This window comes from Salmo salar, chromosome 05, assembly GCF_965601325.2.
Source record: "Salmo salar chromosome 05, fSalSal1, whole genome shotgun sequence".
Classification (NCBI taxonomy): domain Eukaryota; kingdom Metazoa; phylum Chordata; class Actinopteri; order Salmoniformes; family Salmonidae; genus Salmo; species Salmo salar.
This window is the reverse complement of record NC_138295.1, coordinates 59,587,528-59,659,616: the sequence shown is the minus strand read 5'-3', so window position 1 is coordinate 59,659,616 and position 72,089 is coordinate 59,587,528. Positions and strand designations below refer to the sequence as shown.

Here is a 72,089-nt window from a genome sequence, read left to right as displayed (position 1 = left end):
CTCTCTCTCTCTTGTTGTCTCGCTCTCTCGCTCGCTCTCTCGCTCTACCCTCTGTCTCTTGCTTTCTCACTTTACATTTCTCTCGCTCTACTCTTTCATCCCTTTTCTTTTTTTTCTTCTATTCAGTTCTTTTTTGTATTAATCTTCACCCCACCCCCTGCCCATGCCCCTTCTACTATCTTATTCTCCTCCTCCTCTTCACTCTCTCTTTATACTCTCCACTCTTTCACAGTTACTTACATGCCTGAGAATAACACATTAGACCAAAGACATCCGTAAGAAATGTTGTATTGTGTTAGTACACGTGCATGTAGAAAGAAGGGGTTGGGGTTGTGCTCTGTCCCTCATCATACACTATCCTCTTGTTATTTTATCTCCAGTAGTTAGACAAACAGGTTGAAGCTGATCATTGATGAGCGATGATACTATCTCTGTCCCTGATCAATGCTGGGCTCAGCCTCTATCGATCTGTCTGCAAGGCGGGATACAGCTTTTCTAGTTCTGACCCACACAGGCCAAGTGGGTCACTTGGGTCGCGACCACTGTTTGGACAGATCCAAGGAGAGGTTAATAACCACGGCAGAACAACAAACACACAATAGAGAAGGGTTATGTCAATGTTCATTCGATATGTTTCTTCATTATTTCTTCAGTGGATGGTGAAATATAATTTTCTTTTACATTGACATACAAACTGAAGAGTTTTGAGAAAACATCAAGACTGTGTGATTATACTTCACATTTTATAAGAAATTGGGCAAAATATGAGTTTATTTGATTTCATTTATGTGGAGCAGTCAGTCCTCAGCTTCAGACAGTAGCAGTGTTCTAAGTACTCATAGATGAGGGGTAGCGCTTCCCTTTTTTGGCCCAGTTCCAAACCACACCCTAGCCCCTAGCCCCTATCCCAGACCCTTGGTAATTCCCTCCTGTCAGATCCATGACAGGGAATCAACATGGGGCCCTAAGGGTATGGAGCTGGAGATTGCTTTGGTATTGGGCCTTTATCTCTGACATCTCCTGTCTCAGGATCAGTTGGTAGCACACTCAACAGTCATACACTCGCTGTTCCCATTACCGAGTCCAAGTGCCATTTTTCTGTATGGTTTTTTTCTTCTATGATTGGCTTTATTTTTCACTGTGGCAGATCTCCATCTGATGTTTGGAGTTGACTTAGCTCCTGAATCAAAGCATCAATCAACGGTAATTACTGTCAGGCTTTTGGTGGGCCAACCCTCACACCCATATGGACCTGGCTCATCCATCCTGGCCAATTGGCAGCTTTATAGCCCCATATCGGACGCTCTATTTCAGCCGGTGGGCTGGGCTGGGGCCTGTGTGGAAGTAGGACTCTAACAATGAAACGCATTTGACATGTGATTGAGGCATTGAGCCCCAGGGTTTGGCACTCTATTCAACGCCTCACTGCCAGAGCCAATTTACAGTATTCACAGCCTGCCACTCACTCTACTGTGGGTTATCTAGTGCCTGCTTCTTTTTCTATTGGAGTGTGATCCCATAGATAGAACCATTCATAATGAATCAATGATAATGCAAAAGCGAGTTTGAACAGATGCGAGTTTGGATGCTTTACAATATACATCATGCTGAAATGATTCATCAACATTCTCCATTCTTATGTTGATCAGAGGTCTCATTGTATCGTGATAGGGTTAATGGAACTACACGAGTGCATGGGATGTGTTAGCAAGACTTCCTCTTGATGTTCTCTGACGCAATGATTGATCTAACACGATTGGATAGGTGAGAGCAAGGCTCCCATTGCATTGCTTTCATCCAATCCAGACATGTCAGATCAGTGACGCAGCTCATTCCAAGTCACCCACCAAGCATACTTGTGGAACTGGCAGGAACAGACTTAAGTCACCTGGGATGGACGCCCACTGAGGCTTCACATTGCTTTCTCCTGGTCTTGACAAACGTCTTGCAAAAGACATTGTTGAAAACTTACAGAGTATCCAACATACAGAATATCAAAAACTTGCAGTGAAAGACCGATTACAGTACGAAATCTGTTGTTCCAGTTACATGGTTCATATCCAGGCTATGAAATTCTTACCTCAAAAATAAATCATGAAATTAATCAATATATGATTTAATCAATGTTATCCGCAGGTTAGTAATTACTTATCCCATTGATAAATTAAACTACTCTGACACTGAATAATCAGTATGGTACATGCTTGTAATTTTCCCTCAATATGTTTCTCTGAAATATGGACCTTTCCTAGAACTATTTATGAGTGTTGTGTGCTTCGCTGTACCGCCCTGCTTAAAACACTTGCACTATGTTTGTGTGTGTGTGTGTGTGTGTGTGTGTGTGTGTGTGTGTGTGTGTGTGTGTGTGTGTGTGTGTGTGTGTGTGTGTGTGTGTGTGTGTGTGTGTGTGTGTGTGTGTGTTCATGCGCATTCATGAGTACTGTAGGTCTCTCCTTGTGTCTAATTCAGTTATAGAGTGTGTACCCCAGGGCACGACTCTCCAGCTAAAAAACATTAGTAATGATGCTCCCAAAGATAGAGCTGGAGATCTGGGCCGAGGAATCAATAGAATTAGGGGAAAATGTATAACAAACTGTAAGGAGAGCACTTATGTCTTATTGAATATATACAGTAACTATCAGAGGGGTCTGGTGGTTTGGGATTTTGATAGGTCCAAAAATATTAGGGAATAGGTTAAACGTGTATATAGCAGGACAAAAACAAAATATCGGATTGAGATGCAAATGCTTTAGATGGTAAGATTAGAAGTGTTTGATTATTTCTTTCTTGGGACATAACAGGTCGCTCTTGTAAAATAGATTTTCAATGTGAAACGGATCATCTGTATGAATAAATGATTTGGTTTTTAGCTAAATGTATTTTCAGAATAGATTAGGATGGGTTGAAAAAAAATCTCTGTTGATTTGAAATCAGCACTGAGGTTCATCGGTGAGAGAACATATTGTCTGTCGATGGGAGGCAATTGGCCTTGGACCTCAAAATGGGAGTTTAAATAAAATACAATTGTACTTGTCACATGCTTCGTAAACAACAGGTGTAGACTAACAGTGAAATGCTTACGGGTCCTTCACCAACAATGCAGAGAGAAAAAAACAGAGAAATAATAGAAAAGTAAAACACCGTAATAATGAAAGTAATAGTAAATACACAATGAGTACGATAACTTGGCTATATACACGGGGTACCAGTACCGAGTCGATGTACTTATATGTAAGTAGATGATGTAAGTAGTATGTAAGTAGATGATTAGGTAATAATCCTAGTTATATCTAGGATTATTACCTAATCATCTACTTACACTCAAAGCCCATCCAAATCTGTTATCTTCCATTTATTTAATTTGATGTCAGCTACAGTACAAACTTTGTGTCAATACACAATCAATTTCTTCACCGCAAATTCACTTTCCTATTGGTAGAGGTTATTTTCTATTCACATTGGCTTATTGGTTGCTATTGCCTATTCAAATATAACTGAATAGCATTTCCTTGTACGATCCCTTATTTCGCTTGGTCCTTGCACTGATGTATATGAAATGAATAAGAGGGGTCAAAGCAACAACTTGTACGGACAATGGCCATTTATTCTAATTTTTCAATCTGCTAATGGAGTTACAACCTTTTTTCTATCCCTGTAAACATTTGAATATTAGCTGTGAATAACATCATAGGGAAGAGAGAGAGAAAGAGGAGGTGGAGGAGGACTGGAGAGAGTGAAAGTGAGAAAGAAAACAGAAAGGGATTTTTTTTCAAAGTTTTGATAAATTGTATATTACATCTATTGTACCTTAGTCCCAACATTAAACCTGGGCCTGTGGTATATGTCCAAGAGGTGCCAGAGACAAAGAATGAGTGATGCAGAGGAACACATGTGTGAAGCAGGGAGAGAAATGAGAGAAGGGAGAGAGAGAGAGATAAAGAGAAAGGGAAAGAGAGGGGGGAGTGACAAATAGAGGGAAGAAAGAGAGAATGAGAGAGAAAACTGGAACAGGAGAGAGAGATTAAGAGTGAGAGAGGGAGATAGAGAGAGAAAGAGAATGGGAAAGAGAGGAGGGAGCGACAAATAGAGGGAAGAAAGAGAGAATAGCGAGACGTGTGTTCATTAGTCCTGGAGCTAACTGCTCCTCTCTCATATAGCTCCTTGAGTTTCAGCTCATCTGCATGAGGCAGCCAGGGCCTCTGGTGTCCCTGGTCCTAATGAGAGAGGAGTGGGGGATTTGGGTTACACTCACCCTTACCCTGCCGTGCTCCAGCCTGGGTATCGATCCTGGGTTTACCCATGTGAGTTTCACTCATACACACACTGGCGAGGGCAGGGCACTACTGTCTGACTGGGTGGGTGTTGATGCTGGGCCACTACCACGGAGAGATACAAATGGAAAATAAGATAATACGGCTAGAATAGAGAGAGGGGGAAAAAAGAGGAGAAGAGTGATGAATTTGAGACGGCTACACCCATCGATCGGAGGAGAGACTTTGTACGACCAGAGCAGTGATGTCGATGGTGTTGTTCCCGCTACCCTCAGATCTGGAGATAAAACCATGTTTTCCGAGTCCATGTCGCAGGCCGTGTATTCTGATCTAACAGTAAGATACTGGCAATGAGGCTTCACATAACAACCGGTTGAGCTGGGGAAAAACAATCAATAACAATAATTTCTTAAGATTTAGCAAGAGGAATGAAATGAAATTTGAAATTGGATTCTTAGAGTATCAAGGACAGGACATACAGTATCTGGGTAGGATGTCCCTGAAGGAAGTCTAGAATAGAACAATCCCTCCCCCTGTTGATCAAACCAAGGACGCATTTCTCAAGCTTCACAGGGGAGACAGATTGTGGGCATTCTATAAAACCTAGTCAGAGGAGGAGAGAGGAGAATACAAGGGGAATTGAGAGTGGGTGGTCTAGTACTGAAGGTAATGAAGTACTGTCTTGGGCACTTTCACGACCACCTGAGCCTTTCTCTGAGTTTTCTCTGTTCCACTCAATCAGTAGCATTAAGCAATTTCAAATCCTACTCTATATGCTGCTTCAGTGTAATTACTCATTAGTGCCAATCAAAAATCCATATGCTCCATTTTCCTTTTCAGAATCCTGCATTTCAAGCTCCTCGTATCAAGGATAGGGTTGTAAAACTACCAGTAATTTACCAAAGTTACCAGAATTGTCAGTAATTTTAGTAATGGACATACTTTTTGGCAATCTATAGGAGTGTTGGTAATTTAAACTTTAATAACTTTTAAAAGATCATGTAAAAAAAAAATTTTTTCTTCATCTTTATGTATCCATACTGTCCACGAGTTTCTAGTGGAAAGACCACATGGTTCTAGAGAAAATACTGTAATTAATTTAAAACAGCATCTAATCAAAACATTTACAACAAAGACATGTAGACATAAATAAATCAAAGTGTGTTAAAATATAAAGGATATCCCACGCTGAAACCCTCATATTGAACACAAACGGTATTCACTAAGTTGATGGGTTGGATTTTAGGATACTATTTTACAGCATTGCCATTCAATTTTTCATATTTAAAATATCTTATTTTATTATTTTATATATTTTACATGTTGTTTACATGTAATTACCTCAAATGTCATTAGTTAACTGGTATATTTCTAAAGTTACCAGTAACATTCCCTCCCTTTGCAACCCTAATCGAGGAGGAAAAAAAGGAATGTGTGGACAATTTACTGTCAATGTCTTGGCTGGAAGCCTTTTTCCTAAGCTACGCCTCTCAGGTTTCTTTGACTGACATGTGTGCGATGTCACACTCTTATTGGCAATTTTGTTGGTGGACTGTATGTGAGTGGGTCAATGTACAGCAACCGTAGTGTAGCAACGCAGGCTGGACATGGGCACTGTGTGCATTAACCACTCTCCGTGTAAAAGCCTTTCCTTGTACCTGGTCCAAAATAGCTTTTACTCACTCTCTCTTTACTCTGTGCTCACACTCTAGCTCCCTCACTCTGGCTTTAGGACATTAATATGAAGTGGATTGGGTATTGTTTTTAATGTTTGACAGGTTTAGCCTCTCTTAGCCTCCTCTACTCTCTCCCCTCTCTATCTCTCTCCCTCTCTTTCTCTCTTTCTTTCTCTCTTTCTTTCTCTCTCTTTCTCTGTTTCTTTCTGTTTCTCTCTTCCTATCTCTCTCTCTCTCCCTTACTCTCCCTCCCTCTATCTCCCTGCCCTCCATTTCCACAGCCGTTAAATAATCTGTGCTTCGGTAAAGTTTCAGAGAATGTATGGGATTACTTTGATAACCCAGGAGAGATCAAGATATAATAATGGATTACATCTGCACATGAATAATTAATATACTGTATATTGCCATACCTTTCATTGATTTTAATTATTGTTGCTTATGGTTATGTCTTGGATCTTGGCTATTCATTTGAGTTTCAAGACAATGAACAAAGACAATGAACATGTCTTTCCACTCAATTAGCTAATGCTTCCCGAAGAATATGCAAAAGCGCTTGTAAAACTCTCATTTACAAGAGAGCACTTAATTAGCAGGTGTGAGCCTTTGAGGCTTTCAAGAAGCAAGCATTTCATAAAGTAATTTAATCTAATGGAACAGTAATTTGTGGAATAATGGCAAAAAGCTACAGGGAGAAAGAGTGTGTGAGAGAGAGACAGAGTGGGGCTGTTCAGGGATGGTCTAACTACTGTACACATGGTTTTGTGGACAAGGTGATGGTTGGTCTAGACCTGGGGCCAAACCTACAATATGCACCACAGTGACCAAGTCCATTTTGAATGAGTGATGTCCAAACCACTGTGGTTATGTTTGACATGACAGGAGGAAGATGGATTCATGGGAGTGAAGGCAGCCATTAATTCATCTTTGACCATCGATCTTCATGATGCCTGAACATAGTAATTTAATGTAATTGTACATTATAAAAAAATATGTAGATTATTATGAAAAATATATGCAGGTTATTAATAACCTTTTCTTACCTAAAATTGACCACATATTTCTAAATGATAAGAAAATGGGGAAGGAACCTCTTCCACTTTTTATAAATGGAAATGAATATACACTACTGAGATTAATAAAAAGAGTTCAACCAAACAGGTCATTCAATGACAGACACAGAAACAAAAATGTGTTGTTAGGACGTCCCCAGAACGTCCTGAAATAGTCGCCAAAAGTCGTCAGGATGTTATGTCACGGTCCACCTTATTTCCCTCGTTCCCGGTGTGTCTTGGGAACATCCCCGGGGTGTTTCATTTTCTACGGTATGAAGGGACCAATCAGAGAGCATGGTTAGGACGATGTCATTATGAAGTGACCAAATGGGGACAATGTCAACCTTCTGTTGCGATCAAGGCCCAGCACACTGGCCTTTAAAACATGTTGTTTTATATACACTCAGTTGCCAGTTTATTAGGTACACCTACCCGTTTGTTTGTGGCTTGCTATATAAAGCAGGCAAACAGGCATCGAGGCATTCAGTTACTGTTCGATTGAACGTTAGAATGGGTAAAATGAGTGACCTAAGCAACTTTGAGTGTGGTATGATTGTCGGTGCCAGGCGTGCCAGTTCTAGTATTTCAGAAACGGCCGGGCTCCTGGGCTTTTCAAGCTCGACAAAACAAAACACATCCAGTTAGCGTCAGTTCTGTGGGCGAAAACAGCTAGTTAATGAGAGATCGAAGGAGAATGGCAAGAACCTTGCAAGCTAAAAGGCGGGTCACAAACATGCAAATAACTGCGTACTACAACAGTGGTGTGCAGAACGGCATCTCGGAACACACAACTCGTCTGTCCTTGTCAATGATGGGCTATAGTCCGGCACAGTGGACTCATCATAACACCCACAAAACCTAACGGTAAAACCCGGTAATGGTTCCAATCATTTTTTCCCCATACATTTTTGCATCTGGAATTATAGAACCACTTCACATAAGGTCTGTGTATCGTGTCGGCTTACCCCAGTGTGACATTTTGAATGCCATGTAATTCTCTCTGGGACAAGGTGAGTTTTCCCAATATATTTACTCAACAAAAATTCTAAATGCTAATTAGAAACAGAGAAGACCTCAGCAAGACTACAAATCCCTGCAGGAAGCTCCTGCACGTCATCTCTAGCCGACACTGTCAGCTACCGTTCAACAGCGCAATCAGAGACCTTATGTGGGTGCTTGGTCGACTGTTGGAGCATAACCTGTACGTCAAGGCTGAGAAATGCCTGTTCTTCCAGCAGTCCGTCTCCTTCCTAGGGTACCGCATTTCCACCTCAGGGGTGGAGATGGAGAGTGACCGCATTTCAGCCGTGCGTAATTGGCCGACTCCCACCACGGTCAAGGAGGTGCAGCGGTTTCTAGGGTTGCTGAAGTATGTTTGCAGTGGTCGGCTTAGGCAGACAGGGCTTTTGGTCACCTGAGGTCTATGTTTACCTCGGCTCCCGTGCTGGCCCATCTGGATCCCTCTTTGGCGTTCACAGCGGAGGTGGACGCGTCCGAGGCTGTGATAGGAGCCGTGCTCTCTCAGCGCTCGGGTACGCCACCGAAGCTCTGCCCCTGTGCCTTCTTCTCGAGGAAGCTCAGCCCGGCGGAGCGTAACTAGGACGTGGGAGACCGGGAGCTGTTGGCTGTCGTCAAGGCTTTGAAGGAGTGGAGACATTGGCTTGAGGGGGCTAAACACCCTTTTCTCATCTTTTTTTATTTTTTATTTTTTTTATTTCACCTTTATTTAACCAGGTAGGCAAGTTGAGAACAAGTTCTCATTTACAATTGCGACCTGGCCAAGATAAAGCAAAGCAGTTCGACAACATACAAAAACACAGAGTTACACATGGAGTAAAACAACATACAATCAATGATGCAGTAGAAAAATAAAAAAAATAAGACTATATACAATGTGAGCAAATGATGTGAGATAAGGGAGGTAAAGGCAAAAAAAATGCCATGGTGGAAAAGTAAATAAAGTATAGCAAGAAAAACACTGGAATGGTAGATTTGTAGTTTGAAGAAAGTTCAGAGATAAAATATAAATAATATGGTGCAAAGGAGCAAAATAAATAAAATAAATAAATACAGTAGGGGAAGAGGTAGTAGTTTGGGCTAAATTATAGATGGGCTATGTACAGGTGCAGTGATCTGTGAGCTGCTCTGACAGCTGGTGCTTAAAGCTAGTGAGGGAGATAAGTGTTTCCAGTTTCAGAGATTTTTGTAGTTCGTTCCAGTCATTGGCAGCAGAGAACTGGAAGGAGAGACGACCAAAGGAGGAGTTGGCTTTAGGGGTGACCAGAGAGATATACCTGCTGGAGCGCGTGCTACAGGTGGGTGCTGCTATGGTGACCAGTGAGCGGAGATAAGGGGGGACTTTACCTAGCAGGGTCTTGTAGATGACCTGGAGCCAATGTGTTTGGCGACGATTATGAAGCGAAGGCCAGCCAACGAGAGCGTACAGGTCGCAGTGGTGGGTAGTATATGGGGCTTTGGTGACAAAACGGATGGCACTGTGATAGACTGCATCCAGCTTGTTGAGTAGGGTATTGGAAGCTATTTTGTAAATGACATCGCCGAAGTCGAGGATTGGTAGGATGGTCAGTTTTACGAGGGTATGTTTGGCAGCATGAGTGAAGGATGCTTTGTTGCGAAATAGGAAGCCAATTCGAGATTTCACTTTGCATTGGAGATGATTGATGTGAGTCTGGAAGGAGAGTTTACAGTCTAACCAGACACCTAGGTATTTGTAGTTGTCCACAAATTCTAAGTTAGAACCGTCCAGAGAAGTGATGCTGGACAGGCGGGCAGGTGCAGGCAGCGATCGGTTGAAGAGCATGCATTTAGTTTTACTTGTGTTTAGGAGCAGTTGGAGACCACGGAAGGAGAGTTGAATGGCATTGAAGCTCGTCTGGAGGGTTGTTAACACAGTGTCCAAAGAAGGGCCAGAAGTGTACAGAATGGTGTCGTCTGCGTAGAGGTGGATCAGAGATTCACCAGCAGCAAGAGCGACATCATTTATGTATACAGAGAAAAGAGTTGGCCCAAGAATTGAACCCTGTGGTACCCCCATAGAGACTGCCAGAGGTCCAGACAGTAGGCCCTCCGATTTGACACACTGAACTCTGTCAGAGAAGTAGTTGGTGAACCAGGCGACGCAATCGTTTGAGAAACCAAGGCTACTGAGTCTGCCGATGAGGATGTGGTGATTAACAGAGTCAAAAGCTTTGGCCAGGTCAATGAATACGGCAGCACAGTATTGTTTCTTATCGATGGCGGTTACGATGTCGTTTAGGACCTTGAGCGTGGCTGAGGTGCACCCATGACCAGCTCTGAAACCAGATTGCATAGCGGAGAGGGTGCGGTGGGATTCGAAATGGTCGGTAATCTGTTTGTTGACTTGGCTTTCGAAGACCTTAGAAAGACAGGGTAGGATGGATATAGGTCTGTAGCAATTTGGGTCAAGAGTGTCACCTCCTTTGAAGAGGGGGATGACAGCAGCTGCTTTCCAATCTATGGGAATCTCAGACGACACGAAAGAGAGGTTGAACAGGCTAGTAATAGGGGTTGCAATAATTTCGGCAGATAATTTTAGAAAGAAAGGGTCCAGATTGTCAAGCCCAGCTGATTTGTAGGGGTCCAGATTTTGCAGCTCTTTCAGAACATCAGCTGAATGGATTTGGGAGAAGGAGAAATGGGGGAGGCTTGGGCGAGTAGCTGTGGGGGGTGCAGTGCTGTTGAATGCAGTAGGGGTAGTTAGGTGGAAAGCATGGCCAGCCGTAGAAAAATGCTTATTGAAATTCTCAATTATAGTGGGCTTATCGGTGGTGACAGAGTTTCCTATCCTCAGTGCAGTGGGCAGTTGGGAGGAGGTGTTCTTATTCTCCATGGACTTTACAATGTCCCAGAACTTTTTAGAGTTGGAGTTGCACGAAGCGAATTTCTGTTTGAAAAAGCTAGCCTTGGCGTTTCTAACTGCCTGTGTGTATTGGTTTCTAACTTCCCTAAAAAGTTGCATATCGCGGGGGCAGTTCGATGCTAATGCAGAACGCCACAGGATATTTTTGTGTTGGTTAAGGGCAGTCAGGTCTGGGGAGAACCAAGGGCTATATCTGTTCCTGGTTCTAAATTTCTTGAATGGGGCATGCTTATTTAAGATGGAGAGGAAGGCATTTAAAAAAAAATAACCAGGCATCCTCTACTGACGGGATGAGGTCAATATCCTTCCAGGATAACAGGGCCAGGTCGAATAGAAAGGCTTGCTCGTTGAAATGTTTCAGGGAGCATTTGACAGTGATGAGTGGAGGTCGTTTGACCGCTGACCCATTACGGGTGCAGGCAATGAGGCAGTGATCGCTGAGATCTTGGTTGAAAACAGCAGAGGTGTATTTAGAGGGCACGTTGGTTAGGATGATATCTATGAGGGTGCCAGTGTTTGCAGCTTTGGGGTTGTACCTGGTGGGTTCATTAATAATTTGTGTGAGATTGAGGGCATCAAGCTTGGATTGTAGGATGGCTGGGGTGTTAAGCATGTCCCAGTTTAGGTCACCTAGTAGCACGAGCTCTGAAGATAGATGGGGGGCAATCAGTTCACATATGGTGTCCAGAGCACAACTAGGGGCCGAGGGGGGTCTATAGCAGGCGGCAACGGTGAGAGACTTGTTTTTGGAGAGGTGGATTTTTAAAAGTAGAAGTTCAAATTGTTTGGGTACAGACCTGGATAGCAGGACAGAACTCTGCAGGCTATCTCTGCAGTAGATTGCAACACCGCCCCCTTTGGTCGTTCTATCTTGTCTGAAAACGTTGTAGTTAGCGATGAAGATTTCAGAGTTTTTGGTGGACTTCCTAAGCCAAGATTCAGACACAGCTAGGACATCCGGGTTGGCAGAGTGTGCTAAAGCAGTGAATAAAACAAACTTAGGGAGGAGGCTTCTAATGTTAACATGCATGAAACCAAGGTTATTACGGTTACAGAAGTCATCAAAAGAGAGCGCCTGGGGAGTAGGAGTGGAGCCAGGCACTGCAGGGCCTGGATTCACCTCTACATCCCCAGAGGAGCAGAGAAGAATAAGTATGAGGGTACGGCTAAAAGCTATAAGAATTGGTCGTCTGTGACGTCCAGAATAGAGAGAAAAAGGAGCAGGTTTCTGGGGGCGATAAAATAGCTTCAAGGTATAATGTACAGACAAAGGTATGGTGGGATGTGAGTACAGAGGAGGTAAACCTAGGCATTTAGTGATTATGAGAGAGATATTGTCTCTAGAAACATCATTGAAACCAGAAGATGTCATAGCATGTGTGGGTGGAGGAACTGAGAGGTTGGATAAGGTATAATGAGCAGGGCTAGAGGCTCTACAGTGAAATAAGCCAATAAACACTAACCAGAACAGCAATGGAGAAGGCATATTGACATTAAGGAGAGGCATGCTTAGCCGAGTGATCAAAGGGTCCAGTGAGATTCAGACAGCTAGCCGGGCCATAGGTAGCAAGCTGGTGGAAGATGGGAGGGAGGTCTGTTTTTAGCCACCTCGTGCGTTTCCGTCTGTGGGTTAGTGGGGTTCCGTGTGGAAGGGGGGACCAGTCCAAGTTGGAAAAATAGTTAGTTATAGTGGCCCAAGAAAAGTGTCCGATAGACCTATTCAGATCGCAGCCGAAAAGACAGCTAACGATTAGCGGGCCACAGATGGGCGATCAGGTTACGTCGCGACGGAGGGGCCAGTTGGATAACTCCCTCGGGCAGATAACGTCGGTGGTCCAGTCATGAAGACCCGATGGGGCTCCGCATCGGCAGTAAAACGGGTCAAGATAGGTGAGTTGTAGCCCAGGAGACACTTCAGCTGGCTAGCTCATGAATAGCCCAGGAGTGGCTGACGGAACTCTTCAGCTGGCTAGCTCCGTAATAATGTGTGTTAATTCCGTGACCGACGTTGCCAATAGTCACTCAGGTAGCAGCTAGTTAGCTGCAAGATCCAGGTGTAAATGTCCAGAGCCTGCGGTAGAAATCGGGGAAAGGAGAGAGAATAGGTCCGGTATGCTCTGGTCTGAATCGCGCTGTACAAAAACTGGCGATAGCTTTTCGAGCTAATGGATAGCTGAGGACAGCTAACCGTGGCTAGCTGAACTTCAACGTTAGCCAGTGAAAATGGCTAAACACTTGCTAGCTTCTGTTGTGGAATTCAGATGAGGTAAATAATACTTTCTTTTTTAAATTGGTGAGGCGGGTTGCAGGAGAGTGCTTTGAGGTTGAGTATTTAGAATTAAAAAAAATATATATATATATATATATATAAAGATAAGTGAAGAAAAAAAATATGTAAATATATATATACACGGGACACGACAAGAGGAGGGTAGAGGACGTCTGAACTGCTACGCCATCTTGGAAAAAAAAAAAATCTCATCTGGACTGACCACCGTAATCTGGAGTACATCTGGGCAGCGAGGAGTCTGAACCCTCGCCAGGTAAGGTGGGCCATGTTTTTCACCCGTTTTGTTTTCACGCTTTCTTACAGACCAGGTTCCCAGAACGTGCAGGCAGACGCACTGTCCCGGCTGTATGACACAGAGGAGCGGCCCATGGATCCCACCCCCATACTCCCGGCTTCCTGCCTGGTGGCGCCGGTAGTGTGGAGAGCTGGACGCGGACATTGAGCAGGCGTTACGTGCAGAACCCGCTCCCCTCCAGTGTCCCGCTGGGCGTCTGTACGTTCCGTCTGCTGTCCGTGACCGGCTGATCTATTGGGCCCACACGTCACCTTCCTCTGGTCATCCAGGCATCAGTCGGGCGGTGCGCTGTTTGAGTGGGAAGTACTGTTGGCCCACTTTGGCTAAGGACGTGAGGGTTTATGTTTCCTCCTGCTCGGTGTGTGCCCAGTGTAAGGCTCCTAGGCACCTGCCCAGAGGTAAGCTACACCCCTTGCTTGTTCCACAACGGCCTTGGTCGCACCTGTCGGTCGATTTCCTTACCGATTTTCCTCCCTCACAGGTTAACACAACGATCCTGGTAGTTGTGGACCGTTTTTCCATGTCTTGCAGTCTCCTCCCTCTGCCTGGTCTCCCTACGGCCCTACAGACTGCGGAGGCCTTGTTAAAACACGTCTTCCGGCACTACGGGGTGCCTGAGGATAATAGTGTCTGATCGGGGTCCCCAGTTCACTTCGAGGGTCTGGAGGGCGTTCATGGAACGTCTGGGGGTCTCGAACAGCCTTACCTCGGCTTTTCACCCCGAGAGTAACAGGCAGGTGGAGAGAGTTAACCAGGATATGGGTAGGATTCTGAGGTCTTATTGCCAGGACCGGCCGGGGGAGTGGGCGGTGTTCGTGCCCTAGGCAGAGATTGCCCAGAACTCGCTCCACCACTCCTCCACTAACCTCTCCCCCTTCCAGTGCGTACTGGGGTACCAGCCGGTTCTGGCGCCTTGGCATCAGAGTCAGATCGAGGCTCCTGCGGTGGACGACTGGTTCAGGCGCGCAGAGGAGACACCTTCAGCGGGCCGTGCTGCACCAGAAAGCCAGAGCAAACCGTCACTGCCTCACTGCAGGTGTTCGCACCGGGACACCGGGTCTGGCTCTCGACTCGAAACCTGCCCCTCCACCTGCCCTGCTGGAAGCTGGGGCCGCAGTTTGTGGGGCCATTTAAAGTCCTGAGGAGGCTGAATGAGGTTAGTTACAGGTTACAGCTTCCCCCCGATTACCGTATTAACCCCTCGTTCCATGTGTCTCTCCTCAGGCCGATGGTGGCTGGTCCGCTCCAGGAGTCTGAGGTGCGGGAGGTTCCTCCGCCCCCTCTGGACATTGAGGGGGCCCAGGTGTATTCCGTTTGCTCCATACTGGATTCGAGGCGTCGGGCAAGGGGCCTTCAGTACCTCGTGGAGTAGGAGGGGTACAGGCCGGAGGAGAAATGCTGGGTTCCGGTGGAGGACGCGTTGGACCTTTCACTGCTGCGGGAGTTCCACCGTCGCCGTCCGGATCGCCCTGCACCTCGCCCTCCGGGTCGTCCCCGAGGCCGGTGTCGGTGCGCTGCTAGAGCCACGCGTCAAGGGGGAGGTACTATCAAGACTCCCGCCGAAGTCGGTCCCTCTCCTTGTTTGGGCGGTGTTCGGCGGTCGACGTCACCGGTTTTCTAGCCATCGATGCTCCACCTTTCATTTTCCATTTGTTTTGTCTTGTTTTCCCGCACACCTGATTCACATTCCCTCATCAGACTGAATGTATATTACCCTCTGTTTCCCCCATGTCTCTGTGTGGAATTGTTTGTTGTTACGTGTATGTGCACGTCAGACATGTTTGCGCCGGGTTATATCAACCCGTATTTGTTTAGTGTTCTTAGTGCCGTGTGTTTGTTCGCCGTAATAAAGGGCTCCGTTTGCTACCCAATTCTGCTCTCTTGCGCCTGACATCCCTGCAGCCAGTTACGCATACCTTACACCATGAACTGAAGTCCTCTTTTCTCTGTCTTAGCTTGCCACTGACTACACTTTAGATAGCTAGTTAGCAGAGCAGTAGATTAAAAAAATGGTTTTACTTAGCCTAGATACAGTGAGGGAAAAAAGTATTTGATCCCCTGCTGATTTTGTACGTTTGCCCACTGACAAAGAAATGATCAGTCTATAATTTTAATGGTAGGTTTATTTGAACAGTGAGAGACAGAATAACAACCAAAAAATCCATAAAAACGCATGTCAAAAATATTATAAGTTGATTTGCATTTTAATGAGGGAAATAAGTATTTGACCCCCTCTCAATCACAAAGATTTCTGGCTCCCAGGTGTCTTTTATACAGGTAACGAGCTGAGATTAGGAGCACACTCTTAAAGGGAGTGCTCCTAATCTCAATTTGTTACCTGTATAAAAGACACCTGTCCACAGAAGCAATCAATCAATCAGATTCCAAACTCTCCACCATGGCCAAGACCAAAGAGCTCTCCAAGGATGTCAGGGACAAGATTGTAGACCTACACAAGGCTGGAATGGGCTACAAGACCATCACCAAGCAGTTTGGTGAGAAGGTGACAACAGTTGGTGCGATTATTCGCAAATGGAAGAAACACAAAATAACTGTCAACACACTACACCGTGAAGGACTGAAATCCTGCAGCGCCCGCAAGGTCCCCCTGCTCAAGAAAGCACATATACATGCCTGTCTAAAGTTTGCCAATGAACATCTGAATGATTCAGAGGACAACTGGGTGAGTGTTGTGGTCAGATGAGACCAAAATGGAGCTCTTTGGCATCAACTCAACTCGCCGTGTTTGGAGGAGGAGGAATGCTGCCTATGACCCCAAGAACACCATCCCCACCATCAAACATGGAGGTGTAAACATTATGCTTTGGGGGTGTTTTTCTGCTAAGGGGAAAGGACAACTTCACCGCATTAAAGGGACGATGGACGGGGCCATGTACCGTCAAATCTTGGGTGAGAACCTCCTTCCCTCAGCCAGGGCATTGAAAATGGGTCGTGGATGGGTATCCCAGCATGACAATGACCCAAAACACACGGCCAAGGCAACAAAGGAGTGGCTCAAGAAGAAGCACATTAAGGTCCTGGAGTGGCCTAGCCAGTCTCCAGACCTTAATCCCATAGAAAATCTGTGGAGGGAGCTGAAGGTTCAAGTTGCCAAATTACTTGGAGAAGATCTGCAAAGAGGAGTGGGACAAAATCCCTCCTGAGATGTGTGCAAACCTGGTGGCCAACTACAAGAAACGTCTGACCTCTGTGATTTCCAACAAGGGTTTTGCCACCAACTACTAAGTCATGTTTTGGAGAGGGATCAAATACTTATTTCCCTCTTTAAAATGCAAATCATTTTATAACATTTTTGATATGCGTTTTTCTGGATTTTTGTTGTTGTTATTCTGTCTCTCACTGTTCAAATAAACCTACCATTAAAATTATAGACTGATCATTTCTTTGTCAGTGGGCAAACGTACAAAATCAGCAGGGGATCAAATACTTTTTACCCTCACTGTAATTGTTTGTACATTGTGTCGACTTCTGTGTCTATTTCAGACTTTGTGGCATTTTTCAAGGACGAGCACAAGAGCATTAAAAGGGGTGAAGACCACTATAAGTCTGGCCATGTGGAGAAGTGCAGCTATAGTGAGGGGCAATTTACCGGTTTGGTCAGGGCCAGCATAAGGGATAAAATTTATCCTGTGTCAGTGAGTGTAGCTATTAAGTTAAGTTTGAGCATCTTAGCAATACAATGTGTTCTGTACAGCTGTCAACATTCAACAAGGAAAGAGCCACTTAATCAATGATAAAATCATTAACCAGATTACCCCGGATACTAGACTTCGATGAGTGATAACTCAGTTCTTGAATGTTGTCATTGATGAAAAAAAATCTATTGACATTCAAAATGGACTTTGTTAAGACGTCCAGCCGGTATGGTAGTTTCATGACCAGAGACAAATCTTCAAAGGCACAGTATTTATTTATCCTGAGTGGTACATGCATTCATACAGTCTTGATTTATAGGATCCCACTATATGATTGATATGTCAAGTGATAAAATTCCAAGTTATCAATTACAAGTTTATGGAAAAATTGCGCAAAATTACAGTTTATTAAATATTCTACAGCTGAAATGCCATCAATCAAATCAAACTTTATTTATATAGCACATTTCTTACAACGAATGCATTTCAAGGTGTTCACAGTCATTGGATGGGGTGTTGTCTGTAAAGTGGGGCAGAGAGAACGAAGAGGAGGGCATCAAGGCGTTTAGCTTAAAATCCATGTTAGTTAAAACCATCATACAACATACAAAACAAACAAAAAGGGACACAAGTAGCGACACAGGCCAGCAGGCTGGAGTCCATATTTGATCACTTAGTCATACAGCACAAAGTCCATTTGCCATGTGCTCCAATGAAACATTTCAGCCTTAAGCTCTGTTGCAACATGGATCCACCATGCTTCTGCACTGCATCACTTTCTGTGGGCGTCTGCCTGGAACACAAAAGCAGGGGGGGTTTTAATACATAATTCAAAATCAAATTATACGTTAATCATCCAGTAGGAATGCTTGATTGTTACACATTGTTACACAAAATAGTGTAACAATTACCACTTTGTAAATAAATGAAATAATGACATGCATAATAACCCTGTCTTAAAGTGATTGACCGCCTCATAGCCTGTTGTGTTGACTAGGGTTTCCTAGTATTGTATCTTCCCCGATTTGTCCACAACCACCACTAAATCCCTTATTAGCTCTGATATCACAAACCTACAAGGGAAGTCACCTCATTCATAAACCCATGCAGATAGATGGATTCACCATTTGCAACCATCTTCACTGCATGAGACTGGTTGGTACCCAAGAGCCCTGACTCCTTAGTTGTCTCACACCAGCTTTGACATCATCTCTCAAGGCACATTTCTCAATGCAAACTCTTCGACTAGTAGCAAGTAACCTAGCAAGTAAATAAGAATTTGTTCTTAACTGGCTTGCCTAGTTAAATAAAGGTTAAATAAAAAATGTAAAATGTAAATAAAGTAGATATTATAGCCTTTTTACTTTCTCATGTAAATAATTGATTGTGTTTCTAATGTGTAATGCCCTGGCCATAGAGAGGGTTTTTTGTTCTCTATTTTTGGTTTGTCCAGGGTGTGACATGGGTGGGCGTTCTAGGTTTCTTTTTCTATGTTGGTGGTTATCTTTGTTTCGGCCGTGTATGGCTCTCAATCAGGAACAGGTGTAGATCGTTGTTGCTGATTGGGAGTCATACATAGGCAGCCTGTTTTTCCTTTGGGGTTTGTTTGTGAATGTTTTCTGTTTAGAGTTTGTTCCTGATAGAACTGTTGCTGGTCGTTCTTTTGGTTTCTTTTTTGTATAGTGTTCATTCGGTCATTAAAACCTTTCAAGATGAACACATCCTCCGCTGCACCTTGGTCTCATTTCAACGTCAGCCGTTACAGATTCACCCACCTACAACGGACCAAGCAGAGGAAGGAGCAGGAGCCGAAGGTTCAGGATTCTTGGCAGTGGGAGGAATTACTGGACGGAAAGGGACCATGGGCTCAAGCTGGGGAGTATCGCCGCCCGCAGTGGGAGATCGAGGCAGCGAAAGCTGAGAGGCGGTGGTATGAGGCAAGGGAGCGCAACAGGCACGAGAGGCAGCCCCAAAACATTTTTTGGGGGGGGGCACACGGGGACTGTGGCAGAGCCAGGATCGAATTCTGGGCCAACTCCCCGTTCTTACCGGAAGCAGCGTGGTACTGGTCAGGCACCGTGTTATGCTGTGAAGCGCACGGTGTCTCCAGTGCGTGCTCAGAGCCCGGTGCGCTATAGACCAGCCCCCCGCAAGTGCCATGCGAGTGTGGGCATCGAGCCAGGACGGATTGTGCCAGCTCAGCGCGTCTGGTCTCCAGTGCGCTGTTTCGGTCCAGGCTATCCTGCGCTGGTGCTGCGCACTCTGTTTCCGGGGCGCTGGGAGGGTTCAGTTCGTCCTATGCCTGCGCTCCGCCTGTGCCGGGCAAGAGTGGGCATTCAGCCTGGAGTATGGGTGGCAAGCCTACGCACCAGAACTCCAGTGCTCCCCCACAGCCCGGTTTATCCTGTGCCTCCTCCTCGGACCAGGCCTCCAGTGGGTCTCTCCATCCTGGTATATCCTGTGCCTCCTCCTCAGACCAGGCCTCCTGTGGGTCTCCCCAGCCTGTCCGGAGCCGCCAGAGTCGCCCGCCTGTCCGGAGCCGCCAGGGTCGCCCGCCTGTCTGGAGCCGCCAGGGTCGCCCGCCTGTCCGGAGCAGCCAGGGTCGCCCGCCAGCCGGGCGCAGCCAGGGTCGCCCGCCAGCCAGGCGCAGCCAGGGTCGGCCGCCATCCGGGCGCAGCCAGGGTCGCCCGCAGGCCACCGGCGCAGCCAGGGGCGCCACCGAAGTGGGCTAAGCCGAGGGTGGAGCGGGGTCCACGTCCCGCACCAGAGCCGCCGCTGTAGGAAGGCCCACCCGGACTCTCCCCTTTAGAGTCAGGTTTTGCGGCCGGAGTCCGCACCTTTGGGGGGGGGGGGTACTGTAACGCCCTGGCCATAGAGAGGGTTTTTTGTTTTCTATTTTTGTTTTGGCCAGGGTGTGACATGGGTGGGCGTTCTAGGTTTCTTTTTCTATGTTGGTGGTTTTCTTTGTTTCGGCCGTGTATGGCTCTCAATCAGGAACAGGTGTAGATCGTTGTTGCTGATTGGGAGTCATACATAGGCAGCCTGTTTTTCTTTTGGGGTTTGTGGGTGAATGTTTTCTGTTTAGAGTTTGTTCCTGACAGAACTGTTGCTGGTCGTTCTTTTGGTTTCTTTTTTGTATAGTGTTTTTGTATAGGTCATTAAAACATTTCAAGATGAACACATCCTCCGCTGCACCTTGGTCTCATTTCAATGACAGCCGTTACATAATGTGTATTCTTGTTTAGCATTTTTCAAATTATCTCGCTAGCTACCTTAGCATTTTTTTATCACTTACATTTTTTGAATTAACCTCTGGCCTTTGTAGCAAACTAGCTAACCGTAGGTCTCTTCGTCGATCAGAAGCAAGGATGGTTCTGTGCTATGTACTGGATTGTAACCACTACTCCGATTTCAGCGTTTTCCAACCTCTGTAAGCAAGAGGCGTTGCTGGAGAAGTGTGATAAGATAAGCCCCGACTGTAGTTACATGTTCAACGGACATTACCTTCCTTACAAGTAAAAAGCAAACCAGCATAGGCTAGCATAATGACTGTTTAAAAGTCACAGTTATAAATTCCCACTGTGCCCATGATAAAATGCAATGTGAATTGTGTTGTACTACTGAATAAAACTGTGAGGAAATGCACTCAGAAAAGCCTTTGTGATTAAACTTACGTTAGCTACATTACTTTAGTTGGCTGCTTTGAGCAAAACTTGTATGTAATATAATCTATTCTGTGTGTGTGTGTGTATGTGTGTGTGTGTGTGTGTGTGTGTGTGTGTGTGTGTGTGTGTGTCTGTGTGTGTGTGTGTGTGTGTGTGTGTGTGTGTGTGTGTGTGTGTGTGTGTGTGTGTGCGTGTGTATGTGTGTGTGTGTGTGTGTGTGTGTGTATGAGCTATGTGGAATATTTTTGGACCACTGGCTTCCCTGAAAACAGGTACTGACAGGAGAAGCAATATGAGTCTGTAAGAGGTCGTCACGCTGGATGAGGATGGTGATGGAGGCTTTGGTGGTCCACGGAATGAAGAAGAGTTCAGTGATGTGGAGTTGGTGCCAGTAAGGATGGTCTTCACGGAGGATGTAACCTCCCTACTTGATATTAAAATCCTTTGACTTCACTGCCTCTTCAGTGGTAAGGTCCCTTGCACCTGGCACCATACACTTGACCTCCACTACTGCTGTGGTGCCCACCAGACCATCCAGTGAGGCACCCAGGATCCCAGACCCCGTGAACCAAAGACCTGACTCCTGCACATATATCCCTGTAGCCATTTTGAATGCCTTGATGCCCTCCTTAGCTTGCGTCAAGATGTGTAGTTCTGCATGCGAGCCACCTTAGCGGCTAATTAGCATTTCAATTTGTAGGGGTAATTACAGGCGAACATATTGATCAAAGTTACCTTGTCCGAGAGAGATTTGCACGGTTATCCAAGTGTTACACCAGGGTAAACCTACACGAAGCACAGACCTTATATGAAGTAATTCTAAAATCCCCAACGTAAAAATGTATAATGAAAAAACGATTGGAACCATTTCTGTGTTTTACGGCTAGGTTTTATGGGTATTATGACTCATACTGTGGTACATAAATGCAGCAGACAACCACACCGGGTCCCACTTCTATCAGCTAAAAACAAGAAGAAGCGGCTTCAGTGGGCACATGGTCACCAGTACTGGACAATTGAGGAGTGGAAAAAACATTGCCTGGTCTGACAAATCCTGGTGTCTGTTGAGTCATGCTGATGGCAGAGTCAGAATTCACAGCCCTATCCTGCCTGGTGTCAGTGGTACAGGCTGATGGCGGTGGTGTAGTGGTGTGGGGAATGTTTTCCTGGCACACGTTAGGTCCCTTGATACCAATTGAGCAATGTTTCCGTGTCCCAAAGAATTCAGGCTGTTCTGAAGGCCAAGGGTGATCTGACCCAGCACTAGATGGGTGTATTACAACCTCATTTCTACACTATGAGGTTGCAATAATACTGTGAAATTATGAAAATTATGATAATGCCCTTTAAGTGAATGAGCTGTTTGAAAAGACCGCCCTGACATTTCAGCCTGTTTTGGTGGGATGGAGTTTTGACCTTCTATGGTGACATCACCATGTGTTAAATTGGTTAATAGACCAATAAGAAAGAGAGTTCCCAACCTCTCTGCCAATAACAACAAGTTTTCAGTTTTCCCTCCCCACTCCCAGACTGTCCTAGCAAAATTCTTGATTGAGAAATTGTCCTTTGCTAAGAAGCTATTTTTGCTTCTTTTTGACCATTTTAATAAAAAAAAATCACAAAAGGTTCTTAATTAATTGTTACCCAGAAATTATTTGATATTGAGATAAAAACAGCTGCATTGAAGCTTTAATGTTCCTAGAACGTTTTCAGAACTTCCAGTTAGATAACATCTCACTGAAACCTAGAAGGGACCCAACGGGAATGTTACCTAACATCCTTAGGATGTCCCCTGTGATGCTTTGAGGTTCTTGATGAGGTGTGGGGGTGGTGAATATTGGCTATTTGTCCTTCATTTGATTACCCATTGTTCTGATTGGCTGCTTTATTCAGTATTTCCTGCTCTGCCCTCGATTATTGGAGACTTCCTATCCCTAACTCCATCATAGATTTGGAGCATTAGCTCAAAAAGAAATACAAAATTCTACGTATTCTCTATATTTTCTTATGTTCAGAGAATATGGAATATGATGAGAATGTATAAAGTATATTCCATAAACCCTTTGCATAAGCATTCCTCATTTAAATGCAAACAGACATGTACACTGCCACACAGACTGCCACTTAAAAGAAAATAAACGAAAAAACTGTTGAAAAACATTATCTCATTTAATTAAATTTAATTTGAAGTTTTCTTCTCTTTGATATCAATCCATTGCATTAATAATGGGTGGTGTAAAGCATTCTGTATGCTCAATGTCACATTTCAAACACTATTCTACACATTTATCTACTCCAGGAAAAAGAGGACCGAGCATCTACAGCTGCACCATCAAGAGCATCCTGACTGGTTGCATCACTGCTTGGTATGGCAACTGCTCGGCCTCCGTCCGCAAGGCACTACAGAGGGTAGTGCGAACGGCCCAGTACATCACTGGGGCCAAGCTTCCTGCCATCCAGGACCTCTATACCAGGTGGTATCAGAGGAAGGCCCTAAAAATTGTCAAAGACTCCAGCCACCCTAGTCATAGAGTGTTCTCTCTGCTACTGCACAGCAAGCGGTACCGGAGTGCCAAGTCTAGGTCCAAGAGGCTTCTAAACAGCTCCTGAACATCTAGTCAAGTGGCTACCCAGACTATTTGCAGTGCCTTTGACTCTGTGTCGGTACCCCCCTGAATATAGTCTCGCTATTGTTATTTTACTGCTGCTCTTTAATTACTTGTTACTTTTATCTCTTATTCTTATCCATATTTTTTGGAAACTGCATTGTTGGTTAGGGGCTTGTAAGAAAGCATTTCACTGTAAGGTCTACACCCGTTGTATTCGGCGCATGTGACTAATACAATTTGATTTGATTTGAGTGGAACACTTGTGAAAATGTTTATTGCCTTCCCGCCTTGCCTTGCTGAGCTCAGTTAAAGTACGGAGAGTAGGGAGGAAGTCCTGAGCCATCACTATCTCCTGACTACTGCAGCAGAAATGGCAATTCAGCTTATAGCTGGTAATTGTGGTCAGGACACTATGACCTTATTCATGTGTATGATGACTAAGAGGGATGGGGGTGGGCCATACTATTTGTCCCTGGGGTAAAAATTGTCTCCATCTCATAGACATCAAGAGATGGAGGGCCACAAGTAATGCTAATTCTATATGCTTGTCTTTGAGCTACTGCAGTGAGCTATTTTAGCCTTCCTCGAATAACATTCTGCCGAGAAAAATTGGAGCCAAATTATATTCCGACATGAGGTTTTCAGATAATCATGCTAACCCTGTCTTATGACTATGTCACAAGGTAGAAAAGTGACAGGATCTGGGTCTGGGTTGAGCAGGCATTGTGAAAACAGAGGCAAACAACAAAAGGACAGTTCAATGCATTTATTTTAAGGCATGGTGTTTACCAAGGTTTCACCACAAAGTTTCTCAATTGAATTCGATTTCATCGTCTCCATATTTCATTTACATAAACATCCTTTTCTCTTACGTTTAGCTTAAAATCCATGTTAGTTAAAACCATCATACAACATACAAAAAGGGACACAAGTAGCGACACAGGCCAGCAGGCTGGAGTCCATATTTGATCACTTAGTCATACAGCACAAAGTCCATTTGCCATGTGCTCCAATGAAACATTTCAGCCTTAAGCTCTGTTGCAACATGGATCCACCATGCTTCTGCACTGCATCACTTTCTGTGGGCGTCTGCCTGGAACACAAAAGCAGGGGGGTTTTAATACATAATTCAAAATCACATTATACGTTAATCATCCAGTAGGAATGCTTGATTGTTACACATTGTTACACAAAATAGTGTAACAATTACCCCTTTGTAAATAAATGAAATAATGACATGCATAATAACCCTGTCAAAAAGTGATTGACCGCCTCATAGCCTGTTGTGTTGACTAGGGTTTCCTAGTATTGTATCTTCCCCGATTTGTCCACAACCACCACTAAATCCCTTATTAGCTCTGATATCACAAACCTACAAGGGAAGTCACCTCATTCATAAACCCATGCAGATAGATGGATTCACCATTTGCAACCATCTTCACTGCAAGAGACTGGTTGGTACCCAAGAGCCCTGACTCCTTAGTTGTCTCACACCTGCAACCACTGGCGGGACAGGAGACATCTCACTCAGAGGCAGTAGAGCATATCTCCATCATCCCATTCCATCTCTTTCTGCCCACAATTCCCTCTCTCTCTCTGAGGTGTCTGGTGACTGTGGCTCTCCCACACAGTCAACTAATGGCCTGCCTTGCCCCTCCCTCCCTCCGAGAGAGAGTGAGTGAGAGAGAGAGAGAGAGAGAGGGAGAAGGGAGGAGGGAGTGAGGGTGGGGAGGCTGCAGCCCACCAGCATCCCCAGGGCCCCTTGCCTGCCTCGCTCCTGCTGCTCGCTGCTGCTGTGGCTCAATACCAGAGACTCCTGGCTGGGATCACAACCCTGCGAGTCAGCCCAGAGAAGATCTGCTTTGTGTGGAGCCTCCCAGTCTGTTCTCCTGTTTAGTCCTACTCTGTCTCAGTCTGCATTGACAACTCTCTGAGCTGCCCCTCCGCAATCTCCATCATCATGGCTGTGGTTGTGGGTTCCGCTCCATGGGCAGCCCCACTGGCCCTGGTACTACTGGCAATCACCCTGGCAGTACCAGCCCTGGGAGGGTGCCCATCCGCCTGCCGGTGCTCCTTCGCCATGCTGCAGTGCCTTGAGCCCAATGGCATTGCCACTATACCCGCGTTGGCACTACAGGAGAGCGAGAACGTCACGGAAATGTGAGTGCAGTTGGTTGCTTGGATGGTTTGATTGGGTTGATTGGGTCTGCTGGGTTTGTTGTGTGTGTTTGTCAAGAGCTCATGTTCTGCTTATCTATCTGTTGGCTCAGTCTTGGATGGGGTGTCTGGCAGTGTCGATAATGAGTTGGGTTGGCATAATGGTTAATCCGTTGCTTTGATTATCTGACGTTGGTTGCGTGACCAGCTTGAGCTGTTTGAAGCAGTAGTGGGTGTGGAACAACAAATACATGTCTTAATAGGAGATGGTGAATATAGTCCAGTAGGGAGTTTAATCAAGGCGATTGGAGAGGGGAGTTATGTAACCCTATGAATTGAGTACATTTTGTATGACCACCGGCCTTCAGTGTGTGTTAGTATGGTGATGAGTTGGTTAGATAACGGAGTTCATTTGATTGGTGTTCTTGCTTTGATGATTGCTTCTGCAAATTAGATTGGCAAAAGACACTCTGTGCGGGCACTTTTTGTGAAGTTTCACAGAACTGTTATTACACTTATTCAAGATGAAGAGTCCATGAGATTCAAAGAGTATGTATCAAAGTATGTATCCGGAGATGATCCGTATTAAATCTTATCAGAGACTTCTACTCTTAGTCCTCTTTCCATGATTTGTACAACTGGAGTTTCTCAATATCTGTTTCCAGTGAACAAATTCCACTCAAAGAACTCATCAATCTGAACTCCCCCGCTTTGAGTTGGGGTTACAGAGTCTGTTTGATCTTTTGTCTGGTGGTTTCGCACGGGCTGAACTGGGGTGCGATGCGCTGTAAGGGAACACTATCGATAAGAGCAGAGTTGGTGGTAGTGGAGTGATCAGGTCTGTGGGGCTGTGTTGATATTGATAGTGCTTCACTGATACTCTGCCTTGGTGACTGCAAACAGTCTCTTCCCCATCATGTATCATAGAGGCACTATAGCAGCAGGGTGTTCAGATACATACATTCTTGCCTGGTGAGGGTCATCCTCACAAACCTGTTGAGAACATGTTGTTGTACAGGAGGCTTGTGGTTCCCTGAAGAACTATTAGCCAACAGAGTATATATACTTAAATAAAACTGCCATAGAAGAGACACATATATAATATTATAAAGGGTACACAGTACACTCCACCTAAATATGCGCTACGGGATCCAGATTCATATTGCATGAGTTGGATTTGTTACATATCACACCAATTGCAACATTCATATGATATCATACCAATTGAAAAATGTGTAACATATCACACGAAATGGATGACATAGTACACAATTAGATGACGTAGTCCACAAAAAACAGGGACCACTTTCAAAACTGGCTGAAGCTATACAAAAGTTGGAGGATGCATCTTTAAGGAGTTATCTTTTACTTTACAGTACACACTTTTGTCCACTCTTTTCAGATAATTGTAAAATGGCTGTTGTACTTAGGCAATACAGTACTGAAAATGGAACACAGAACTAAATGCCGTTTGCTGTAATCCCATGCTGTTCTGTCTTTGTTCCTCTCTACTGCTCTCAACAATTAACACTCAATCTGGCTTGTTAAGGGAGAGACTGCATCTACAGCATGTCCAGCTAGTACTTAACTTTCTCCCTCTATACCTCTACTTCTTTCTCTCTCTCTCTCTCTCTCTCTCTCTCTCTCTCTCTCTCTCTCTCTCTGTTACTCTGTCTCCCCGTCTCTCTCTCTCTCTGTTACTCAGTCTCTCTGTCTCTCCGTCTCTCTCTCTCTCTCTGTTACTTTGTCTCTCCGTCTCTCTCTCTCGCTCTCTCTCTCTCTGTCTCTCCGTCTCTCTCTCTCTCTCTTCTCAGTACCTGTGGCAAAACGTGTTACTTAGAACTCCATCAGAGCTGCTAAATTCATTCTGAATCAATTCAATCAATAAGCAAGAGCTGCTCTTTCGGCATGTGTTTCAGCGGAACAAACAAGAAACCATTAACTGTGGAACAGGGGCCCAAATTCATCATTTGTTAAGTTATAAATGAAATTTTGCGAATTTGCAGCGAATGCCCGCCTGAGAACACTAGATGAAATATGACCCACTTGGCTCAATCCAATAAGCATAGGGGCAATTGCTGATTCTCATTCCACCTGGCCTGCAATTACATTACTGCTCCGTGGGTCAAATAAATATCTGTGTTGCGCAGTGACAGACTGAAACAATAGTGCCGCACTGTTAAAGAAGGAAATATTTGGTGATGGAGATGTTTGGGGCACTGCCCAGCGGGTAAAACTGGCTGCAATGATGTCTGGCTGATGTCTTTTGTTACGTCATGGTCAGGTTGTATACTGACTGTAAAAGGACAATTTTAGTGATCAGAAAGAGAAGTGTTCACCTGGTTGTAATCTGGTTATCGGTCGTCATGTCAACCAGATACCAATGAAAATATGTGACAAATTTCCCAGGTATTGTCATGAAAAATGGTTGAGTGCTGCTTTTTTAAGCTATCATATTTGGCTATACTGTATGTGAAAAAAGCTTGGAATTTTCCTTTTATGCTGCTTTACTTATGGTTGTTGATACAGTAATGGTGAAATATCATAGATGCTATATAACAGTCCACATAAAAATGTACTTTTCTGGCCACGTCGTGTACATATGTAGGATGTTAATTTGATCACCCTGTTGCAGGAGAACTTTGATGCAATGCAGGAAATGTTCAACTTGGGCTGTATTTGAGGTTTAAAAAGGCTTCTGAAGTTTGTAATTACATTTAGACATTTCAGACTTGATTTTCCCTTATGGAAAATGTATCAACACTTAAAAAATGTCCAATAATTATAATCTGCATAATAATTCACATTTTCTGTTGCTGCAAGTGTCAGAAGGTGGGTGTAGCTGGTGCATGAAGTCAGGCGCAGGAGAGCAGAATGAGTGAGCAACATACTTTACTCATAAATCAAGGCACAAGGTAACAAATACACTTGACCAAATACAAACGGTAAATATTACGCACGGGTGAATACAGCACCAGTCAAAAAACCAGCCTTCATGAACCGACATGAACATAAAAACAATCACGCACAAAAAACATGGGGGAAACAGAGGGTTAAATACATGAACATGTAATTGGGGAATGAAAACCAGGTGTGTAGAAAACAGAGACAAAACCAATGGAAAATGAACGGTGGATCAGCGATGGCTAGAAGACCGGTGACGTCGACCGCCGAACGCCGCCCGAACAAGGTGAGGGACCGACTTCGGCGGAAGTCGTGACAGCAAGGTTATTTTCCTGCTGTAGCAAACTGGCTCAAATTAAATCCTACATCTGTACACTCTTACAAAAAAGGATTTGAAAGGGATTCTTCAGCTGTCACATAGGAGAACCCTTTTCGTTTCCATGTAGAACCCTCTGTGTAGGGGTACATGGAACCCAAAAAATGTTTTACCTGGAACCAAAACGGTTCTTCAAAGGGTTCTACTATGGGGACAGCCGAAGAACCCTTTTAGGTTCTAGATAGCACATTTTTGTTCTAAGATTGAACATACAAAGAGGTTCAAGATACTGTAGTTCAAGAGTAGGGAAAAGTGACCTTGTGTTAAATGAGTGTTGAGTTGACATCCTGTCCTCTCGTGAAATAATAGGTTTGTCTGGAAAAGTGGAAAATGACTCATTTTCCCAAACAAGGGCACTGCGTTCATCCACCTCTGGCCTGCTGACCCCCCTACTTCTGCACAGTTCCCACTCAGCCCAGTCAAAACTGTTCGCTGCTCTGGCACCCCTATGGTGGAACAAGCTCCCTCACGACGCCAGGACAGCGGAGTCAATCACCACCTTCCGGAGACACCTGAAACCCCACCTCTTTGAGCAATACCTAGGATAGGATAAAGTAATTTTGATATTAGCTTTGTGGTTTGTTTTCTTTGCATCTGTCTTGGTCTGGTTATGCTATCAGTTGTCAGGCTCTAGCCCACAAAGGCCCATGGTTTGGACAATGCACTCATGAATTTCACTATAAAATATAACACTCAGTGCTGTACTGTGTCAATTCAGTATCTTTTTAGGGCTTTCATCACGTTTAATACATGTAAACCCTTTTGTATTGGTCATTATATTAACTGTCCGGATTGTCTGGATTGCTGTGGGTAAAAATTATTGATAACAATAAAGATAATTTTCCGTTCAAGCATTTTGTTTTGTTGTTTATAATAGGCCTACACAGCTCATTGTTCCTAGACAATATTTTAGTATTTTACTTTTCAGTTGTTTTTTTGTTGCTTTTATTTTTTTTTTACTCAAATCAACTCTGAATGCCATAATTAAATGTTTCCTTTCAATTTTACATTGTATTTATTTTTTGTTTCATTACCCAGTTACATCGAAAATCAAGCCAACCTGGAGAACATTACAGAAGTAGACCTTGCCAATTATAGAGAGTTGAAGAATCTGTGAGTAACCTTGTATAATTTGTAATATGTACCTTATTTATCTAATGCTGTATGATAATATGTTTGTAGATGTCTGTTTCTATTACTGCATGACATGCATACATATGCAAAATGTTCTACAATACACTTAGCAGTTGATTTGATTGACTTGGCTTTAAATGTTTGGTTGGTCCTGTCATTGAGTGAGTGGTCTTCTCTACACTCCACCTTGTAGTACATAAGTCCTCCCTATTCATCCTCTCCAATATGCCCTCTACCTTGTTATAGCAATCTGCAGTACTAAACTTTACAACTCGACATTTCATTCCCTTTATGGCTCTTTCAATCAAGGGGGTAAACCTCCTGTGGTGCACATTAGCCATTATTCTGCACCATAACCTGCAGTCCTGTACAGTAATTTCATTTCAATCCTTCTTCTGAGTACCTTACCACTGCCGTATCCAAAGAAAGGAAATGGTCTGGCGTTAGCTAATACAGCTAATACAGACTGGCTAATATACACACTATGGATTTACTGTGGCTAATTAGTAGCATAATCAGTGTTTCACACTTCCTGTTCTGTCTTATGTTTGTCTGCCGTGATTCTTCCCCCCAGCACCGTCACGTTCTGCAGGCTGGCGTACATCTCGGCTAATGCTTTCCAACACAACCTCAAGCTCCAATATGTGTAAGTGTCCTTGGTTTTACAAAGGGATTGTCTTTCCTTGTCATGTCTCGACCCATTCTTGGGTCAGGCTCTTTGTTGCTGTCAATTAAGGGGAAGCCTCCCGAGCCTTGAGATCTTGAGATTATTATTCAGCAGAGTCACTGCAAAAAATATAACAATTGCATAACAGTAGATTTCTGCTGAAATACAGATTCAAATTACTGAAATGTAATCATAATTCATTTGATACCATTTTATTCAACAGTGACCCTGTGGACGTTATTAAGGCACAGAATGCATTGGTATAGTATCAGAGGCTCAACAGTAGTGGGTCATGTGGGACAGATTCTTACCTCTGATCTAACAGTGTGTTAAATTTGTTTTACAAGAAACATGCCATTTCAATTTAAAGTTAAAAGGATTGGGTTGACACAATGTAGACCAACCTGTTTTTACAAATGTAGTCACAATCCATGCACCACATATTGGACCACTTTTAGCATATTGAAATGATTTGGATTCCACTTGTTAGAAAGTTTGAATCAAATATATTAGAAAAACAAACACTGATGGATGAATTGTAGATTCTTTTTCTGATGTTTGTGCTTCTAACACTGTCATCCAAACTTTCTCACAAATGGAATCCTTCAGCTACCTTCTAAAGACACACTGTACAGCACACTGAAAAATAACAACTACAAATAGCATTAGTGTTGCCCATATGTAGTGTTGGGGAGTAGTGAACTATATGTTGTTCAACTAGTAATTGAACTACATTTAGCAGTAACTGGGTTGTAGTTGAACTAAATTCAAATCTTGGTAGTGTTTTCAGTAGTCAATGCCATTTGAATCATGTAGCGGTGCAGCTAACTACTGGAACTACACACAACTGTTTTTGGGAAAATAAAATATGGGTGAAGTAGGCAAGAATTTCCTTTTTCGACATTAGACCTGCCTAATTCTCACTTAAAACATTGTTTTAGTTTTTAATAGGATAACAACTAAAACTGTGGTTGGTAATATAACCCCTTAATTCTGTTAACATCTGACCCAAGAATGAACTGTTCTTGCAATTTGTAGTCTATGACATTTCCGATTTAGATATGTTCATTTCCACACAAAGTAGTTTGGATGTAGTGAACTACTTTTTCAAAGTAACTTTAGTTAAGCAAACTATGTTTTTCTTAACGGTAGCTTTAGAGTAGCTTAACTTCTTACAGTATGAGATAATTAGTAGCTTGGTAAACTATATTTTCAGAGTAGCTTCCCCAATACTGCCTGTATCCATGGCAATCATCCCTCCATCAGTAGCTGACCCTTATCTCCACCATCTTGTCCTCATCATCTTACTAAACATGTGTGACATGTCCGATGTTGTTAATCTGAAAGACAGGCGGTTTGGGAGGAGGAGGGGGTGTAGTGGGAAGGGCTCTGAAAGGGGTTCAGGGTTGGTGGTGGGGTGGTGGTGGGGTGGGGGGCGTTCTGGCGAAATCGGAGAAGACTTCCACCAGTCACCATTTACTCGCGCATTTTGGTGGATTATCGACAACTGCTGCATAATAAATACACTCCACTAAGGGTCCATTATCGCTTAATCAATATTTCAAAGAGGGGGCTGTGGGGTGTAACAGATGTGTTTCTTAGACTGGGAGCCCCACCCAAAACGGGTGTGAACATGGGGGGGGGGGCTCTGATACTGTACCCCCTTCCTTGATCTTTAAAATATTTAAGCAATAAGGCCCGAGGAGGTGTGTTATATGGCCAATATTCTACAGCTAAGGCTTGTTCGTACGCACGACGCAACGCTAAGGTATATTGGCCATATATCACAAACCCCCGAGGTGCCTTATTGCTATTATAAACTGCTTACCAACGTAACTACAGCAGTAAAAATATATGTTTTGTCATACTCATGGTACTCGGTCTGATATACCATGACTGTCAACCAATCAGCATTCAGAGCTCGAACCACCCAGTTTATAAATGAAGATGCTAGGAGCAGCTGCCATTCCCGGCCATCTTCCCTCCCCCTGTGGCCTGGGAGGAATCGAACTGGTAATAGATAAGCCCCAATGGCTAACCCATCTGACATGAACTTTTGGGAGCAAGGAAAACAAATAATTGAACCCCTGCTGGCCCCCATTGGCCCTGCCAGAGTGAATATGTATCGGTTGCATGAGCGGACTCCCCAGTGTGGTCTGCTGTCATCTTCTGAGAGGTTTTATTTACACCCTCTGTCAGCACAGAAGCATTTCAGAGCAGTCATGGTGATCTGCAGCACGTTTAAAAAGATACAATAGGGATACATAGGGGATAGCATATCTTAGCAGTGATATGCCTCAGAAATCCACTGCCAATCGCCCGCAATATTTCATATTTTTATCAAATGAATAAACCTCATATTCCTAATTCACAATATTTGATATAGTAAAACCTGTTCTCCTTTCTGCTCTTACAAGTACAAGCAGCATCATCAGGCTAATATAACTCGAGCACTCTAGTAGTGATTGATGGCCAAGTATAGCGACCACTGTCTCAGAGAAGTGTTTGAGCTAATCACCTAATGTACAGAACGGTGAGACAAGGTGTGCCAATGATGTTTGTGAATGTAGCACTTGATGTAAAAGACTTGCTTGGGTAATTGAGCAGAGTATATTTGGAGGCACTAATGTGTCCACCCAGAGAGTAATTCTAAGTAGGTCCGCTTGTTCTGCAATGAGTGAACATGTCTTGGGATTAGTTCAGTATGATTTATTTCAACAACATAAAAACATAAATTTTACAAAGCCATCTCTCCAGATGAATGTTTATTTACATCATCCCCCCCCCAAAAAAATATTATAGATAACACAAAAAAGTCTATTACAGACTTGGATTTTTGTCCTCATTATGGCAGCGTTTGAGAAAACAACAGGTGTCAGACACACGGTAGAACAGAACAACTCATTTGAATAGATACAACAAATACACGTGTAAACATAACAAACAGCCAGGCTGTAATGACTGCTGATTGTTTGTGTGTGAATGTGAGGACTCGTGAAACGTTGGACGTCCAAAGACGAGCATATGGAAACAGTGCAAAAACAAAATGGTCCCTTTTGTTTTAAATATTGAGCTGTTTGCCATGCACGGACCATTCTTATGCAAAACTCAACATGGGTGAAAAGAGGGGGGGGGGGAATCATAGGCTCAACAACAAATTGTATAATACTGTATTTAGATTTTTTTGCCATTTATATGCTGAATGTCCTGTTGGATGGATGTTGTCGCCTTATTGTATCACACAGAAACCTGGCATCTAACTCCCTGGAGCATATCAGTTGGAAGGTGTTCCATTTTCTTCCCTTGCTCAACCTGTGAGTAAAACACCACTCAGAACATCACTTCTGTACTCTCTTCAACTAGTCAACCTGTGACTGAACTATCAACTCAAAGATGGTCACTTTGTATGAGCAAAATAGACCCATTCCACTCTGTTTTGGAACTGATTGCAGAGGATTTTCAACACATATTTCACTGATGAATTATTTTCTATATTGACTTTTCTCTCTCTATTCACTCTATTAATTCTAGAATGTTCTATTTGCTGTGTGCGTCTTTGATAATAATGACCTCGAATACTTTGTATAGTCCTTTAGAAAGAACAAGAAGGTTACACAATTGAGGGAAAACTTTCAGACAAAAGAGACCGATTTTCTCTGTGTTCTCTTTCAGGGTTTTGAGGGACAACCCCCTTGAGTGCTCCTGTGATATCCATTGGCTGCAGCAATGGCAGCTTAACGACCACAGTGACCTCGACAACCAACCGCTACAATGCTTCTCCAATGGCCAAGCCCTACGGTTGGACTCCTTAAAGATGGAGAATTGCAGTGAGTTGATTTGATCGATTTTTACTCAGTTTAGAGATAAAAATGTGTTTTTACTTTATTATTACTAAGTAATATATGCACGAATATCATATACACGTATAGTTCAATCATTGTAGAAATAGTCTGACAAGGCTTTATTAGACTTAATTGCATTAGTGGCATTGCTGATTGGATTGCTATTAAACGTCATTATCAACATTTAGTACCCCAGGCCAAACCATAGATTTTCCAACCCATTCTCGGTCCATTGTTTTGCAGCTGTACCGGATGTCGCCATTGTCCATGCCAACACCAAGGTCCAGGAGGGGGGCAACCTGACATTTGTGTGTCAGGTGAAAGGAGTGCCCATGCCTGTAGTGAGGTGGCTCACGAATAAACTGCTGTCTCGCTATACTGTACAGGTACTGAGTGATGATGTCACATGGACATACTGATTGGGGAAAACCAGCTAGATCAGTGTTTCTTCTGAGATATTGCACAATGCACTTTTTGTTCCCCTTAACATGCCTAACATATGTTTAAATACAAACTCTAGTAACTGGATCGGGGTCATATATGAAGGAATATTCAGAACTAAATATAAAATAGTATTATGATGTGTTTAGGTTTCCTTATTGTGTACATTGTCATAATCATTCAGACTCTCCTTGCATCTCAGATGTCTCCATGATTGTTGTAAACTGTAATGTGTAGCTAAGCCCCTGTTGTCCTCTACGTCTTGTTCCATCTGCAGGAGAGGTTCTGGGGCTCCACTTTGGAGCTGGAGCTGCAGCTGTGGAATATGTCCTCAGAAGACAACCTGCACAACTTGACCTGTGAGGCAGAGAACCGGGCTGGGCCTGGGAAAGAGAAAGTGACGTTGGACATTGAATGTAAGTGCCAGTGAACTATTAAAGCTGTCAGGGTGTTGAAAGCTAAAAGACTCAGTGAGTGCTGTCATACTGCAATGAAAGCAGGAGAGGTAGAGGGAGAGAAAAATGGTGTCAATTTTCCTCTCGCAGCAATGTGTACAGCCAGACATTCATTCCCCAGAATGAAATACTTTGTATTAATAATTGTGGCAAAAAATAAGCCCACCTTGTCACTTTGCTTTAACATGCCACAGGTATTTCATTTAGATTATTATTGTTATCACTTGTCACTCAATAATACATTACTACAGTAGCGATTTTAGCATGTAAATCTTGGTGGAGCAAACATTTATCTTTTTTTTGTAATGCATACCAGCAAAGCCACTACGTAACACAACACTAAACAATACATTAATTTCACGATAACGGTGACAAACGGTGCTCACAAACTGTTAGAGTCTTCTGTCCCCACAGCAGAGCTTTCCTTTCAGCACCATGGCGTGAATCCTTACCACCGCTACACCTGGCTATCAGCAGAGCCTCGTCTGGCAGCGAAGCAGTTCATTCAGCCTCATAAGCGGATAAGACATTAACGAGCCAGCTAAGACGGACGTGGTCAATATAACTATTTGTTCAACACTTTTGAAAAGTACAGCGACAGAATTCAGAACATGGGTAGTTCTTAGAGTATTCTCTCTGTACACCAATTCAGAACAGTAGGATAAATAAACGGGGCATATATATCTACAGTGCATTCGGAAAGTATTCAGACACCTTGACTTTTTCCACATTTTGTTATGTTACAGCCTTACTGGGGTGGCAGGTAGCCTAGTGGTTAGAGCTTTTGGCCAGTAACTGAAAGGATGCTGGATCGAATCTCTGAGCTGACAAGGTAAAAATCTGTCGTTCTGCCCCTGAACAAGGCAGTTAACCCACTGTTCCTAGGCCGTCATTGTAAATAAGAATTTGTTCCTAACTGACTTGTCTAGTTAAATAAAGGTTAAATAAAAAAATGACATTATTCTAAAATGTATTTTACTCATCAATCTACACACAATACCCCATAATGACAAAGTAAAAACAGTTAAAAAAAAACAACATTTTTACACATTTATAAAAATAAAATAACTGAAATATCACATTTACATAAGTATTAAGACCCTTTACTCAGTACATTACAGCCTCAGGTTTTCTTGGGTATGACGCTACAAGCATGACACCTGTATTTGGGGAGTTTCTCCCATTCTTCTCTGCAGATCTTCTGAAGCTCTGTCAGGTTAGATGGTTGCTGCACAGCAATTTTCAGGTCTCTCCAGTGATGTTCGATCGGGTTCAAGTCTGGGCTCTGGCTGGGTCACTCAAGGACATTCAGAGACTTGTCCCGAAGCCACTCATGCATTGTCTTGGCTGTGTGCTTAGGGGTAGTTGTCCTGTTGGAAGGTGAACCTACGCCCCAATCTGAAGTCCTGATCGCTCTGGAACAGGTTTTCATCAAGGATCTCTCTGTATTTTGTCAAGGGGTCTGAATACTTTCTGAATGCACTGTGTGTGTGTATATATAATATATATATATATATATATATACTGCTCAAAAAAATAAAGGGAACACTTAAACAACACATCCTAGATCTGAATGAAATAAATAATCTTATTAAATACTTTTTTCTTTACATAGTTGAATGTGCTGACAACAAAATCACACAAAAATAATCAATGGAAATCCAATTTATCAACCCATGGAGGTCTGGATTTGGAGTCACACTCAAAATTAAAGTGGAAAACCACACTACAGGCTGATCCAACTTTGATGTAATGTCCTTAAAACAAGTCAAAATGAGGCTCAGTAGTGTGTGTGGCCTCCACGTGCCTGTATGACCTCCCTACAATGCCTTGGCATGCTCCTGATGAGGTGGCGGATGGTCTCCTGAGGGATCTCCTCCCGGACCTGGACTAAAGCATCCACCAACTCCTGGACAGTCTGTGGTGCAACGTGGCGTTGGTGGATGGAGCGAGACATGATGTCCCAGATGTGCTCAATTGGATTCAGGTCTGGGGAATGGGCGGGCCAATCCATAGCATCAATGCCTTCATCTTGCAGGAACTGCTGACACACTCCAGCCACATGAGGTCTAGCATTGTCTTGCATTAGGAGGAACCCAGGGCCAACCGCACCAGCATATGGTCTCACAAGGGGTCTGAGGATCTCATCTCGGTACCTAATGGCTGTCAGGCTACCTCTGGCGAGCTCATGGAGGGCTGTGCGGCCCCCCAAAGAAATGCCACCCCACACCATGACTGACCCACCGCCAAACCGGTCATGCTGGAGGATGTTGCAGGCAGCAGAACGTTCTCCACGGCATCTCCAGACTCTGTCACGTCTGTCACGTGCTCAGTGTGAACCTGCTTTCATCTGTGAAGAGCACAGGGCGCCAGTGGCGAATTTGCCAATCTTGGTGTTCTCTGGCAAATGCCAAACGTCCTGCACGGTGTTGGGCTGTAAGCACAACCCCCACCTGTGGATGTCGGGCCCTCATACCACCCTCATGGAGTCTGTTTCTGACCGTTTGAGCAGACACATGCACATTTGTGGCCTGCTGGAGGTCATTTTGCAGGGCTCTGGCAGTGCTCCTCCTTGCACAAAGGCGGAGGTAGCGGTCCTGCTGCTGTGTTGTTGCCCTCCTACGGCCTCCTCCACGTCTCCTGATGTACTGGCCTGTCTCCTGGTAGCGCCTCCATGCTCTGGACACTACGCTGACAGACACAGCAAACCTTCTTGCCACAGCTCGCATTGATGTGCCATCCTGGATGAGCTGTACTACCTGAGCCACTTGTGTGGGTTGTAGACTCCGTCTCATGCTACCAGTGAAAGCAACGCCAGCATTCAAAAGTGACCAAAACATCAGCCAGGAAGCATAGGAACTGAGAAGTGGTCTGTGGTTAACACCTGCAGAACCACTCCTTTATTGGGGGTGTCTTGCTAATTGCCTATAATTTTCACCTGTTGTCTATTCCATTTGCACAACAGCATGTGAAATTTATTGTCAATCAGTGTTGCTTCCTAAGTGGACAGTTTGATTTCACAGAAGTGTGATTGACTTGGAGTTACATTGTGTTGTTTAAGTGTTCCCTTTATTTTTTTGAGCAGTATATATACAGTTGAAGTCGGAAGTTTACATACACTTAGGTTGGAGTCATTAAAACTCATTTTTCAACCACTCCACAAATGTCTTGTTAACAAACTATTGTTTTGGCAAGTTGGTTAGGATATCTACTTTGTGCATGACACAAGTCATTTTTCCAACAATTGTTTACAGACAGATTATTTCACTTATAATTTATTGTATCACAATTCCAGTGGGTCAGAAGTTTACATACACTAAGTTGACTGTGACTTTAAACAGCTTGGAAAATTCCAGGAAATCATGTCAAGGCTTTAGAAGCTTCTGATAGGCTAATTGACATCATTTGAGTCAATTGGAGGTGTACCTGTGGATGTATTTCAAGGCCTACCTTCAAACTCAGTACCTCTTTGCTTGACATCATGGGAAAATCAAAAGAAATCAGCCAAGACCTCAGAAAAAGAATTGTAGACCTCCACAAGTCCTGTTCATCCTTGGGAGCAATCTCCAAACGCCTAAAGGTACCACGTTCATCTGTACAAACAATAGTATGCAAGTATAAACACCATGGGACCACGCTGCCATCATACCGCTCAGGAAGGAGACCTGTTCTGTCTCCTAGAGATGAACGTACTTTGATGCGAAAAGTGCAATCAATCCTAGAACAATAGCAAAGGACCTTGTGAAGATGCTGGAGGAAACAGGTACAAAAGTATCTATATGCACAGTAAAACGAGTCCTATATCGACATAACCTGAAAGGCCGCTCAGCAAGGAAGAAGCCACTGCTCCAAAACCGCCATAAAAAAGCCAGACTATGGGGACAAAGCTCGTACTTTTTGGAGAAATATCCTCTGGTCTGATGAAACAAAAATAGAACTGTTTGGCCATAATGACCATCGTTATGTTTGCAGGAAAAAGGTGGAGTCTTGCAAGCCGAAGAACACTATCCCAATCGGGAAGCACGGGGGTGGCAGCATCATGTTGTGGGCGTGCTTTGCTGCAGGTGGGACAATTATGTGGATATATTGAAGCAACATCTCAAGACATCAGTCAGGAAGTTAAAGCTTGGTTGCAAATGGGTCTTCCAAATGGACAATGACCCCAAGCATGCTTCCAACGTTGTGGCAAAATGGCTTAAGGACAACAAAGTCAAGGTATTGGAGTGGCCATCATAAAGCCCTGACCTCAATCCTATAGAAGATTTGTGGGCAGAACTGAAAAAGTGTGTGCGAGCAAGGAGGCCTACAAACCTGTAGGCTCTGTCAGGAGGAATGGGCCAAAATTCACCCAATTTATTGTGGGAAGCTTGTGGAAGGCTACCCAAAACGTTTGACCCAAGTTAAACAAGTTAAAGGCAATGCTACCAAATACTAATTGAGTATATGTAAACTTCTGACCCACTAGCAATGTGGTGAAAGAAATATAAGCTGAAATCAATCATTCTCTCTACTATTATTCTGACAATTCACATTCTTAGAATAAATTGGTGATCCTAACTGACCTAAGACAGATAATATTTACTAGGATTAAACGTCAGGAATGGTGAAAAACTGAGTTTAAATGTATTTGGCTAAGGTGTATGTAAACTTCTGAGTTCAACTGTATATATATATACAGTATCAATCAAAAGTTTGGACACACCTACTCATTCAAGGGTTTTCTTTATTTTTTACTATTTTCTACATTGTAGAATAATCGTGAAGACATCAAAACTATGAAATAACACATATGGAATCATGTAGTAACCAAAAAGGTGTTAAAAAAATAAACAAAATATTTAGGAATTTAGATTCTTCAAAGTAGCCACCCTTTGTCTTGATGACAGCTTTGGACACTCTTGGCATTTTCTCAACCAGCTTAATGAGGAATGGATTTCAATGAACAGGTGTGCCTTGTTAAAAGTTAATTTGTGGAATTTCTTTCCTTCTAAATGCGTTTGTACCAATCAGTTGTGTTGTAACAAGGTAGGGGTGGTATACAGAAGATAGCCCTATTTGCTATAGGACCAAGTCCATATTATGGCACGAACAACTCAAATAAGCAAAGAGAAATGACAGTCCATTGTTACTTTCAGACATAAAAGTCAGTCAATACGAAACATTTCAAGAACTTTGAAAGTTTCTTCAGGTGCAGTCGCAAAACCCATCAAGCGCTATGATGAAACTGGCTCTCATGAGGACCGCCATTGGAAAGGAAGACCCAGAGTTACCTCTGCTGCAGACGATGAGTTCATTAGAGTTACCAACCTCAGAAATTGCAGCCAAATAAATGCTTCACAGAGTTCAAGTAACAGACACATCTCAACATCAACTGTTCAGAGGAGACTGCGTGAATCAGGCCATCATGGTCGAAGTGCGGCAAAGGATCCACTACTAAAGGACACCAATAAGAAGAAGAGACTTGCATGGGCCAAGAAACACGAGCAATGGACAATAGACCGGTGGATATTTGAGATTTTTGGTTCCAACCGCCGTATATTTGTGAGACGCAGAGTAGGTGGTTCCCACCGTTAATCATGGATGAGGAGGTGTGATGGTGTGGGGATGCTTTGCTGGTGACACAGTCTGTGATTTACTTAGAATTCAAGGCACACTTAACCAGCATGGCTTCCACAGCATTCTGCAGCGATACGTTTTCCCATCTGGTTTGCTCTTATTTGTTTTTCAACTCGACAATGACCCAACTCACCTCCAGGCTGTGTAAGGGCTATTGACCAAGGATAGGTATGGAGTTCTGCATCAGATCACCTGGCCTCCACAATCACCCGACCTCAACCCAATTGAGATGGTTTGGGATGAGTTGGACCGCAGAGTGAAGGAAAAGCAGCCAACAAGTGCTCAGCATATATGGGAATTCCTTCAAGACTGAAAGCCTGAAAGCATTCCAGGTGAAGCTGGTTGAGAGAATGCCAAGAGTGTGCAAAGCTGTCATCAAGGCAAAGGGTGGCTACTTTGAAGAATCTAAAATCTAAAATATATTTTCTATATTTCTTTAACACTTTTTTGGTTACTACATGATTCCATGTGTTTTTTCATAGTTTTGATATCTTCACTATTATTCTACAATGTAGAAAATAGTAAAGAATAAAGAAAAACCCTTGAATGAGTAGGTGTGTCCAAACTTTTGACTGGTACTGTATATGTAAATATTTTTAGCTAAACAGGTGGGGCTCAAAACAGGTGACTCTGCCTCACCTGCCCTGAATGACGAGTTGCCACAGCATTAGTAATACATCACTGTAACGTTACATTGGTGATGCTATATTTTGATAGTTGCATTTTTCTCATTTATCAACCCTACGCGGACAAAGACCTCAAACAGATGACAGAACAAAACAGACATCCGATTATATTATTTTGCCTTAGCCCAGCTTTGCTACTGGAAAATATCTGAATTGCTGCAAACTGTGATCCCACAGAAGAGAGTGCGTTGATGCATTAGCAATACATTACAGTAAATATTGGCCAAACAATATCATTTCACCAACTCAGTGACACTCATTGGAAAATAAATCCCAAAAAGAGTTGCAGCCAAATGCATGAGCATCGAGGGACAGTTAATGAATGTAGGGAGGAAAATGGGCTGATAAGCGTGGTAAGATTCGATAAGAGGCCCGGCTAATGGACTTCTCCCTCCTACTCCGGAACACAGTGTTCATCCGGAGTGATTGGCAGCCTGTAAGTGCGTTAGCGTGGCTAATCTATCAACATCAGTCCCCCCGGTGGATGGACACTCATTAACCGCTAGCCTTTAATTACCCTTAATTAGCTCCCCGATCAGTGTGGTGTTTACAGCCAGGGATCTGTTCTGTTGAGTGGCTGGTCTGACCACTTCCTGTGATTCAGGCGATTGGTGCTGCGTTCAGTAATATATATATATATAAAATAAACTTGTTTGAGAAAAGGTTTTTCAAAATGAAAATATAGACTACACCCTAGGAACCGATTGCAAGAATCAATCAAACAAATCTAATCTACGAAGAAAACGTTTAACGGTTAACTATAATTTATTATTTCATTTCATACAGAGTTCAACAAAACTCATATTGTGCTCTTTTCTAACTCACTATTAACTAAATTGGGGACATGAAGTCAAACCTGATGGGTTGTGCTAGTTGTGCTATTTTTTTTGCCATCCATGACTGTCTTTAGCATCTCTTTTCAGAGATGATCTCAAGAGGAAAGAGACAAATGCCTTGGTATCCCTTTAGCACAGCATTTTCTGCAGTCGTGTCATAGGTTAAGAGCAGTGGAATGGTCAGTGGAAATTGTCAGAGTGAGGGGTCTCTCTGCATCAGCATAGTCTTCGATCTAAAGAAGCCATTTCCTGTAGCTTCTTGTCAGCTCCGTGCTTCCAGGTAGTTCTTGTGGTTAGGGGCCCTAACAAAACCTGGATTCATTATTCATTCCAGGTCAACAGGTTGACAGTGCAGATGGAGAACATTGATTCATGGAAACTCATAGGAGCAACCTATAGGGCACTTGGCTGAGGCTGTACCTTCTATTGACCAACCAATAACTTTGTCTGAAACAGGTTGGATGTGGTAAACTGAAAATTCAGCACAAAGAGATAATTTATGTGTTGATAACTATGGTTATAGCTTTGTGGATAATTATTTCAGCTAAATGTAATCTCATTCTAATATCATGTTTAATGATTTACACACATTTATTGTAAACGATTTTGAAGGGATTGCTCACTGTACAGTAGGTTGACCAATGTTCTGAATTCAGAAATAGCCTTTGTTTCACCTTATCGCCTTACTCATTCACACATCCTAACGGACCACATCTCATGTCTTCCATCCAGTTCCATCCAAAATCATATTCCTGCACAACGCCGAGCAACAGCACCACTGGTGTTTCCCCTTTAAGGTGGACGGGAACCCTGAGCCAACCATCCGCTGGCTTTTCAACGGCTCCAACCTGACCGAGGGCCATTACACCTACACACAGTTCATTCCCGACTCGGACGACGGCTCTGTGAAGCACGGTTGTCTATTTCTCAACAAGCCCACCCACCTGAACAACGGCCTCTACACCATCATCGTGGGGAACAGACTGGGCGTGGACCAAGCCACGGCCACAGGGATGTTCATGGACAACCCCTTTGACCCTTTTGATCCTGAGGGCATCATCCCAGGTGATTGTCTGAAATTAAAGGTCATAGAATAATAATAATAATAATAATAGCAATTTAATCGGATCTCAATGATACTGACCCTCACTATTCACCAACTTGTGTTATGTTAGATACAGTCTCATGTGCTTGCATGTACAGTATGTACTGTATACTTAGTCTAAATTTGTCATCCTCTCCTTTTCTTCATGCCAGTCCTTGAAGAAAGTGATCCACGTAAGCCTTTTGAATGTTATTTTAACAGTGACTGTTACCTTGTAGAAACAGAACTTTCTAAACTGTACCTAACGAGAACAAAAAATACTTATCACAGGTAGTAGTGTAAATTACCCAGGATTCTGCTTTCAGATAATACACTGTGTCAGTGTCTTGCATACTTTATATGTGGCTATCAAGGTGATTTGTGAGTAACGATCCATCATTAATGATTCCTTTTCTGCTCCCTCCAGTTCCCACCAACAAATCTAATGAGGATGTCACTGAGAACACGGATAGCAGAGTGTTTGGGGTGAGACGCCATTCAATGGGTCTGAAACATAGTAATAATATAACATACAGTATGGAATGCTAATGTTTTAGCAAATTTCTGTTATGCTATGCTAAGCTATGTTGACGCTAATTATGTTTCTGTGCAGGTGTCAGTGGCAGTGGGTCTGGCTGTGTTTGCTTGCGCCTTCCTCCTCATTATGGTACTGGTCATCAACAAGTGCGGCCAGCAGTCCAAGTTTGGTATTCACCGTAAGTGACACACTCTACTATGCAATGTGTTTCAGATATCACAGTAGTGTCTGTCGGTTGTCATTTTGAACAAAGTATAGTCTCCTATACTCAGAGGGTAAGCAACACGTTACTTGGGATTTCACAGAAGACAGCTATGAAACAACCTGAGATGGGTTAGCTGTTCTCAAAACACCTCAGTTGTTAGAAAGTGAAGGGTAGAGACTGAATTCGGACATTTCCCTGTCTGGATAATTCAATAAGAGACAACCCCAGGAGAATATGACACTTTGCCAATGGTAAAGACTCTGAAAACGCATATCCATTCCAAACTGAAACTACCAAAAGCCGCCATCAATGCAAACTCATTTATTTCATTATCACTTTGGAATTGCCAATAGTTCCGCAGCAAGCATTGTATTCCTTTCTAAAAGTAATTCACATGAGGCCAGGCAAAATAGGGTTTCCACCAGGCTGTAACTTTGCACACTGTCAGCCCAACAGCTCGGTTAGAGTGCCTTAATTACAGCAGGAGCCCCTAGCAGCAGCGTGGGCCATTAAAGAAGACTGATGGAGACCAGCTACGGTAGGCGTGATAGGTCCTCTCGGACCACCCCAGAAAGTGCCTAAGTGGGCCTGATTGCCTAAGTGGGCCCCCCTCCTGGCCAACTCGTTTCCCCTCGCTTGCTGTCCTCCACCATTTTCTATCAGGGGCTCTGGGGGTTCTGTGGTTTTCTCGTTGAGTGGGTTTTACGATTTTGAATACTGTCTGCAGAAAATACAGTAGTTGCTTACTGCTCCGACGTCCACTTCCAACATTTTCTTTGTTACTGAACAATGCATCCATAAATTGCTGAAAAATAAATGGATGTATCACATTCAGGTCTCTCTCTCTCTCTCTCTCTCTCTCTCTCTCTCTCTCTCTCTCTCTCTCTCTCTCTCTCTCTCTCCAGGTTCATCTGTCTTGGGAACAGAGGATGATCTTGCTGTGTCACTGCGTTTCATGAACTTTGGGGCCAGCCCTCCTTCCTCTGACGACTCTGGCGTGTCCAGCTTTGTGGAGAACCCCCAGTACTTCTGTGGCATCTTCAAAGACAAAGACATGTGTGAGTGGAATCGGAATACAACTAGGGAGTGGATACGTGCTAACTTCATTATGATTGCATTTAATATCTACCATGTTTTTTCCCTGGATAAAGTTGGTAATGCAGTGATCTTACAATGTTTTATAAGGCCCAATGTTAAAAGCCTTTCTCTTTGTATGTACAGGTGTGCAGCACATCAAAAGACAGGATGTAGTTCTGAAGTGGGAATTGGGTGAGGGGGCGTTTGGCAAAGTCTACCTGGCAGAGTGTGCCAACCTCAGTCCGGACAGTGACAAAATGCTGGTGGCCATCAAGGTATGCATGAGACTTCCATCCATGGTCACACTTTCAGAGGTGCATTACATGAAGTTTAGGCCTCCTAAACATGATGATGTCATATCCTCCCGTGACTGTGTTTCTCTGTGGTCAGACTCTGAAGGATGCCAATGAGTCGACCCGGCAGGACTTCCAGAGAGAGGCTGAGCTGCTCACAGTGCTCCAGCACCAGAATATTGTTCGCTTCTATGGAGTGTGTACAGACGGAGAACCACTGGCGATGGTGTTTGAATACATGAGACATGGAGACCTCAACCGCTTCCTCAGGTATGGAATAGAAACAGAACCTCGTACTTAAATCCCCACAGGGATAACCTCATGGCCACCCATGCTAACCTTCCCCTGTTAACTTCTACTCATTAGCTTCAGCATGGTAACTATTTAGAAGCCGAGGGTTTTGTTCTGACATCTCTGCATCGTTGTGTCCACTGCTCTTCAGCAAAGCCACTTAATTGACCTTGATGAACCACACAAATGCAACTGTTTCTATGCCAAGCCACACTTGTAGACACCATCGTCCTCACTGCTCTACCTTGTTGTGTTCCCAAGACAATAACCCACTTGGGGTGGACCACATGGACCAACAATGTGTTGCAGTGGTTAAGGACACATAGTTGTGGGAGTACCAAATCATTTCTGTGATCTGGGATGACTGAATATGTGATTTTAGATGCATTTCGGACATCATTTCATTGAAGATATTCACGTCAACGACAGAACTTCTCGTAGCCTGTCTACACTCTGAAGTTCTAAAGACAAGTCTGGTCCAACATGGATGCAGGAGATATGTTCCCTGAGCACTCAGACAGAGCACCACGTTGATACTGTAGATGACCACTCATGCTGCACCTGGGACATACTCTGAGACACCATTGAAACAGACATAGACAGTGTATGTCTGCCACTGCCAGGTGTCCAGTGGGGCCAGACTGGGAATGGAGACTCAATGCGCACACAGACACAGCCCACACTATCCAGATTCATGGATAGATGGAAATCACATTTCCAAGCAGACAGAATGGATGTGTGTCTCTTGGCCTATGAGGCAGCTGCTCGTCTACCCTACCACCTGCCTGTTAAACTAATAGTGATAGAATAGATAACTTCCTGCAAGTGACACATTTCTATTAGGATTGATGGACACATCGAGGAGCTTATTGGGAGTGAGCTACAAGTCAGAGTGGGTGGGGTGGATGCCATATTGAGAGAAACTGTGGAACGTTTGAAGAGTAAGGCTATCATGCATCTCGAAATCAAATTATTCCAAATGAACGCAAGGCGTATAACAAGCCTTATGTTTCCTATTAACCATCCTGTTAAGTTGTTTTGTTATGGCTTGGTCTCTAGCTGACCGCCTCTATTATACTTAAAAGATCTCGTATACGTCCAACATGTTCCATCTGCAGATTGCATGCAGTAATCATCCATCTGGTCACTCACTGTATGTTGCTATTGCATCACTAGGTTGGTGCAAAAGTTCATGCATCAAAGGACCAATCAGAAGCCTAAATTAATCTGGGCGAGCTGGGCCCATATCACAAAGCGTCTCAGAGTAGGAGCGCTGATCCAGGATCAGGTCTCCCGGTCCATATATTCATTATGATCTAAAAGGCTATGTGATCCTATTTAAACACTACTCTGAGACTCTATGAATACGGGTCCTGATGGATGTCAGCCAAAGTATGTCACATGCCGTTTACCAAAAAGCCTGTAAAACTAGAAAGGTCTTGACCTCTCCTCCCCCTGTCCACCAGGGCGCACGGTCCAGACGCCCATATCCTGGAGGAGGTGAAGATGCCCCCGCTGGGCCAGCTCACTCTTCCCCAGATGCTGCACATCGCCGCCCAGATCGCCTCGGGCATGGTCTACCTGGCCTCCCTTCACTTCGTGCACCGGGACCTGGCCACACGCAACTGCCTGGTGGGAGATATGGGAGAGAGTCTGATGGTCAAGATAGGAGACTTTGGCATGTCCCGGGACATCTACAGCACAGACTACTACAGGGTAAAGGTGGAAGTAGTGAAATACTTTTTTAGGGTGGGGATTTGTCATCGAACACGTCATTGTCATGTAACATTTCACAAAAGAGTATATCCAACTCTATGTACAAAAAAATACATATTGATATTTTCAATGTATAGGCTTATCACATATGAAGTAGCATGGTACATCTCCATTGTCATATGAATTATAATTCTATGAATGTACAATTGAATGACCATTGACCTCACTCCTGTCAGGTGGGTGGGCGTACGATGCTTCCTATTCGCTGGATGCCCCCGGAGAGCATCATGTACAGGAAGTTCACCACGGAGAGTGATATCTGGAGCTTTGGAGTGGTCCTCTGGGAGATCTTCACCTATGGGAAACAGCCCTGGTACCAGCTCTCCAACAGTGAGGTAAGGAACTGGGCACTAGGTAGGAAGCAACATGGGGTGGCAGGTTGCATAGTGGCTAGAGCATTGGGCCAATAACTGAAAGAGTGGTGGTTCGAATCCCTGAGCTGACAAGGTGAAGAATCTGTTGATGTGCCGTTGAGCAATGCTAATTTCTCCAGGTGCTGTTCATAATGGCAGACTCTGGCTGTGAACCTACTCTCTGATGTCTCAGGGAGAGTGGGATATGCAAAAACACATTTCCAATTCACACGTGAAATAGGACAAATATAAGCACCTACCTTTTTTTGTGAAAGGGGCATCTTTGTATTGGTGATCAAAACCTTCTAAATTCATAGTAATAATGAAGTAGCTATAACTCTGATATCTAGTTGCGTTGAGTAATGGAACAGTGTCCAGGCAAAGTGTAAATACTGTACCACAGCATCATTCAGCCAGTGGATAGAGGGTAAAGTGTTTGATCATAGAGGGAGACTAGAGCACTAGGATTTCCCGTCTGCTATACAGCCAATCAATGACTTCATAGTAATCATGGCGGGCCCAGTCCAACCCTTTTAGGTTGCACCCCAAGAAGTGGACTCTGTCCTGACCGCAACACACCATTATGGACTAGAACCCTCTTTCCTTTCAAGTGGAGGGTAGATCAATTTTCCCGTCCACTCAATTCTAATCTCATTGGCTCTCATCTTTGCCCAGGGCCAATGACATTTAACCTTGTTAACCTAATCCTTCCCGGCCAATGATGGACGTGTGTAATTATCATGTCGTCTAATTAGGGAAGGCAGGGATAAATCATCCCAAACACTCCATCTAGGTCTGAGATAAGGAGACGGGCGGCCATCTTGGAAAGTCACTATACATTTTTGTTCACTTATGAAGATGCACACAATGTTCTGAGAACCTTATGTTTCTTAGAGCTCGGTGAGAGCGTGGTTGTCCTATGGTTTTTATGCATACAACCTTCCCACAACTTTCTGGGAATCGTGCAGGATAGTTGCTTTGAAACATTCTCAGCACTTTTAAGAAACTTTACAAAAAAACATTATTTTCTTGGTGTTTCATTACTTTAATAGAACGTTTCCTAAAAATTATAAACTAAAATGACAAAAATGTACAGCTTTGTATAAGTAAAAAAACATGACATGCTAGCTCCATCCTGGTGGTGCCGTGGACAAATTCCATGGCTGAAGAACAGAAGATCATAGGTTTGAATCTCACTGATGCTGTGCCACAATAAAAAATACAGGTGTTTACATGATTAATGGCTAAACAAATTAATTTCCATGAGTCCTATCCGTGCTTGGAGTTTCAAAACAATGATTCTAAGCTAGCAGTGTTATTGAAACTCAGAATGCTATTTAATTACCTTCAAATAACCAATAATTTCCGTTCTGAGAATGTTAATTTAACCTCAATGGAACCTCAAGGGAACTATAGTAAAACGTTTTCAGAACCTAAAAATATCAGGAAAAATGATAACTTCAAATCTCAGAACATTTAAAAAACGTTCTGCTTTACTGGTCAGGAAATGTATGGCTTCGTTCCCAGAACCAATGGGAAACCAAAAACGTACGTTCCCACATCTTCCAAGGACCCAAATGTGCTAGCTGGGCATTATAGTATCATGAGGTTCAGTGCTGACAGGTCTCTTCAGTTCATTGGATTAGGTTAGGGATATTGAACTCTTTAAAAGGGTTAAGTCGCTGGCTCTTTGTGTGATGTGGGGCCAAGGGCAGTCCTTGAATGAGAATAGGCATAGTGCAATTCAGTTCTTGACAGTGATAAATGCATAGAGCCATGCCATGCGTAAGAATGTGTCAATTTGACCATTTTTCTGATGAATACCATTCCATTGTTATAAAAAATCATCAGCTTTTTAGAGGCAACATCTTTGGTTCTCACAGAACGTTCTCCGGAATTGTACAGAAGTTGTCGACTCATCTTGACAACTCCACTTATTGTTCTTACCCAAGTGTCTTCACCTTAAGCTCTCTAGCGTAGCTTGAGCTTGTCTGGTCAAATTAATGAAAAGTGACAATCATGAAAACATTCAAACCCTGAGGTAATAGCCCCAAATAAAGAGGCATTGTAAAAACCTGGAGTTACTGTAGCTAGCAGACCTTCTAATTCTAACCCCCTCCCTCTGCCTCTATTTTCACCCCCACAGGCTATCGAGTGCATTACACAGGGCCGGGAGCTGGAGAGACCACGCACTTGTCCCAAAGAGGTGCACGGCCTGATGCAGGGCTGCTGGCAAAGGGAGCCCCAGCAGAGGCTCGTCATCAAGGACATCCACAGCCGCCTCCTTGCCCTTGTCAAGAGCCCCACTATCTACCTGGACATCCTGGGGTAGAGGCTGGGAGGTCTGGGGCTGGGGCAGTGTCCAGGCAAGGGGAAGTAGGGGAACTTACGGTCAGGGATGACGTGTATTGGGAAGGGGTGGGAGTTAGGTAAAGGACTGTGCGATGGCAATCCTGAACCTAAGCATTGCCGTCATTTACCTCTATGGGTCTTAACCACACCGACACCCCTCTGATTGGATATTTGGTCAGGTCGGACTTTGCTAGGATCTGGTCTGATAGGGACCATTGGGTTGGGAAGGGAGTAGGGTGAAGTTCCTCCTAGATGCTGGTATTGGGTATTTTTGGGCCACTAATGGTTACAGATAGGATTGGGGGAGGGGAAGCTGATCCCAGATCTGTGCTCAGAGTAACTTTACCCTGAAGCGATGGGAAGACTATGACGATGGGGGTTACTTCCTACTTCCTGGTCACTGTTTCTTAACCCTAAAGCTGGACATACTGTATGGGCACTGGCAACATCCATGCTGCTTCAGCTTTGCCTACTACCCCTGCTCACCTCGTCTCGTGACGACCCAGCCCCAACTCTGTGTACCGCTGAAAGGGAGCGGGAGGAAAAGGATGGGCCAGCGAAGACCTGTCAAGTGTTTACTGTGAGTGTTTTATTGTGTGACTGAATGGGTGTCGTCCTGATGAAGGGTTTTGCATGATTGGAGGAATGCAGACTATACAGTGCCTTTGGGAATGTATTCAGACCCCTTGACTTTTACACATTTTGTTACGTTACAGCCTTATTCTAAAATTCATTAAATCGTTTTTTCCCCTCATCAATCTACACAAAATAGCCCATAATGACAAAGCAAAAATAGTTTGAAATTTTTTTGTGCAAATTTATTACAAATAAAAAACTGAAATAAACATTTGCATAAGTATTCAGACTCTTTACTCAGTACTTTGTTGAAGCACCTTTGGCAGCGATTACAGCATTGAGTCTTCTTTAGTGTGATGCTACAAGCTTGGCACACCTGTATATGGGGAGTTTCTCCCATTCTTCTTTGCAGATCCTCTCAACCTCTGTCAGGTTGGATGGGGAGCATTGCTGCACAGCTATTTTCAGGTCTCTCCAGAGATGTTCGATTGGGTTCAAGTCCGGGCTCACAAGGACATTCAGTGACTTGTTCCGAAGCCACTCCTGCGTTGCCTTGGCTGTGTGCTTTGGGTCGTTGTCCTGTTGGAAGGTGAACCTTCGTCCCAGTCTGAGGTCCTGAGTGCTCTGGAGCAGATTTTTATCAAGGATCCCATTGTACTTTGCTCCGTTCATCTTTGCCTCGATCCTGACTAGTCTCCCAGTCCCTGCAGCTGAAAAACATCCCCACAGCAAGATGCTGCCACCACCACCATGCTTCACCATAGGGATGGTGCCAGGTTTCCTACATATGTGACGCTTGGCATTCAGGCCAAAGAGTTCAATCTTGGTTTCATCTGCCCAGATAATCTTGTTTGTCATGTTCTGAGAGTCCTTTAGGTGCCTTTTGCAAACTCCAAGGGGGCTGTCATGTGCCTTTTACTGAGGAGTGGCTTCCTATTGTCCACTCTACCATAAAGGCCTGATTGGTGGAGTGCTGCAGAGATGGTTGTCCTTTTGGAATTGTCCTCCCATCTCCACAGAGGAACTCTTGAGCTCTGTCAGAGTGACCATTGGGTTCTTGGTCACCTCCCTGACCAAGGCCCTTCTCCCTCGATTTCTCAGTTTGGCCTGGTGGCCATCTCTAGGAAGAGCCTTGGTGGTTCCAAACTTCTTCCATTTAAGAATGATGGAGGCCACTGTGTTCTTAGGGACCTTCAATGCTGTAGAAATGTTTTGGTACCCTTCCCCAGATCTGTGCCTCAACAAAATCCTGTCTCGGAGTTCTACGGACAATTCCTTCAACTTCATGGCTTGGTTTTTGCTCTGACATGCATTGTCAACTGTGGGACGGTATATAGACAGGTGTGTGCCTTTCCAAATAATTTCCAATCAATTGAATTTACCACAGGTGGACTCCAATCAAGTTGTAGAAACATCTCAAGAATGTTCAATGGAAACCGGATGCACCTGAGCTCAATTTCGAGTTTCATAGCAAAGGACCTGAATACTTATGTAAAAACAGGCATTTCTGTTTTTATATTTTAATACATGTACTAAAATGTAAAGAAAAAACTAATTTGCTTTGTCATTTTGGGCTACTGTGTGTAGACTGCTAAGGATTTTTATTTATTTAATCCATTTTAGAATAAGGCTGTAATGTAACAAAATTAGGAAAAAGTCAAGGGGTCTGAATACTTTCTGGGATTAACTGTTGCCTGAGAATATGAAAAAGTAGAATTACTTTAGTGAAGTTTAAGGGGCTCAGTGATTTTAAAGCCCGAGCATACTTTTCATAGTTGAAATTTCAAACTTCTACAATTTTGATAATAACAGCTTTACCATTATGTTCAAGATATATTGGAACAGTAAGACGCCATCTTTCCATTTTCAAGCTGTGTGATATAATCAGCAGGAGTGAAAATATAGAGAAACCTATTGTGCCAAGTCAATTGCACTAATCAGAAAGCTTTCTATTGTTAGGCAGTTATGTCAGATCCTTCATTTTTCATATGCATAGCCCAGACCATAGTAAAGAAACTGCATACAAAGTTTGTGTTCTTCATGGCTATCACTTGCATTGTATTGGGATATCAATTAGCATTTTGGAATATGAACTAATAGTAAACGGTCATGAAGAGAGATGCTCCTTATCAATATAATCTTATTTGATAACCCAATTTGTTTATAACCCAAAACCCAACCATCATCTGGATTGAAAATGTCTGAATACAGTAATACGTGTGTGTGTGTGCGCAATGGTACGTTTGACCGGACGTCGTCTACTGTTGATATTGTCCACTACAGTTGTTTATAGCTAATGGAATGCAGTACAATGTTTTGCATTTCTCCGCCTACTCATTCTAATCCGAATGTACAATATTATATTTACGAACATTATAGTGGAGTTGTACAGTTATTCTTTTGACTTGTTCATTATTTCTCTGATGTATTACTCTGTTTAAAATGTTTTACTGTATATGAAATCGTTTTCTGTCAGAGGACAAAACAATGACGACTAATTGTAAAATAGGAATATTTTTGAAAAAACAGCGGGGTAACTTCTATTAAAGGCCAGGAAGGTGTTTTTCCTGACATACTAGTCTTACATTTTTTTCATTTAAATACTGTAGAATGATTTCTCTGTCCAAGGCCAGTGAGTATACTCCAAAAAATGTGTATGCAGTGCAAGGCTATAGCGCATAGGTTCAGGTTCAGTTACATAGCTTTCATAGGAAATAGCCATGTTAACATGCCTTATAGTGACCCCAAAGCATTTAACATCAGCCTTTAACATCAAAGCAAGCTGCTGAAATCCAGTAAGGGACAAGATGGTTGAGAGAGATACAGTGGAATGGTTTCACATGTAACAGATGGATAACAATGATCGAGACTTCAGGAGGAGAGTGACAGATGGAATTGAAATAGAGACCGTGATACAACCTATAGACACACTACAACATCTACTTTCCCTTTTAACCTTTCACCTTGAAAATAAAAGCAGACATTTTACAAGACTAGTAAAAGAAATTTGGACACCTATGAATGTAAATATGTACATATACTTTATTGATGTAAAAAAAAAAATGATAATTTTCAAATATTGTTACCCCAACACTTTGATTATCGTCTGACCATGAATAAAACAACCATTTGGTTCAAGAGCTCAGTTTCCAATTGTCTACCATCTTACAGTACATGTTTTTATATTATTTCGGAAGGATGAACAAATACAGACTAATTGTACCTAAACGTTTTAGCCTGCAAAAGCACCTTTCATTGTGTGGAGGTCCGTAATCAATTACCTGAATTACACACAGCAGTACTTTCTCACTGGAACTCTCACCACACACATCAGTTACTGGAAGAATAAAGTTTTATATGACCTTAGGTCCCCCCCAACAAACAAACACACTTTGGATATATTACAGCAGCCTCTCTTCACCCCACACTTTTTTTTCTCCCTCCCTTTTCTCCATATCCACTCCCTTAGGAGTGCTAATGGGTTGTGAGTAATGTTATATCGCTGGCTCTCTCCCTCTCTTTAGTGTATTGGAAATGAAAACACTTGTTAGGCTCATGCTGGACCACTGTTTCCTATGACGTCTTACAGGCAGAGACTGGACTATACCTTCAACCCCCTATAGAGATATACTTTCCACTGCCCATCTCCTTCCAGGACTAGGGCCAAGTGAGTCTCCCTCATTATCACTCCTCCTTTTTAAGATACCCTAATACACACTCTTTCCAAGGAAAAGAGAGCCTCTATTCCTCATCTGAGGTTTGAGAGTCCAATATGTCAGCATCTTCACCATTGACTGAGAGAAAAAAATAACCTCAAATTGCCTCAAAACAAGATAAGCAGTGTTTTTTTGTTGTATGTTATCGCAATTTGGTAGAATCTGTCAAAATAACTATATTTTCCACTCTTGTAGATGGGGTGGGCTCCATACTTGTTGGCTACACAGGCAAAAAAATAATCCTTGTTCAATCATGCCACCTACTGCTCACATTCATACATAAACCAATAGTTTGTTCCCTCTTGCAGTAGAACATTGGTTGTTTTACAGTAGATCATTGCTCAGTGAAAGGTTGTCATCTAGTGTATTGGAAAATAACTGCAGTAATCCCCTATACAGTCCAACATTTCAACTGATACAGTTGTTATACACAGTCGACAGACAAACACATTAATGCTGTCAAATATGTGGTAAGTAATTTTTATTAGAGAAATGATTCCAGTGATGAATACACTCTAATAAGGCAGCATTGACACAATTTTAGTAACAAGATAGCAAACAATGAAATATTTTTTTTCTTCAGTATTTTCCCCAGGAACTATATTAAGTTCTCCACACAAAACACAGCATATATGCTAAATTAAAATAAAAGTTTAATTAAAGGTAGTATAAAAGGAAAATAGGCACAGACATTCATTCAAACCGCTTCTTCCCTCTTTGCTAAAACCTAGCACTCGTCAGGAGTCACTGGAAGTTCCTTGGTGTGTGGTTTGTTGTGTCATCCAACCAAATCTTTACATAGCTTCCTATTTTACTTTCTGTAACATGCCATTCAATATGAACACACTTTGGGAATCATCATATTAACTTTATGAAAGGGATCGACGTAAACAAACAGACGCATTTGAACTAATAGGTCATCACTTTTTTTTCAACGCTAATCTAGTTTGAACGAAATTAGATTTCAATGACAAAAGCATAACAGAATGTTTAGAAATGTAGTTGAACGTTCAAATATTCAACAACTTAAAGGACAACTGCAGGTATATCAGCACTACAATATGTCAATTCAGATACAGTTATGGTCGATATGGTCGGCCACATGCTAGTCACAACCCACTTCCAAGAAACAAGTTGTAAGATGATGAAAGCACCATACCAAAATCAACAATGGAAAACTGAGTGGTATAAGAATGATGAAAAGGGCAAATATATAGGTCTCTCTGTGTTCAATACACTAACCCTCAAAACAAAAATTGGTTTTCAAACAATAGGGCTCTCGTTGGAGTAAAATTAAGTGTGTGTATGTGTGTTTGCCTATACTGCCTGTACACTCTGCTCGACCTGCAACACAGTCCATTGCCCTCACTGACACAATATCACTTTCTATTCCCTCATAACAACCCAGAGCCTTTAGGGGAGACTTGGGTTGGTTGTCACACGTTTTACTCTGGTGTGTATTTCTCAGCACCAGTATATATAACAACACTCTTTTCAACATTAACAGAAAGACCAAGGACTTGGGTTGAAATAGGGATCCTATTAGTATGTCTTATTCCAACATGGGAGTAATAAGCCATCAAACACACTCTGCCCACTTGTGACAACCAGCCCCATCGCAGGGTTGGTTGTCACACAGTATAAGGTTCACAGGAGGTTGGTGGCACCTTAATTGGGGAGGACGGGCTCGTGGTAATGGCTGAAGTGGAATCAGTGGAATAATATCAAATATATCAAACAAATGGTTTCCATGTGGTTGATGCCATTCCATTCGCTCTGCTTCACCCATTAGTTTGCGCCGTCCTCCCCTAGGCAGTCTCCACTGATGGGATTGGTTGTCACAATGTTGGCTAGTAGTTTATTCCTTTTGTAAAAGGAAATTAAGCAATATAGTTTACAGCGTCTTAGAAATAGCCTTTCTTTTATCAAATGATATTCCTAACAAAATGCAGGATAACATATGACATTTTGAGTCAATTTGTGTGTGCGTGTGTTGCATACACGTGTACATTTGTTGGTGTGTGACAGAAAAAATATGTTTGGGAGAGAAAGGCAACAAACCCAGATAGCAGAGAAACCTCTGGCCAATGGATGTACACATGATGAATCGGGAAGACGCAGTTTAGACATCGTTTGCTAATTGGCAAGACGTGTCACAGATGTTTTTAGAATACCTCCATTCTAAATTCTACAGTTCTACATAGTATATATGTCGGCCAGGCATCAAGACTCTATTCTGATGTCTCGGCGACATCTTCCCAATGTGCTAACGCTCTCCACCCTACATATATTATTCCCAACACATTTTGATATGCCTTGAAGGAAGGTTTATAGCAACAGAACCCAATGCTAATTAAGATGCTAGTTACCACATGACTTGACCTAGGAACTCAGAAATAGGTTTGGAATGTAGCTCTCCCTATAATATTTTTTTACATGTATACTTCCATAATTCACACATTTTTTTTTTTAAATTCCATCTTAAAAAAAACAACTTTCACCTATGAATTAAAAAAATACAAAAATACCATCACCTAAATGTTTTGTTATGATGACATGAATCGACCAGGTGGATTAGTTCTTTCAAAGAATTCACACATTTTAATCTTAAAATGATTACACAGCGCCCTCTAGTTTGGAAGTTATAAAGCACTGACAACCAACCCTGGTCTCCCCTGCATACTGAATACAGAGCTACATGATAGAATAATGACATGTGTGTTAGGTGTAGTGTGGTACATGTAAGTGCTATTATGTCAAAAAAATGATCATATGATGTTGGGGATGTAATTAATCATTTTTCCTAATCTAAAACATTTACAAAAATAATCATGCAAATATACAGGTAATGCCCAAAATAAAGAAAACACTTCAGTAAATGAGGGATACATAGTATATTGAAAGCATGTGCTTCCACACAGGTGTGGTTCCTGAGTTAAGCAATTAATATCCCATCATACTTAGGGTCATGTATAAAAATGCCCTATTGCCCATTATTTTGGCTACCATGGCTAGAAGAGATCTCTGTGACTTTGAAAGAGAGGTCTCAAAGGAGCACAGGGGGCTTAAAGGGTCTGTGTGTGTCTCTTAGTCACCACATTTCAACCCAACTGAACACTTATGGGAGAATGTGGAGCGGCGCCTGAGACAGCGTTTTCCACCCCTTCAACTAAACACCAAATTATGGAATTTCTCGTGGAAGAATGGTGTCGCATCCCTCCAACAGAGTTCCAGACACTTGTAGAACCTATGCCAAGGCATAGAAGCTGTTCTGGCTCGTGGTGGCCCAACACCCTATTAAGACACTTTATGTTGGCGTTTCCTTTATTTTGGCAGTTACCTGTACATATACACTATGCTTTACAACTGAACAGAAACAGTAAGTGCTGTTATATATACTACAAGGATTAAATGCTCAAGATATACCACACTCTTTTTCAAGGATACATGTAAACAATAGCCACTGACAATGTTATATCAGCATGGGGTGAGTGGTGTATTGGTTTGCGATAAACCTGCAATGACCACCACGATACCACATGAATACGACAGTGCCAAGACCCTTTGACCTCCACTGACCACATCCACATGCCTGGGAGATGAGGAGACATCACTCATTCAGTTCTGTTGTGCACCATCATCTAAGATTTTTTCCATCAGATAGCTGTTATAAACAAGATCATTTAGTATGTCCTATTGATGTTACAATGATGGGTATGTTTTAGGGCGAATTTCAGTAATTCCCTGACATTTAAACAGCACGTAGTGTTTCAAAAAATGTATCCAATGACCATTAATGTATGTTGTAGATGTAACAAATAAGAGTACTCCAAAGAACAATTAAAGTGACTGAGCATTCACAGGAACACAAACTGCGAAGAACCATGGAGTTTCCATGGAAACGTACCTCATGTAAAATGGCACCTGTCTTTTAATCATAGACATGGTACAGTGCTGTAGCTTTCAGGTACACGCTTAGAAAAAAGGGTTTCAAAAGGGTCCTTTGGCTGTCCCCATAGGAGAAACCTTTTTGGTTCCAGACAGAAATATTTTGGGTTCCATGTAGAACCCTCTGTGGAAAGGGTTTTACAAGGAACTCAAAAGGGTTCTACCTGGAACCAAAAAGGGTTCTTTAAAGGGTTCTCCCTACGGGGACAGCCGAAGAACCCTTTTAGGTTCTAGAAAGCACCTTTTTTTCTGAGAGTGTAGACGTTTAGAGCAGGCAATCTGAGAGAGCACTACACTGGTCTGTAAATGTATTCAAGTCATAGTGGAGATTTAAATGAGATGGTATTGAATATTAAAACAAAATGATGGAATCATACTAAGTAGTCCAGTTAGTGATGAGAATCACGTAACGGATAGTCATACTTTATATTAAATATGGGTTTTGAGATGTTCTAATAATGGCTTACAAATACATAGGACAATTGAAAAACAGTAGCTAAATACTTATATATTAATATGAAAATTCCCTGCAAATGTACAGTTAAAGATGTTTGAGATTTACACAAACCAGAAATAATGTTACGAGTACTTAGGTAACATTTGGGTCACTATTTATAAAAGAAGGCACTTTTATGTGTTGTTAGACATCACATATGCTTCATACAACCCAGATCCTTTCAAGTATAAGTGAAAAGAAGTCGGCATATGATACTTTATCTCAAAAAACCTCCACAACTTTAAACAGTAAACAATGATACTGAATAACTGAAAGGCTTCATACAAATAGCTGGGTATTCGGCTTCAAAGTAAACAGTGAACACATTAATAAACTCCTAAACAAACCTTATAATGACGTTAGAATAACATGTAGAAAAACCATCCTGTGATAATAATCCAATGGGTTTATACAAATACTACCTGGTTTGAAAAGGTATAATACAACTTCTTATGGTTATTACTTCCAAAGTTCACAACTGGGAGAATGGTTTAGCCAACCCTTTTCATTTGAACATATTGGTTGGTCACTGGTTGTGGGGAGTGTCACTGTTGCTTGCGTTTCGCGGGTGGCGTCAGTGGGTGGTTGGCACTGTGGTGGGGGTTCCACAGCAGAGGGGCACTGAAGATGCCAATGATGCCTAGGTTGAGGATGATGCTGAGGGCCAGTGCCCCCAGGGTACTCAGGAAGGAGGGTACGGCCGCCTGCGCAATGAGCCACGCCCTGCGTGAGGTCATGTCTGCTAGCACCGCCTCCATCTGGAAGTGGGTACCCACCACGGCACAGATGTGGAAAAGCTGGTGACTGTGGCCTGAGAGAGGAGAGAGAGAAATCAATGAGAGAGAGAGTCATTAAAAATGCTTGAATTTGATCATACTGCAGTGAACAAGGATTTACCAGGTTTGCTCAAAGAATTGTCACTGTTCAAATATTTGCCTACAGTGCCATCACGGACACAGTAGAAATGACACTGATATGCGCCAACAATAACTGGCCCCAGGCCAGACTAGCTAAAGCTTGCTCAATAACTGATATAATCTCCCAATTCCAGTTGCCATGGTAACCGGGCGTTGGGGTGGACGTACCGAAGTAGTCGAAGCGCCCCGGGGCCAGCCTCTCTGGGAGGTGTGAGGCAAACAGGAAGCAGGTGAGGAAGGCGAAGAGGAGGTGGTAACAGTGACTGGACAGGGCCTCACTGTGACAGCAGCTGCCCCCGCAGCACAGCAGCAGCTACACACACACACACACACACACACACACACACACACACACACACACACACACACACACACACACACACATATACAAACCCACATAAGATCATTGGCACAAACAGCGGATGAAGGGATTAAAAGCTTTAACAGCATGTGGTCAAATCTTTATTTATTCTACACAAAATCAGTTTCTAAGTTAATGAGCCAAAAGTCCTGGTCAATGTATTAAAGAGAGGCATTAATCGGATCTAAACTGTGACATAACAAACAGAATACAACCCAATGACTGTACAAGCAGACTTTCTGTGAACTCCGTCTACACCTTCTGAAAATACACTCACTCTGTAAAATAGAGGGATGTTGTCAAAGATGAATGGAAAGACAAATGCCCCTGTCCGGAGAACTTTACTGCGGTGTGGAAACTGCATCTCCAGGAATCTATAAAAAAAAGGGAGGGAGGAAAGTTACAATGGTTTCAACGACCAGGAGAGTGATGCATCATGGGTAGGATACCGTATTGGCTGCCTACCTAGAATAGCAGGACAGGCTGGTGCAGAATACTGTGTTGCAGATGGCGATGGGCACAAAGTGTTGGTGCAGCCAGCTGTTGACCCAGCAGTCAGGCATCACATATGACCCATAGGTTATGGCACAACCTGAACACAAACACACAAAAACACTGAAAGGTTAAAAAAAAACATACGATATCTGAAACTAAATCTACCATGCATTTACCCACCATACACTCACCAAGCACTTAAAATCATTAGAAATGGCAACGCTCATAACATATCAATTAGGCTTTAATAACCTACTAATGAAACATTGGCCTTGCACTTGCTGTATACATGCTTCAACACCAGTTTTAATCCCAATGATGTACTTCCAATAAATCTAGAGGCTGTTTTAAATAAGCTTGCCTGCAGAACACCATCTACAATAAACATTTGCAATTCTTATCCCAGAAACGTCTGGACATTTAGGGCTGGGTATGTTTTGGCAGTAAGGAGAATTGTGGTAGATTAAGGATAATTTACATTTACGTCATTTAGCAGACGCTCTTATCCAGAGCGACTTACAAATTGGTGCATTCACCTTATGATATCCAGTGGAACAACCACTTTACAATAGTACATCTATATCTTTTTTTTCTCTTCTTTTTTTTTTGCAGGGGCCTCATATCCATTAATATGGATTTGAAAAGGCACGTTTTCAAAGTAAGAGACAAAGTTTATGTTTGAAAGAGAGGGACAAGTCTATCACACACACCCATACAAGCAAACACACACCCAAGAAAAGCACATGTATTCACAAGCAGAATGCAAATACCCAAGTATGTTAATTAGCTGAGCAAGCACGTGGACACAGACATGAATCCATGGAAAATGTACATGTGAAGGTGTAGAATAGTGGTATGCACACATCCATCAAAACTTTTCCCAGATGCTGGATCCGAGAGGAAAACATATGCTGATATTTAATCTATGCTGTCTGTTGACCTAAATCTGACAGTGCAATCTGGTGCGACATGCTTTCTGTTTGTAAGTAGACCTGTATGGCTTGATGAGCAACCCTCAGGCTGGATGTCTTAAATGAAAGGCAAACATTATTCCAAGGTGAAAGAATTGTAAAAGAAAACAAACTCTGATTTCACTGTTGATATTGAGCTGTCGAACTTGTTCACATACTGCTTTACTCTGCTCATATGTATATACTGTATTCTATGCTACTGTATTTTAGTCAATGCCCCTCCGACATTGCTCGTCCTAATTTCTTAATATTTCTTAATTCCATTCTTTGACTTTTAGAGTGTATTGTTGTGAATTGTTAGATACTACCGCACTGTTGGAGCTAGGAACACAAGCATTTCGCTACACCCGCAATAACATCTGCTAAATACGTGTATGTGACCAATAACATTTGATTTGATTTGATACTTGAACAGGACATGTATTATTATGAGGTTTTGTGGGCCAAAAAAACTTAATTACAGTGAATCTGACAAGCCCAGACAGCACAGAAACACAACACACACAGCGCCAAATCAAACATACACAAACAATGAAGTAACCACACAAACAATGAAGTAACCACACAAACAATGGTTACAAATGTGGGAAGAAGTATATAAAGTTCTAATCGTGCAACTGATTGCCCAAGTTCGACGAGACTTTTTGGAACTTGAAAGATTGCACGTGGCCTTTACCCTGTGGGATTGCACCAGGTCGGATTAGTGGAAGCAGTAGCCTACTGTGAGAGTAGGCAGACTTGGTACTGGAGGAAAAGTAACCAGAAAAAAATAACTAAAGGCAAAGGAAACACTAATAGTCTAACTGTGAAGTGCAGACAGTCAGACTTCATGCAGCGGGCCTTACCCAGGCTGTAGAGGCTGAGTGCGCCGTAGTCGAAGAAGTAGCAGATGTGGCGTGCCTCGGGGGACATGGTGCTGAAGGTGTGGGCACAGCTGGAGGTGAAGGGGTACACGCAGATCAGCAGCATGTACACCAGCAGCGGCCAGGTGTAGCTCTCCGACAGGAAGTTCAGTGTAGAGCACAGGACGCTGAAGCGCCACAGGAAGTACCTGGGAAATGAGATGCGTCGCAACACCGTCAGTTCCAATTCATATGAAATGGGGGAGTGATCGGAAGATTTGATACGAAGACAGGAAGACACCAATCTGATGCGTATGCTTTCCAGTCTAAACCAGCCCTAATTGTTACAGAATACCTCCCGCTATCTATGGATCTGATCTCCTTGTCTACATTCAGAGTGTTTGCATTGGTGTACATACCATGTGGGCAGGAAGTGGGTCCAGATGTTGACTGTCTCATTGGTCATCTGGAAGCTGCTAAGGATGCAGTCCAGGGCGGAGCTTTGGGGGTGACGGTATCCCGAGATGATGCCATCCTCCCGGAACACCTGAAGGCAAAACACTGTGATACACAGTACATAGGCTACTATAGAGATCATCTAACAAACAACTGGAGAACACCAAGACCTGTCCTCCTAGTCTGGTACATCTGGGCCTGTATTTCAAAAAGTGTATTTGAGCAGGAGTGCTGATCAACACTTGTATTGGCATTTTAGTAATTTAGCAGACACTCTTATCCAGTGTGACTTACAGGTGCATTCATCTTAAGATAGCTAGGTGGGACAACCACATATCTCAGTCATAGTAGGTACCTTTTTTAGTAGCTAACAGCAAAGTCAGTGCAAGTAGGGGGAAAAAGTCAAGTGCGAGTTTTAGTTCACGAAAGGCAATCTTTATTTTATTTTTTATTTACAAAAATGGGTTAAAGATTCAGTCTGTGAAACGTCTGAAGGTTTGTGAAATGGTTGCGAAAGGTTTCTCTTTCAGTATGGTCACTCTTACCTTGGGGACTTGGTGGATGTCGAAGAGCTGGGGGAGTTTGATGCTAAGCATGTCTGTGGGCAGTCTGATGGCTCCCCTCCCTCTTTGGCAGGCCTCCCTGAGCCTGGCCCTGCATCCCCGGCAGAGGACACACCAGACTGGGCAGTCAAACGCTGGGGCCTGGGCCCCCTCTCCAGGCCCTGGTTCCCATTGCATACAGCGGTCCCAACCCCAGCCTTGGCCCCAGCCCTGGGCCCAGCCCCCACCACCGCTGGCTACCCCACCCCCCCACCACAAAGGAAACACTGCAGAGAGAGAAAGGGAAGAAAATGGCTGTTAGATATAATGCTCTAGAAATTACACTGACATACACTCAGATATATTGTGTGAGGACTGTTACATACCCATCAGAACTAGAAATGTGTTTACATATCACACATGACACATCCACTGTATGTGAATTGGTTGGGGAATAGTCCACTCTGTTTCCACTTGATTTCAAATTACAAACCAATACAAAAACATTCCATAGAATTTTCTCATGGTTCCATCAAAATGAGTATTCCTTCTTTTGTCATAATGTCCTTTTTGACTGGACTCAACACAGTCTTCCATTGTGTCAACATTCTCTAGACGTCCCCAGACATGGACTCAGATTTAGACAGTGGTTAGCATTGTCACAATATGGTGGGTTGTTAGCTAACAAAGCTAGCATGACAATAACATGTTCCTGCTATGTAGTATTGAACAGAGGACTCCTTCTGTTCAGATAGCAAGGCAGATTGTCAATAAGAGCCTTTTGTTTATGAAGCCAGCAACCCACACCATGTTCAATATTGCAGGCATGCTTTGCTTGCCATTTATCAGCTGGCAAAACAACAAAAAACGCGTGTTGGTTTGATGCAAATCTGTCATCATCTATTGAGAGTTTCTGTTGAGGAAGTTTCATTTTGCCCTACTTACTGATATTTAAATCACTCATCATCTCTCACTGTCTCTTTATAACTGAAAGGTATTTCAGATACCCTTTATGGAAATACACTGAGAGTACAAAATATTTGGAACACCTTCCTAAAATTGAGTTGCACCCCCTTTTGCCCTCAGAACAGCCTCAATTCGTCGGGGCATGGACTCTACAAGGTGTCGAAAGCATTCCACAGGGATGCTGGCCCATGTTGACTACAATGCTTCCCACAGTTGTGTCAGGTTGGCTGGATGTCCTTTGGGTCGTAGACCATTCTTGATACACACGGGAAACTGTTGAGCGTGAAAAACCCAGCAGCAAATCGGTGCGCCTGGTACCTACTACCACACCCTGCTCAAAAGCACTTAAATATGTTGTCTTGCCCATTCACCCTCTGAATGGCACACATACACAATCCATGTCTCAATTGTCTCGAGGCTTAAAAATCCTTCTTTAACCCATCTCCTCTCCTTCATCTACACTGACATCAAGTGACATCAATAAGGGATCACAGCTTTCACCTGGATTCACCTGGTCAGTCTATGTCATGGAAAGAGCAGGTGTTCCTAATGTTTTGTAAACCGTGTATATCATATCAATGTGTGCAAATCACTATCAAAGCTTACTGTGAAATAGACACAAATGACTTGGGTTGCAAAGTCATACCGAATTCAATATAATATAATTCAAATGGAAGAGGCAGTAATTGGGAGCACGCTAGACTTTGAAGTGACTGATGTGAATCTGTGAGGAACAGGAAATTCGTGATGTGCAGTTCACAAATTATTTTTTAACAACCTTTCCAACTGACTCGAGAGTCATGATACATTTTTCAGAGTGACTCGTTCCTTTTAGTCGTTCGTTTGACCTGCTCTGCTGGCCACGATGAATCCTACAGCAGGATTCATACGCATTTCTCCGGCTCAGCGGTTCCAGAGGCGTGCTCCGACCACCAGCTGTCTGTCATATGTGCGTGCGGGAAAATAGATCATGCTGCATGTGCAGCATAGAGAAGAATAATCCATGTTTAGAACTGGTATTTGATCTCATGGTGTAAGAATGAATGTAATTAGTTGATTTTTGAAAACTACACATCTTTGAAGAAGCCTAAACAAGCCTGCCTCTGCTCAACAAAATCAGTTCGTGAACAGCAGTTCGTGAACGATATCTTCCTCTCCGCAGTCAAGTCATTCCGCAAAGAGTCGTTCACAATCTAGTCTGGTTGTATGCCTAGCTATCACAAATGTACATTGTTTGAAGCACACTTTAGTAAGTCTCAGTCACAAATGACAGCTCCAATAAGCCCCCTGTGGTGAACGAGAGGCTTGTAGAATCATGAGCCTTTCAAGTTTTTAGTTAATCGTTCGCCGGTAGGGGGTCCTGCGCGCTCTGGGTATTACTGAATCAAATGAACGAAATGAGTCGAAAGATTCATACTTCTGACTGAACGAGTCGAAACGATTTGAGTCAGTAAAAAGAGTCAAACTTCCCATCAATACAGGAAATACTGTGTGATAGCCACTGAGGCACACACAAACAGCAGAGCATGTATGTGCTGAACAAGCAAACAGGATGGATTAACATGCCAGGAGAGGAAGGATCATGATGTCTACCTGGAACCAAAAAGGGTTCTTCAAAGGGTTCTCCTATAGGGAAAGCCGAAGAACCCTTTTAGGTTCTTGATAGCACCTTTTTTTCTAAGAGAGTATGTTAAAGAGCACCATCAAGCTAAATTCCGCTCCAGCCATTATCACGAGCCCGTCCTCCCCAATTAAGGTACCAGAAACCTCCTGTGGCCACCATCCATACGGTTTCCTTTGTGAGAGTACAGCTGCTACAACAGCCTCATATAAGTCCTATCCTAAGGCTCAGAACGGAAGTTGCTCTGGTCTGATGATATGTCATAGTCAGAGCACTTATCTCAGTGTTGGCTGGGTGAAATATTACCTGGAGGTTGCCCTGTCATTATGGTGCCTACCTCAGGCTCTGTGGTGTGACAGTGTGTGAGGGGAGACAGAGACAGGGGACAGGACATTGCATGGTGGCCCAGGTGCAGGCCTTATCCTATTTACTGGGACAAAGTGTGCTTTGTGACTGAGGCCCTGTCTGGAGAGAGCAGGACCAAGGGCCGACTGTTACACACTGGCCTGGGCTCTATGAAAATGACTAACCATTCTGCTCAACACACACACACACACACACACACAATATTATATTGAATTCTGTATGACATTGCAATCCAAGTAATTACTGTATATTTCACAATAAGCTTTGATAGTGGGTTGCACATATTGATACACTGAGTGTACAAAACACTAGGAACACCTGTTCTTTCCATGACATAGACTGACATATTGATGTCACTTGTTAAATCCACTTTAACCAGCGTAGATGAAGGGGAGGAGACAGGTTAAATAATTATTTTTAAGCCTTATGACAATTGAGACATGGATTGCGTATGTGTGCCATTCAGAGGGTGAATGGGATTAACAAAAGATGTGTCTTTTGAACGGGGTATGGGCCAGCATCCCTGTGGAATGCTTTCAACACCTTGTAGAGTCCGTGCCCCGAGAAATTGAGGCTGTTCTGAGGGCAAAAGGGGTGCAACTCAATATTAGAAATGTGCTCTTAACATTTTGTACACTCAGAGGTCCAGTGAATACACCGTGGCCTCCATTTTGGCCTCCTAGGCTCTCCTTTTCATTGGATTCGTGTGCTCCTTGGGATGGCACTACCTGTATGCCCACTGTATGCACACATATTTATTCTGCTAACTGAGTAATCCCAAGAAGCAAGTTCATGTTGTAAATGTGGTCCTGATTAAAACCTAGTTATAGGGTCAAAATGTTGCCTGTATAATGTAATAGGTCTTTGGGAGTGTGCGGAATACTCACTTTGGTTACCACAAATCACCACCTAGACATAGATGACTAAAACATCTGTGGCCATATTCAGAAAGTGTTTCAGAGTGGGATTGCTGATCTTGCATAAGTGCTGCCTTTTAGATCATAATGAATAACATTGAATGAACAGGGAGGACCTGATCCTTGATCCGACTGTAAATACGGTCCCTGGCTTTTTTTCTGCAGCAGAGAAACTGTGGTAAAGAAAACAAGCCTAAATAAATTATTCTTAATCCTAACCCACCCCACTATGAGGTCATCTTTAATTCTAAGTGGACTCATCTTGACTCCAACTGTCCTCTCCCTCAGTACTCTCCCAAACTGACTCTTCCCAGCAGCCTCATTGCTAAACAGCTGTAAAAATGTCAGGTGATCATGTGAGTAAGAAATACTCTCACTGCAGAGTGGAAAATAAACATGTCCACATATTTTGGCTTTGGGTACGCCCCAATTTTGTTAACTTCGTTGGAATCTTAATTGTCTAGCACAAACTATTGGCATCCATGTCCGTGTTTATGGGAAAGATCTGGTAAATGACCAGGTGATGATTGGGTAATGGTCCAAACCGGTCTATCTGATTAGATCTCATGACAATGAGCGCATGGCAATGAGTGCATAGATGATAGTTCTCAGCTGACTTTTAAAAGAACTGCACGTTCTATCACAACCAGTAAAACTACTTATGAATAACACAGATTTATAGCCTAGAATCTAAAACAATGGTGAAACTGAGCATATCAGTTTGGATTCCAGGGTGTGTCTAACTGTGTGCGGTCCTTTCCCATTCAGATTTCGTTCTCCATCCACAGTTGGTTGGGGAGGACAGGCTCGTGGTAATGGCTGGAGCGGAATCAGCGGAATGGTATCAAACACATGGCTTCTATGCATTTGATGCCATTCCATTTTTACTCCATTCCAGACATTATTAGAAGCCATTATCCCCTCAGCAGCCTCCACTGTCTCCATCAGTAGTAGAATGGGAATTCTGTTTGTCTATTTCTGGTATAGTCGAATAACGGGAGGTCTTGGAGGTGTTGCTCATGGGCCTCTGTGATAACAACCACTTCTCATGTGCTCACTACCACCCACTCTCAACTACACCACCCACTCACAAGGTTATTCTGCACAGTAGCAACACATTTCTCTTCAGAATAATTGATTGGCAAGGACTTGATCATTTGTGACTTTCTATCTACAATACTATACAATTGTGCAAAGTAGTAACAAGAAAGTGAGAAGTAGGTTAAACCCTCTGTCAGAGGTGTTTGTTTAAGTGTCAGTGAGTGTCTGTCTTTGTTTGTTTGTGTGCAAGAGCATGGTAATGGTTACCACATACAGCAAACAAGGGGAAAACAAACACTCTAAACAGTGACTGCCAGTGGCGGTGACCATCCACAGTTCCCCTACCAACATGTTTCACAATCTACAAATATTCACATTATTCGCTCCTTCCTCCCTCTCTCCTCTTCACCTCCCCTTTACCCCTCTCCACCTCTTTTGAATATGCAGCTTCTCTCCCACTTTTCCCTCTTTCTGTTCCCACTCTCTCGCCCAACTCCTGAATTCTGAAATTCTTTCCCTCGCTCGTGATCTCGTCACATGACCTTCCTCAATAGAAGACTTTATAACTCAAGAGCTGACGATAAGAAGCCTATGTGGGGAGTATGTTGACATGGGCACGTGTCAGTTTTATGTAAACAAGAACAAGGCACATCGTTCGCCCCATAGAACATTGCATTGTCATCTAGCTGCATGATTCTGTACAGTTTGTACTGGGAATGGAACATGGAAGACATCACCTCGACACACACAAACAATATGACTGACGGTCAAGTGTACCCTGAACAACAGGATTCACCGGTTTCTGTCCGTACTGTACTGCAGAAGGTATAAATCCATCAAATAAATCTGTGTATAGCTGAACTAACTATCAGACCCTCCCACTGACCTAGATGGAGTACTCATTAACACTGTCTGTTGAGGACTTTAAATTCACACTATGCCACTATGCCATTATTATAGGCGAGTGATAAATGGATTACAATATCATCTGTTGAATCCAGTAAGAGCTAGATTTTTGTCCTTCTTAAATGCATCCTTCCCCTCGTCGCTTCTTTCCTGTAATCACTGATCTTTTTATTTATTTCACCTTTATTTAACCAGGTAGGCAAGTTGAGAACAAGTTCTCATTTACAATTGCGACCTGGCCAAGATAAAGCAAAGCAGTTCGACAACATACAAAAACACATCTAACATCAATAAATTGTTGAAAGCGTAACAGAACCTTTTGCTTTCACCAATCTACAAAGTGCTGAATGACTCTCTCACGATGCACTTGACATGATTTAAACAGGGTCACACAGTTCCTTGCTGCAGGTGTGGTGTCAACCAATAATATCACTTATGATAATCTGTGATTAAATATAAGAACGTAGTGTCACATGGAACAAGTTACAACCTGTCATTGCAATAGCAATAGAGTGGCAATAACAGTAGACTAGACCAACCAGATATGTAGGGAAGAGACCTACATTTGGTCTATTAAATGTTTAACTCATATAGCTTAGGTAGGGAAAGGTAGCTGTCCTACCTGTCTCTCGCCCTACCTTTGTAAAGTAACGCACTAAAGCCCTGTACCAGAGGCAGGGCAGAGGGTGAAACTCAATGTATTGCTCTGAAGTTGTCAACAACATGAACATTGCAAAAGAAAGAATACATTCTGAGTGCATAGTTTCATGAGAGAAAGTTTCTCATAAAGAGCACTCAAACCTATATCCTGTTCAAATTCAAATTAATAATACTTTTTATAGGAATGTACAATGCCTGAAGTCACATTCATATGACATTAATACTGGAGAAATGGTAAAGGCAGACACACAACAATCACAGACAAACTGTTATGGCACAGGCTAAAAAGACAATCTCAGAGAGAAATTGGGATCTGTTTTTCCCAAGAGAATAGCATTTACCGTGGGAGTCGGCATGCGGAGGGAGAATATGCCCTAAAGAGAGCCGAGATGTGAGACCAGGGAAGGACTGCCTCGCAGTCTTGGTGAACTGTAGGCGGTCTATCGGCCTATCCTACCTAGTAGCTGGAGAGACTGAAGAAATGTTCCTCCACGCGATCACGTGGACTATTGCAGCAACAATAACAAGACAAAAGCCATTATCTGTGCTGCGTGCCAGAAATTACAAGCCCAAGAATGTTCGCCCGTGCGCGTTTTTAATGCACGTTTGCTTTCCAAGATAGAGGAGTACTGGATCTCCAATCTGTTTTCAGTGACTATTTGTTATCACATTGTAAGAAAATTGTTATATGTTGTTATATGTTCGGGCGCAATGTCAAATTTGTCACACTTCAGACAATAAAACGCCTACACTCTCATGACAGGCTACACTGTCACTGCCATTTCATCAATAAAAATTAAATATGAACACAAAAAGGCAAATATGCCGAAAAACAGTGTAATGATATTTTAAATGACAAGATATATAGGTTACATAATATAATTTGCATAATAGCTGAAAAGTCTGTTTCCGTGGAGACATTATCCTAGACAACATTTTCAGGATTTCCATAGTTACCTACACGCAAGTGGCGCACACACATAAACGCACGCGCGCAGGTACACCCTCGCATACACCCACACCGCATCAAAACAAAAAGTAAGATATCAAAATCGATCAAATATAGGCTATTCGAAAGAAACATCGCACACCAAAAATGTAACTTTGAAAGACCTCGAATAACATTGGCTGATATATTATAGGCCTATCTAGCTATATGTGGGAGGGGTCATATAGCGATGTGAGAGGTAGACCAACAACAAAAAAACAAGTGATGGTTTTCAGAAGTAGGCCTATAGAGTAATACAGACAGTGCTTGGAAAGAAAAACGCCACTTAACCGGTAATCATATCCAGAAGCCTACACACACACTAAACTACCTGGACGTGAAGAGAAAGAAACGAAGTCAAACCTTTCAGCTTTATATTGGCGGTGAGCTCATCTGCGCGAATCTTCACTGGTGCAATGTAGTCACTGACCAAAATGAACAATTGTTGCTTGTAATAAACTATAGTTCCATTGTAAATCCGATTATCCTGACCATTGGAGGTTTGTGTAAATCTGTATAAACTGTCTATGTCCTGCATTCCTTCACAGGCGAATAAAAACACTGCAAACCCGTTGCCCCAACGTCGAAATCCCACCCTCCTCACACAGCGACTTTTTGATTGGACGGGGACAAGAAAGAAACCTTGTTATGGAGAATCAGGAGACAAGGCAGAGAGCAAGCTTTTAAGGAATCCCATATCATCGCATAATTATTATAATTGACATGCACAGACAGTTATATAATTTTCTTAATAAAAATGCCACATTGAAAAGTTTTTAACATTACATTTTTTAAACAGATCC

General features: G+C 43.0%; 2 protein-coding genes and 1 long non-coding RNA gene across 4 annotated transcripts; 1 reads left to right on the top strand and 2 right to left on the bottom strand.

The window, feature by feature from the left end:
* Window positions 1-24,169: 24,169 nt before the first annotated feature.
* Window positions 24,170-25,119, bottom strand: LOC106605286 (uncharacterized). Its single transcript, XR_001328819.3, has 2 exons — window positions 24,807-25,119; window positions 24,170-24,511 (listed from the first exon to the last, which is right to left on the bottom strand). It is a non-coding gene; the product is annotated as an uncharacterized LOC106605286 (long non-coding RNA).
* Window positions 25,120-25,178: 59 nt separating this feature from the next.
* On the top strand, window positions 25,179-54,217 carry LOC106605284 (high affinity nerve growth factor receptor). 2 transcript variants are annotated; one of them, XM_014200758.3, is made up of 17 exons: window positions 25,179-25,578; window positions 29,894-29,968; window positions 30,564-30,635; window positions 33,902-33,970; window positions 34,329-34,483; window positions 34,742-34,884; window positions 35,217-35,355; window positions 43,265-43,597; window positions 43,790-43,810; window positions 44,044-44,102; window positions 44,230-44,332; window positions 45,265-45,417; window positions 45,581-45,711; window positions 45,827-45,999; window positions 47,487-47,742; window positions 47,973-48,131; window positions 50,296-54,217. In XM_014200758.3, exons 1-17 carry the CDS (start codon window positions 25,379-25,381, stop codon window positions 50,479-50,481), a joined length of 2,427 nt encoding a protein of 808 aa, XP_014056233.1. In that variant the 5' UTR covers window positions 25,179-25,378; the 3' UTR covers window positions 50,482-54,217. The 2 variants fall into 2 exon arrangements, with proteins under 2 accessions (XP_014056233.1, XP_014056234.1); XM_014200759.3 differs by having other exon boundaries at window positions 25,183-25,578; window positions 47,487-47,736.
* Window positions 54,218-55,257: 1,040 nt separating this feature from the next.
* LOC106605285 (membrane progestin receptor delta) lies at window positions 55,258-71,888 on the bottom strand. Its single transcript, XM_014200760.3, has 8 exons — window positions 71,650-71,888; window positions 63,825-64,108; window positions 63,243-63,370; window positions 62,827-63,032; window positions 60,981-61,107; window positions 60,793-60,889; window positions 60,323-60,467; window positions 55,258-60,048 (listed from the first exon to the last, which is right to left on the bottom strand). Exons 1-8 carry the CDS (start codon window positions 71,822-71,824, stop codon window positions 59,783-59,785), a joined length of 1,428 nt encoding a protein of 475 aa, XP_014056235.1. The 5' UTR covers window positions 71,825-71,888; the 3' UTR covers window positions 55,258-59,782.
* Between the last annotated feature and the right edge of the window lie 201 nt (window positions 71,889-72,089).

Coding starts and splice junctions, on each gene's coding strand:
- LOC106605285 (XM_014200760.3), bottom strand. CDS start 71,824: ATGCAGGACATAGACAGTTTATACAGATTTACACAAACCTCCAATGGT. Junction 63,371..63,824: donor ACATCCACCAAGTCCCCAAG/GTAAGAGTGACC, acceptor TTTTGCCTTCAG/GTGTTCCGGGAGGATGGCAT. Junction 60,049..60,322: donor GGGGCGCTTCGACTACTTCG/GTACGTCCACCC, acceptor CTCCTCTCTCAG/GCCACAGTCACCAGCTTTTC.
- LOC106605284 (XM_014200758.3), top strand. CDS start 25,379: ATGGCTGTGGTTGTGGGTTCCGCTCCATGGGCAGCCCCACTGGCCCTG. Junction 45,712..45,826: donor AAATGCTGGTGGCCATCAAG/GTATGCATGAGA, acceptor CTCTGTGGTCAG/ACTCTGAAGGATGCCAATGA. Junction 46,000..47,486: donor GACCTCAACCGCTTCCTCAG/GTATGGAATAGA, acceptor CCTGTCCACCAG/GGCGCACGGTCCAGACGCCC.